Here is a 70,715-nt window from a genome sequence, read left to right as displayed (position 1 = left end):
AAACCTTAATTATTCAATTCAAATGCAAGCAGCTACAAGTCAAATCAAAATTGTATCTTAATAAATGTCAAAAAGGAAACAGTTTTTAAACATTAAACCGGAAACAAATTCCTTGTGTTTTTTTTCCGGACATACTTGGGAAATAAAGATGATTCTGATTCTGATGTAAATTGTACTTAAAAGTTAAATACAACTGAACTGATTATATCCATAAATGCCACAGTGATTGTAGCAGTTACCACATGTCGCCTCTAGATGGTGACAGAGACGATACGGTGGACAATTCCCACAATTCCCTCTCGAGCCTGATTTGTGTCACTGTTAACTTTGCTCTCCATCTTGACAGAATGACGTTGCAAAGCCTTTGCGATGTCTGACCATTTCTTCTCAGGCTTTTCAAATAATAGACCTTTTCCTCTTTCACCTTTAACATTGTGGGCCTCTGCAGTTGATCTACTGCCTTCAGTGTTTGGTTTTTCCACAGAAGGGAAGCTGCCTGCACGCAGATGATAGTTTGAGAATTGGACAACACCTCCTCCTCTCGCTCCCTCGCATATTTACCTGCGACTCGCACGTTTTCTCATTTGCATTCCGTCGACACCGACACAGCCTTCGCAAATCAGACACATGCGCGCCATGTTTGAGATGGCTGACGAATATATTGTTCCGGATTAAGTCTGTGTAATCCCGCTCGGTCACATTTGAGCCCCCAGCGGCAACAAAAAAAAAACCCCAAAAACTCGACAGGAAGCGGAATTAGATTCCAACCTGAGCGGTCATGTCTTCCTCGCACCGATTCCACCGGCAGCACTTTCATGAGCGCTGACACCCTGCAGCCAAATCAATACTTATCCAATTATGAGCGCCGTGCTGAGGTTTTGCCAGTCAAAGGTGGAGGAGGTTGCCTTGAGCTCAGCTAATACACGGTGTGATGATTCACTGATTAGTCGCAACTTTACAGAAAAGTTGCTTTCACTCTTACTTTTATGAATCCGGCTCACTTGGTGGCGTTTAGCGAGAGAGCTGACCTTTTTCGTCAGGGTCGTAGCGTGATTATGTGCTAAGCAGGAATCACCGCCCAGGAGTGTACGATGGACGGATCGCAAGTCATCCTCACCTTTCCGCTGTTCGCTCTTTGTTTCCGCTTTGAGCTCTTTGAGCTTCTTTTAACAGACTTTTTGCAGTTAATAACTTGGCAATTGTCTCGAGTATTTCACTCATTGCTGCCTCACAAAACGTGAGCAAAAGCAACAAAATTGGGTTCCATGCATGACACAAATACTCTCCCAAAAACTTGAGGGCAGTTGGACATTCCAATTTTTTCCCCAGCCCGGTTCCTTTCCCCTGCCAATCGCTGTGCTGAAGATTATTTTTACTTTGGCGACTTTTCCAAGATAAAATGGTAAACTAGTAGAATCTAAGAAAAATTGTTATCAGCGGCACATTGGGCGAGTGGTTAGCACGTCCGCCTCACCGTTCCGAGGTTTGTGGTCGGAATCTCGGCTCGGGTCTCCCTCTGTTTGCCGTTTTCATGTCCTCCCCTGGCTTGCGTGGGCTTTTCTCCGAGTACTTCCTCCCACATTCCGAAAAAGATGCATTTTAGGTTGATTGAAGATTCTAAATTGTCCTTAGGTGTGAATGTGAGTGTGATTGGTTGCTTTTACGAATGGAGATTGATGGATAATTATTATATCCCATTAGGGGAAACCGATGGAAACCGTTGATTCAGAGTCGTTCATTTGGATCCGATTCAACTTTTGCTTCTTAGGGACACCAAATTCTTCAGTTTTGATGACGTTAACATTTTTTATTTTATGTCACTGAAACTGCAGGAAGTAGTGGTGTGCATTGACAAAAATGGCATCATGCTGTGCAAGGCGCTTCTAATATTTTAGTTACCTCATATATAGCAGCATGTAGACACAGCTGAACACTAATATGGTACGTACTATACATATTTGTAATTATGTAGTTGTATTTCTGAGAAATCAAACGAGGTCAGTTTTGCTGTGATTCCGTGACGATCATATTTGATATGATCTCTACTTTACATTACTGTACTGCTCTCATTAGTACACATCAGTCAGCGTGTTATCCATGTGAGGCTGGAAGCGTTCCAAAGGTCTTGCCTTCCAATGCGCAGAGACAGCTCCCATATGTGAACTTGAAAAAACTCCTCCAGCTGTAATCGTGAGATGTGAAGGAATGCAGGAAAACAAAGTGTACTCTTAGCAAAGTGCATTTGTCATTTGGCTTGTCTTGTTTATCTTTCTCTCCAAAAAAAAAGTCAATTTTAGCGTGTTGTTGTTATTATTATTATTTTTTAATCCTCTTTGTTTGTTAAGTCTAGCTAGATGAGCATTTGGCTTTTTCCTTTCTCCAGGAAAATGAAATGCACTGTGCGCCAAGGATACAACTTGAATAATTTAAATGAAAACTCGCTCCGGCATGTGACCATAATTGACAAGCATTAAAAAAAACAAACAAAAACAAAAAACCAGCAAGTCAAGCGAGGTTGGACATGAGGTGATTACACGGGATGTGTTTTGACACAGAAGGACTTTTGCTCCTCGGGTTTCTCGCTGGCGTGGAACAGCTGGAAGTGCTTGTTGTTGTTGCACTCGCCGTCTGAAAATATCAGCCAACAGCGGCGTGATGTCTGCGCAAGTCGCTAGCGCTGCTACCTCCCAAGAAAGAAACAGTCTGATGTTGTGGCACACTGGAAACCTGTTAGGGGCAAAACTGCTTTGATTATTATGCTGGATGACATGCAGTGGTTATAAAAAGTCTACACACCCCTTTTCAAATCTCAGACTTTTGTGAAGATAATAAAAAATATATATATATATATATATTTATATATTTATATATATTTGTTCCACCGTTAATGTGAGCTATCATTTTAATTATGAACAGTTCCAAATAACGGTCTCTTCAGACTTCTGCTTGAAAGCAGAAAAAGAAAAAACAAGATAGAAAAAGCCTACTAAAACATCAACAAATTATTTGAGGTAAATCAGAGGCACTTTAAATGGCTGCCGTGTGTGCTGATTCCTATTTAACATGAGTTTGAATGCGATTGCTTAGTTCAGCACACAGTTATAAGAGGGTGTGCACACTTGTGCAAGCACATTTTAGTTGTTTATTCCTCAAAGATTATTATTTTTTTAAATTGCTTAGTCTTAAGTGTTTATCTTTGTGTCACATTTGATTAACATTCTTAATTTTCATAGAAATGGAAAAAAAAAACAAAGTTGTGAAAGCGAATCTCATCACTGAAGATTCTAACGTGTCACAAGTTTTAACGCTCTTAATTGTAAACGCGTGAAAAGAAGATAACCATGTTGAAATCCCAAAACTAGCTTGCTGTTCATATTCTTCTTTTGCCACATTCTTTTTCTCTTAACACACTCTCCTGCCCCTGTTGAAATAAGTGCTGTAAAAAAGCCAACGAAAATGAAAAGTGTGCAGTTAATCCTCGGATTCTCACTGAACTGAAAAGCTGCATGTGACTTTAGAGGTCTTTCCGGATAACTTAGTTTTTTTCACCAAAAGTTGGCTTAACTTTAAAAGATTGTACCGCATGGCCCAAAACGGATTTAATTCGATTGCTGTCGACCGGCATAAATGAAACGCGTCTTGTCATATTGCCATGTTAAGATTAGCCGCACGACTTTAGTTTGAGCACCTGGTTAGTGTCTTAACGAAATCCTAAATCCCCGCAGAGAATCTCCACATTGGCCACTTTTGATCACAGCGCTGCACTTGACCTTGACTTCGATTCCTGAAGATCCCCTCATTAAGGCCCCAAAAAGTGCAAACACCAAACTGTATGCTCATTTTAAAATAGGTCTTGAGAGTTGCGGCTGAGTAAAGTGGAAGATGACTGGATCTATATTATGTCTTCTAAAGGACGCCCTGCTGGGGGTTCTGTTGTGCCGGAATAAATCAGAGGAACCAACGTTTATTTTTAGGGGAAGAGCTGCTCTCTAAGCATTCCCGTTTAGTTCCGCACAAAGTCGCGTCAGCCAATCCCGCGAGCATATAAAGGAGCCGTTATGACGGTGAAAACATTTTGAAGAATTGTAGAATCCCCTCATGCTATTACTGCGTTACTTATACACAATCGCCTTGCAGTTGATTATTATACACTGAGGGAAAATATAAATGGAACACTTTTCAAGATCTAAAACGTTTTCTATGTACACAAAAGGCTTATTTCTCTCAAATATTGTTCACAAATGTGTCTTAATCTGTTTTAGTGAGGAGCTACTTTGCCAAAATCATCCGTTCACATCCCAAGGTGTGGCAAATCAAAAGATGCGGATTAGCGGATGCGGTTTATGATTATTGCGCAGATGTGCCTTAGGTTGTCCACAATAAAAGATCACTGTAAAATGTGCAGTTTTGCTGTGTACGATATTGACATGGCACTCACTACATCACAGGAAAGCAAGCGTCTGACTTTTGAGGACAATGTGGGGCAATTTGAATTCCAGCAATACCTATAAAACGCCACTTGGCCACAGTATCGCGCCACAAACCTTTGCCCGTTTCCTCCCATTTTGTGTATTTATGTTTGATGGTTTGTATGTCTTTTATTATTTTTGGGACACTGGCCTCTCGGGAAAGTCATTTCGGCTCTCTGTATGTTCCACATATAAAATGTTTTCATACCACACCATAAATGTAAGGCAGACAGGCTTGCCATGCGGCTAATGGTGGTGAATTCATTTTACATTCTCTCACATGGGGAAAACTCGTTTTGGACTTTTGAATGTCAGCCAGCGTCGTTATGTCCCACTTTGAGTTACACGTTTAATCTTTCGGTTTCGATTGAAGCTTTCGCGGAAGCCTAATCGGCACCTTTGCTTAGCTTTATAATAACGACTACAAAGATCCATCCACCCCGAGTGTCTGTAATACTTCTGCAGTATTTGTTCCATACACAGCAAACAGCACTTGTTGCAGTTGCGTCAAACGCCCTTTGCACCACACTGTCAGCTACTCTCTGGGGAGTAAATCAATATTACAAGACAGATCCGGAGTGTTGCACCTCTGCTCAGCGGCCTGCCCAGGCTGCTTGTCAAAAGCCAAACAAATGTTAAAAAAGAAAAGGCAGCTTCTGCTCCAAGACTCTGCGAAGGCTTAACCTTGCGCTTGGAAGTTGTGCGAATGCGAATATTGGTGCGCTTCTGTGAAGATTATCAGGGAGGTGCTTGACCCCCCCACGACCCCCCGAAAGACGACGAAGGACGACGGGCTGTTAAGGACTTGTTTAAGCCGTACGTGAAATGTACAGCCGGGAAACGCACTCTTTTATTTGTGCAGGATTGTCTCCTTTTGAGGTTGCCTGGCAACCAGTAAAAGAAGAACCCTGGAAACGGAGCGGGGCCCGGACCAAACGAGATGTAAAATGCTCATTAGCAAGCGAGGGAGGCTCTGGCAGCCGCGTTTTATCGGCTTTACAGTCGTCAGACCAAAGGCTACAACGGCGACACAAAAGCCAACCGCCGTTACTCTTGTTTTAACACGCCAGCTGTCGACAGGCTCGCGTACTGAACGGGATGCTTGGGGAGATGATTGAAGGTTTAATTGTGCACACGGTTCACAATTGGGTGGCATAATTAGCTACTAGCCTTTATTTAGCTTCAGTTTAACGTAAACTTTCACTGCAATGTCGTTCTGAGAGGAACATCGAGACGATATTCGATATGGTCTACGCAAATTAATGCTTGACTCAGTGCCAAATCTCTCCAACACGTGTTCTTCGTTTCATAGAATACTTACTAAAAATGTGATACTGTAGCATTGAAACTACAGTACTATGTTATAAAGACCATACAGTATGTAACTAAGTGTCAAAACTCAAGGCCCAGGGGCCGGCTCCGGGCCGCCACTGCATTTGATGTGGCCCGCAAAAGCAAATCATTCGCATTAACTTCCATGATTATGTTCCAATATTTCAAGCCGTTTTCTCCACTTCAAAAAGTGTGGGCGTGTCCGCTGAAGGCGCTGAAACCAAGTCCTGCTCAACTGTCAATCAAATACGTTTTCTACGACCTGAAAAAAAGGGATGCTCCATCGACTCGCATATTTCTTATGCTTACACATCCCTACATGTTTGAGTCTTGAAAATATGTCCGCTTTGGTTTTGGAATATAACGCACTAGGTTGTCACAGGGCTTTTCCACGCCGTGACAACGAGGTGCTCTAAAGCGGTTATGCCAGCCCGAAGCCCCGCTCCACGCGTTTGCTGTCACGTCGGGCATTTTTTTTCCCCCTTGCTCTTCCGCCTTCTCTCTGTGATGTGCACACACTCATGGCCGACAACAAGGCGCTCTAAAACGACCACGCCAGCGGACTAACCAAAGCGAAAATGCATTTTTGAGGTCTAGGCTAGCTAGCTAACTGCACATCGCAATTGCGCCGGATAACCGCTGACTAAGGCGGTCAAGTTCTTCTATAGTGGGGCAGAGGCAATTCATGCCGGACTCCAAAGTGCGTCACATGGCGCTGTTATAGCCACACCCAAAAAAAGCAGGAAAACTGAAATGGTGGAAAAACAGATTAACATCATAGCTCCACAAGTAGTTCTGTCTTTGGTTATTTTCAGTGATTATCTTCGAACATGTATAATATACTCAGAAACAAATCTCTCAGTTCACTTCACAGAGCCTTTAAAGTGAACTGCGAAGGCTGACATTGAAAAACACGTACTAGGATAAAAAAAAAAACTTTCCTAATACAACCCCAATTCCAATGAAGTTGGGACGTTGTGTTAAACAAATAAAAACAGAATACAATGATTTGCAAATCATGTTCAACCTATATTTAATTGAATACACTACAAAGACAAGATATTTAATGTTCAAACTGATAAACTTGATTGTTTTTAGCAAATAATCATTCACTTAGAATTTTATGGCTGCAACACGTTCCAAAAAAGTTGGGACAGGGTCATGTTTACCACTGTGTTACATCACCTTTTCTTTTAACAACATTCAATAAACATTTGGGAACTGAGGACACTAATTGTTGAAGCTTTGGAGGTGAAATTCTTTCCCATTCTTGCTTGATGTACAGCTTCAGCTGTTCAACAGTCAAACGGTCTCTGTTGTCATATTTTACGCTTCATAATGTGCCTCACATTTTCAATGAGAGACAGGCCTGGACTGCAGGCAGGCCAGTCTAGTACCCCCACTCTTTTACTACGAAGCCACGCTGTTGTAAAACGTGCAGAATGTGGTTTGGCATTGTCTTGCTGAAATAAGCAGGGGCGTCCATGAAAAAGACATTGCTTGGATGGCAGCATATGTTTCTCCAAAACCTGTATGTACCTTTTCAGCAATAAAGGTTACCCATGCCATTGGCACTAACACAGCCCCATACCATCACAGATGCTGGCTTTTGAACTTTGCGTCCATAACAGTCCGGATGGTTCTTTCTCTCTTTGGCCCGGAGGACACGACGTCAACAATTTCCAAAAACAATTTGAAATGTGGACTTGTCGGACCACAGAATACTTTTCCACTTTGCATCAGTCCATCTTAGATGAGCTCGGGCCCAGAGAAGCCGGCGCCGTTTCTGGGTGTTGTTGATAAATGGCTTTTGCGTTGCATAGTAGAGTTTCAAGACTATGAATTCAATTAAAATGAAATTAAATGTTAAAACAGGTTAAAAGTAGACTACAATGTAAGCGTGAATGTGTGAAAATGGCAAGTTTTTTTAATAACATCACACTTGGAAACCCCTTGCCCTAAAACTTTGCTCAGTGATCCTTCATCTGACTCTTTGTTTGACATCTCATGCGAAAGCCCTCAAGACATGTGATAACGAGCTTGTCCCACCCGTTAACGACCTCTGCGCCGTCAATCACCCACGCGCGCCGTGAAAACGCCAAAGAGTATCCGAGGCACCCGCTGGGGTCACCGCCTCTCCACGTCACCCAGTCGAGTGTTAATCACGCGGCCATCTGCCCGGCCGTGCGTCCGCCTTGATCTGCACCCGGTGACCGGCAGGAATTAGGAGCCATTGACGTAAGCGGGACAGGAGTTTCCTCACTTAACGGGTTTACTCAGCCGTGTCGGTGCCAACACTTTTACCCCCTGGAGCATGTGAAGCGTCACTTGCACTTTGAGGAGCCGTGACAACACAGTCCTTTAGGCCTCGTGCTGAAGACCAAAAATGTGTTGTCATCTGGTCATACAGTCATTTAAATCAGTAGCTCCCTTACAAAATATGTAGCAATACATTTTTATTTTTATTTTTTTTTTTCTTCTCTTTCCCCATTAAAATGAATGAACTTGCCATTAATGTGTTCTGACTTCCCATAAGAAAAAAAAACCCAGCTGCAATAGTCGTCATTCTTTGCAAAAGATAAAGATTATGTGCATGTGATTAATGTTCTCCAAAAAGACCACACAAAAACAAGCTGAATTAAATGGAAAAAAAATACAATTTTATAAAATGTTTATTTAAAAATAACATTTGTACAATATAAAAATATAACCTAAAAGTAACCTGATATAATCACCGATTAATATATCACAGCAAAATGAAAATAAATTCACAAGCTATAGTTTGATCAATGGGGTGTGTAACTGTAAGACAAATGCAATTTCGTGCCATCCCATTAAAGCACCAGAGCCTGCAGGGCTTTTTCTTCATTGCTGACATCACAGCTCTTAAATCCAATCCATGTGAGGAGAAACTCTGTCCCGTGGCCCGACGCCATCATCGGTGTCGTCACAGGCGGGTGAGCGAAGGCGTCCCCCTCCTGCTGTCGCGGGGTCAGAAGCATCTTTGGCCCCCGTGCCAAGTCGGGACCTGAGTGACGCACTCGCGCCCGCTGTTGCAATCTGCAGGAACCTCGAGCTGATCAGTGCCGCCTTAAGCTCGTCTAGGGATAAAGGGATAAATATTGAATTGACGTAGGAATTGCACTTTTTGAATGAACTCCTGAAATAAATAAACTTCTGTGAAAATCGAAAGTGATGCTTACTTGTGGTGGTAGTTGAGTTTGAAAGAACAATTCCGGCCGAAGATAAAAAAGACGAGGGAAGTGGGTGAAAAAATGAGCCGTGTGGAACTCCTACTTTAACAGTAATGATTTATAGGGGACAAACTGTGGATACAATTTTTAAAAATGAGATTAGGATGTGATATGTTATGGACACACTTGTACAAATATTTATGAAGGTTGTCTACAGCAAAGCATCTTATTATTTAACCTTGCCAGTCTTGAGAGATTTTCAGTGTTGGGTGAGCATCCCGAGAGGAGTTCGGGGGAGGCGCAGCAGTTTGAGAAAAATTAACTATATATATATATATATATATATATATATATATCTCAGTCTTGAAATTTCACAAATAATTTTTGCGGTCTTTGCCTTGGAAGGTTATATTAGGTAATAAGTTGGCCACTCACATCAGCGGGTGTAATTCACACATTTTCTGCCAATTTTCCTTCCTTATCATCCAGAGCATGAAAAACATGGCAGTTTGCATTATTTAGTAATTTTTATATAAAGCTAGATGTGTATTACAAGTGTGCCCATTACATATGATGAGTTTTTCTAATGACATTCCCCTAAATTATTACATCCTTAAAACGTTAAATAGGAATTGCACAAGGCTTAATCCTTTGCCCACTTCTTTTCCCCAAGAGTTTCATTCTATTTTTGTATTTTGCTGATCTAATGCGAAACATTAAAATCCAAAGACTTCCTCAGTGATGTGTTGTCATCTCCTAGGTCAGTTCCAGTGTGGGAACAAACGCTGCGAGAAGCAGGAAGGCCTAAAAAGCTGGGAGGTGAATTTTGCCTATGTGGAACAGGGCGAGAAGAGGAATGCGTTGGTCAAACTGCGTAAGCTCAATAGATCAATAGCCTTATTAATAAAAATAAAGTGTCTATATACTTGTCTGTGTGTGCAGATTTGTACATGAGAGGGTGTGGGTTGCAGTCTGCGGGGTTCTTTTGCAAGAGCTAGCTCATAATAATCCTCCTTCAGGTATCATACCGCAGAAAATCCTGTTAGAATAATGACAGTATTTGAAGGACCCACCAGTCCCAGACACCACAGTCACGCACAGAATGACAAGCTTTTAACAAGCCAATTCGTCAACACTGGCCAAAACCAAAATAGATTGTCCGATATATGAATTTAACAAAAGCAATGTTGCAACATGAATTGGAAGTGGGGTACGCAATTTGTGACTGAAAATGATCAGAATTCTTTTATCAAAGACCCTTGATAGATCTTTCCAATAAAAATGCTTTTTTTTTTTCTCCTGTAATATTAGACTTTTATCGCATCAAATAACAATTCTTGTAAGATTTTAACTTTTTTACTTGTACGATAAAACAATTCTCGTTAAATTGCAAAACGTTTTAACTTAATTCTCGTAATCTTATGACTTTGTCATAGTAGCCGAAGCAATCAATTTGTGTAAAAAAAAAAAAAAAAAAAAAAGGCCCTTTATTTTCATAATATTACAGCTTTTTCTTATATTATGACTTCATTCTTGTGCTTTGATTACTTATTGTCTTGTTGTAGCTTTCTTTTTATATATAAAGGTGGATTTATTTGTACAAATGTGGCTCTAACATCACTTTTTTCCAAATGGTATTCATAGTTTGTCCCCTATAAATCATTACTCTTAAAAAGTTAAGCAGGTGTTCTACAGGGTTCACTTCCTTGCCCACTTCTCTCCTGTTTGATTTTCCTTGTCTTCCAGGACTTTGCCCGGAATGTTCTTTCAAACTCAACTACCACCACAAGTAAGCATCACCTTTGAGACATTTATTATTCTACAAGTGATATATAGGTTGACTTCATCTTTTTCATTTTCTAGACGGAAAGAGGTGAAAGCAAAGAAGATGTTAAGGAAAGAACCAGAAGAGAACCAGGAGCCATCGCAGAAAAAGACAAAGAAGAGATCATTGCCACGCTCCAAGAAGCACAAACACCGGAGGCACAGGGGTAACAACTCTCTAAAATGCCACATTTTGCCATTTTCATTTTATCGCCTATTCCAAAGTGACTCCCTGTTGATTGAGACGTACTCACTCTTCCCTCCTTGCAGAACGATCCGGCTCCTCCAGCAGCTCGGAGGAGTCGCAGGGCAAAGGTAAACACTCTCCTAAGCACATACACACAGGCATTTGTCATTCTCTTTAGACGGTGTATGATACACCTCACTCCTGGACCTCCAGGCATACTCCTCCAAAATGTTTGGCGTTAAAACACTCTGAAAACAAGCCCTTCTGGAAAACACCATACATTAGCCTGCGGGCATGACTGCTTTTTCTCAGCTGTCTTGCTCCCTATTCATATGTTTGGATGTTCCTGTTTCCAAGATTGTATTTTGGGGCACCGTATATCCTCAAATAGTGGCCTCCACTCCAAATAGATTCCCTCTCTCAATTATTTGCAAGGTGGGCCATGTATGAAAGTAACAATTTTCAGTCAACCAACCAAGCGGAGAGCACCCTTACACAAGCGTTTTGACGAATAATCGCCTCCTCTCAAAAAGATGACTTACTTCCAATAAATGCCTACCTTGGCAGAATCTGAACCAGAGGACGAGCCCGAGTGTCGGAGCGAGTCGGACCACTGGCGAGGACCGGCACCGGCAGTGGAGGAAAAGTCAAGGTGAGGCATCAGTGTTCGTGTTAAAACGACGCCTGCATAGCGTTTAAATGGCCAAATGGATTAGTCATTGTTTTGATTTGTTTTCTTCTTGTATTCACTGTATGTTTGTGACTGTATTCTGTGAGTACGATCTGTGTGAAGTGCTATCTAAAAAAATGTGAATGACTTACTTACTAACGTGCATATATTTTGACGTATTCTATCCCCGTCAGGGAGGAAGAGTTTGACGACTACTTTGAAGACTTATTTCTCTAAACGGCGACATGGCGGGCAAGCAGCGTCGCCGCAATCAAGTATTTTGTGTATTTTTGACTGGTGCATAAATAAAACCCAATTTCAACGTCATGTCCATTTTCAGTCTTGTCACTGCCGTCATTATTGGTGTCGAACTCAATTTCACCGGGGGCCAAAACTCAAAGCGCACTTTAGGTCGCGGGCCGAACAGGATAAACATTTATTGAACACATTAAAAGTCAATGGTTTTTTTTTAACATAAATATGAATAAAAACAGACAGGAATATTATTTCACAATAGATCACCTTAAAATTCATAGAACAGACTTTGCTCTCTATAAAATTATCTTGTCAAAATTATAAGAGTTAAAACTATGAACATGCTGCAAAAAAAAAAAAAAAAACACCCTTGAAAAAAATGAAATAAAAATTTGTATTTTCCACAAAAGTAAAAATAAAACATTGTTCTTTGCTCTTGTGCCATTTTATAAACTTTCTAAACCTTTAAACATCTTTAAATATTTTTGCTCTTCATAAAAATGTTCCTGTCAAAATGATATCAATTTAAAATATGAGCGTGGTCCCCCCAAAAAAAGGTGAGATGCTGTCAACTCACCGGTACAGTTCTCCTGCTGCATCTTTACTCGCATCCTCCCCACGAGCCCACTTTTTTTTTTCGACCGGACAGCGCCCGGTGCTCCATCTGTTGTCAGTTCATGTCCAATATTTCCTCTGTAACGCTCAAATCGTGGAGTTCACTCCACTCCACTGATGAAGATGGCTAGTTGCGCAGTGTCCGTCGTGTCAGTGCTTGCATCCACTGCCAGAGAGCACGCAATGAAGTCTTTTGCTTCTTTCAGTCATTCAGCTTCATTTTGTGTTTTTCGCTCTGGTGAGGAAAAAAAAACCAAACAAAAAACGTCTTGCTGAGGTGTCAGTAGCTGGAGTGTTACTTCGCTCGTTACTCAAAATGGCGGATTTTTGGGGTAACAAGTAACACGTTACCGGCATCACTGAATAACAATAATAACAGATCTATGTAAAATGATCTCGCTGGCCGGATATAATTGTTTGCCGGGCCGGGCTGGATATGGCCTGCGGGCCTTGAGTTTGACATATATGGGATAAAGCAACTTGGCAACTTATTATTATTATTATTTTTTAACGGTATTCATAATTTGTTCCCTATAAATAATTACCTTAAGAAGTTGAACAGGTGTTCCACATGGCTCATTTCCTTGCCCACTTCTCTCTCCCAGGATGTTGTTTCAAGTAACCGTGAAATGTGTAAAACGTACTGTTGGACGGTTTCGTTTTAGTCAATTTTCTTCCACTTATTAGGGGATTGGGGAAAAAATGACCGAAATGAACCGGTCCCACAGCACGGTTGTGGCACTCAATGAAATGTGCAACTGTGCTGGTGGATGCTTTTGTTTAAGCCAAAAATGGAATTAAATCGATACATGTAGATGGATGAGTCTTAATGGATTTGTGCTAATCTAGTAATATTATTTAGTTGGGAACATTAAGCAAATCAACACACCATCTTAGCATTAGCATGTTACCATTGTAAATTTACAATTTGACATTCTTTTTCTCATTTTTCCTTTTCAAATATTACGAATGTCTTACAAAACTTTTTTTTTTCCGCATGAAATATACATATATTTTTCCTCTTTAAATTACAACTTCTCGAAATAATTTGAGTTTGATCAAGATATTGTCATTTGAGGCAGAAATAGCTTTCTTAGATTTACATTGCATTACAGCTCACCTTTATTCGAATAAATTAAGTGAAATAAAAAGACGGCTGAGACAATTTGGATGTGCTTTCTTTTTTTTCTTAAAACATTGCCGAAGTATCGGATCGGGACTCGATATCAGCAGATACACAAAACCAAGTGACTCAAACTCGGGTGTGAAACAAATGTGCTTGAGACATCCCTAATTTTCACTTTTTCTGACTTTATTTCCAGTTCTCTCTCGTCCATTTGAAACAAGCAAGCAACAAGAAAACTAGCAGTGATGTTTTGCAGAGTGCTGTACATTAGTTTTGTTACGTGCTTATTGAGCATTATTTTCGAACAACAAGTTGCTTCGCTTCACGTTGAGCGCTCGGGATGTCGAACACGGCCAGACAGTGTTGAATCGGGTGGGGGGAGGGGGATCAGAAACAATCCGCTGATCCTCTTTCCTGCCCGGCTCATCCAGCTTTGGAGCCTCTAAGATCCCTGCACGATATGAGACCTAAGAAGGAGCGCTTGTTTCTGCTAAGCCCCTGATGAGTGGGGTGTTTTTTGTTCCCCCCCTCCACATTCTTTGTCTCACCTTGACACTTCTGAATGCATGTGTGACGAAGTGACACCTACAACTCCATGCAGCTGTTTATTTGCCTGTTACAAGTACATACATACAGGAAGAGTTCATTTCATACGTGAAACAGTAAAAGTTCCTAATGTCTGATAGGAGGGGGATATGTGTGAGGGGGCGACGGCGAGTTTTGTCGTTTTGGGTGCACAACTCTTTGGCTCTTCAGGAAGCAGAGGAAAGTGTTTCCAGGTAAAGTTCCCCTAATTGGATTATGGACGTTTGATTGATGCCTCATTGATTGGAGGTGAAGACATTGTGGAAGAGGGGGAGGCTACGGGGAAAGCGCAGGGCGACCCAGTTCCGGCATTCCAGGCAGCGATTGCGGCACTGAAACCGGACCTCGACCCAATCAATAACACAATATATGCGTGTGTCACGTTATCAACACAACATACGATAAGGCTTCGCTAGCCACGCAATAAAACCCCTCAGGGATTCCCACTACCTTTTTTCCTTACAGATGCAAAAGGTGCCTCGTACATCTCTCAAATCCATTTCATGCTTCGTTTATTGTAACCCTTTTTTTTTTGTTTTTTTGTTTTTTATACCAGCACCGTGTATGCGAGTGAAATCATGCAAGTCATCTGCGGGGGTTGATATGGATTTTTCCCATTTAAATCATATCACATTGGAGATAAAGGGTGACGTGCTCTTGGTGTTTTTGCATGATCCTCAGAAAGCCCGTACATGTAAAAAAATATATCTTTTTTTTTTTTATCTACTTGAGGTGGGAATTGATCACAATATTCTGAAACCGATAAATAACCCCCTGGATGTATTTCGATGTCTAATCTTGCTTTGTTTTGTTTGTTTTTCAAAATAATGGTCAAACATTGAACATTATGACACACTTTGATATGTCCAGTTAGCTTTTTTTTGTCTGTTTGTTTTAGTACCAGATATGTTATCGCTGTATGTTGTACATTTAAAGGAGGCGTTTGCAATTAAAAAAAAAAAAAAAACACTTTTTTTTGTAACATTGTTAAAACAGTCATATTTACAGTCACAGCGCCCGAGAAAAACAACCAATTGGAGACAGATGGCACACACAACTTGTTCCCCCAGAAGAGAACCTTATTCATAATTGTTACTAGAACATTAAATGTTAGCGAGCTACATCTTTTTTTTTTTGTATTTAATTTTTTTTGCAAATTGCAAACACCCCTTTAACATCAGCACGTATGAATACGTTGTAAAATTGTTTGTTAAATACTTAAGACCTTTCATAATATCGATACTTAATGCTCGCGTATCGATACGGTATCATGAGAGAAAACGATACACCCTGATATCGACATTTTGTCCCACCTCTACGATTTTTCTATGGGAACTCATATCACAAGTTCGTCATAATTGAAGTAGGTGATGCCACTTTTGGCCCATGGTAGGAATGTCAAGCATTGTGATCAATACACCAAATTTGAACGTGATCCGAATACTGTGCGTAAAGAAGCTGATAAATCCGACGTACACGACCTTTTGGATCTACTCAGTGCCTTTTTGTGTACATTTTCTTCCTGTTAAGACTACTTTTAGTTGATATTTAAAAAAAAAAAAGTTGTCCCCCTCCTATCTTCCAAGTGCAACTATGCAATATGCTAATCAGCTAGCAAGCATAAACAGGGTAACGTCCATGGGTGCTGTCCGGAGAAGAGATTCCCCAAAAGGAGAAAAAAATATTCCGTTGTACAACTTGTCCTCAGAGTTCTCCCATTGTTCCTCATCGTTTTCGGATTTGGCCTCCTTGGAATGCTAATCCAGGCAGGACTAGATGAGACTAAAAATGTGGTCTAGACCAGACCTGGTAACCAGGAAGAACTATAGATCCAATCAAAAGGCTGAACCAGTCCAGCTGTAGTCCGTATCCGAGTGTCGCGACGAAGAACTTAGCAGATGGCGCACGTTTTTGACTTCCCATCACCTCCGCCAGCTGGAAAACAAAAAGGCCAGTGACCAGATGGAACAGTTAAATCTCAAAAGAAAATCACGAAGGAAGAATATCCAATGGGGAAAAAAAACAACTTGAAAATTCTTAATATGACATTTTTAAAGAGAAAAAAAATACATATTGTTGTCCAAGAATTATGACACTTGTGTTGCAATATTCCAACTATCTAAAAAAATGATTTTATTCTTCAAGAAAACCCAAAAAATATTTTTGACATTTGAAAATCATGATTCCCCCCCCCCCCCCCCCCCACGTATATTAGACTGTTAGCTCGATTTTCTTAGAATTTAGATTGATTTATTTTTTCTCGTATTAACTTCATTGCCCTGTGCGTGGCTTCAAAAGTGTGGGCAGAAACTGCTGGACGCTACCTTTCCTGGCTTCTTCCTCCTCCAGTTTCTTCTTCTCGTCCTCGATGGCCTTCATCTTGGCGTTGTACACTTCGGCCTGCTCGTTCCAGTGGGCGCGGTTGTTGTTGAGGCCGTCAAACATGGGCGTGATCTCCTTGTGGAAGCGGGAGAACTCCTGACAAAATGGACGGACAAGTCGCTTTGAGTCCAAGTCGGGGGGCCCACCACGCGTGTGCCATCTTGTCCAAATATTTTTTGGGTGATCGACAAACGGCCAAGGAACATTCCAACAGGATCAACTAACTTCATGGTGTTTTTCAACCAGGAACCAGCTTATGATGTGTTGCCTTTTATTCATGGGTAGTGTTCATTGCAAGGAATCAATGTTGAAGGGCTACTTGTTACAGAGCCCCCAACATGTTGTTTTTTTTGTTTTTTTTAAATATCTGGGCGCGACACAGATATAATGTGGTGACTAAATGCTCATTTCTGGCCACGAAAATAATAATTTGCAACACTGTGCACCCCCCACTCCAAAAAAAAAAATAATAATAATGAGGGAGAGTACTGAACTAAAAAAAATAAAACCATGAAAATTGTTGCTTTCAAGACAAAATAAAAATTAACAGAATTCTTTTTTTCCTATTATTATCCTAAAATTACAACTCATGCAAGAGAAATGTATGTTTATTCTCCTTTTACTCTCCTAAAATGTTTTCCTTGTAACTTTACTGCGATATTTCATGATTTACCGCTATTATCTAGTAAAATTGTGATTTTATTCTTCAGGAAAATGTTTTTATCCCTGAAAAATTACAATTTTTATTCCCTCTTTTGCCTTGTAATATTCTAAAGTTGTGATAAAAAAATTTTTTTACCTCATATTTTTTTCATAATATATTACAATTTTATTCTCCCAAAATGACTAAATACTAAACTAATTTATGACACAAAATATCAACTCGTGGTCAAGAATTGTTCTCCATTTGCTTCCCCAGACGTCCGTGTTGTTCATGGAAATGATATTAAACCCACAAATGAACACGTTGTGCGCAATTTATATCTACAGTGTATTATAGCCACTATCTAAAAAATGTTTTCTTTGTCATGCCTGACGCTCCATAGTTGATTGACATTTTACCTCTTGTAAAAAAATTAATAATAAAAAAAAAAAAAGCCACATGACAATATCAAAACAATTACTTCCTAACACATAACATTGACTGTTGGGCTCAATGGAATGTTTAAAAATCCGGACTTCATGTGCAAATAGCTTGTCTGCCTTCTATCACGGCGTTATCGCAACACAGCACGAAGGCTGCTAATTAAGTCATTACCTTGTACACAAACGAGCACACAAAGTCAATGAAACCGCACTGCATCTTGGGTAGCTGCTCGGCACAGTTCCTGTCCATCATGGGCTGGAAGAGAGAGACACACACACACACACACACGCGCAAAAAGCAATTTTTAGTTAAGAAAAATACGTTTTTTTAAAAAGAAGCAAATTTTACAGACTTACAATTGGTTGCTGGTCCAAAACAGACCTTTCCAAATCTCCCTGTTCCCAGAATTCTGCGGCGACCATCAGTGCGACCTGGAGACACATACAAGATCAACACCAAGAGCTCTAAAAAATTCAATAAAAAATCTTTTAAAACATATATTAACATCTATTTTTCGACGAGCAGGATAAATATGATATTGTTAACGATGAGGAAAAAGTTGTTTCGTTCATCTGTGTTGTCTTATTTTGTGATGTATTTCCAGTCTGTGGCGCAAAAAAAAAATCTTGATCCACGGAATCGCCTTTAAAATTGAACTTGCGCCTCGTCAATGCAAGAGGGAGGAGGAGTGCAGGCTTCTGCCAGAAAGCAATAAAACAAAAACAAAAACAAAAAAGACAGGAAGAGCCTACTAGAACAGATGCACTTCATTTGTTGTTGAGTTATAAGAGGGTGTGCAAACTTGTGCAACCACATTATCTCAGCTGTTGTATTTTTTTTCTTCCCCTATCAAAAATAATTTTTTTGTCATTTGAATAGTATTATTGCTTACATTAACTAAAAAAAAAAAAAAAAAAAAGTTTTGCAATAATTTATCTTGGTCTAATTTTTTTTCATCACAAAACTGCAATTTCAACAGGGGTGTGTAGACTTTTCATATCCACTGTAGGTTTTAATATTTCTATTATATCTATCTATATATCCATAGAGAAAGAAATTCATATTTTTTTTCTAGCGTAGTTGTAATTTTCCAATACTTTTGTCCATACATTGTAGTTCTTGCTGCGAAGGCCACTCACCTTGCTCTGCACTTCCCAGGGTTTGGTGATGGCTGACAGGTCGCAGCCGGTCATCATCATGGCCCTAGAGGAGCGAGAGACAGATAGCTAGTCCCGAACAGGGATGGAAAAAAACGAAACAAAGGTTGACGCATGATCGGCGGCCTGTGTGTTGCATACATGATGATCTCCTTCCTGATGGGGTTGTTGGCTATGAAGGACGTGGCCTCCTTTTCATCCGCCATTGGCTCCGTGGCGTTCACGATGTTCTGGAACATGGTTCTCTTTCTGCGTGACACACACACACACACACACACACGGACGATGTTCATTATGAAACAACATTGTGGCATTTTTGCATTTGTGGCAAAGGGAGAATTTCCATTAATTACAGCATTAAAAATGTGTTTGGGATACATAAAGTTGCCTCATAAATTCCCGGCTTCTGTGAGTTTCAACAAATGACAGTGCCCCACGGAGTCTGCCTAGCAACAAGTGACTGCGTTTGTGCAACAAAATGTATGAAATATGAATATCGATTTTTAAATGAACCTGATAAATATCATTTAGTTAATGATGATTATTTTAATAACTGATCTGTTGATTTTTATTTATTTATTATTTAATCCCATAAAGAAGCCATTTTTCATTTCCACCCTTTTATTAAAAAACAGGACATTATTTCAAGTACAGATCGCAAATTTTAATTAACACAATGACAACTAATTGTGAACAAAGAGCTTTTTGTCTTTCTGACGAACATGATGATTCATCGATGTATCAAACAGCCGCAGTTCAGCGCCAACTACTGGTGAGGAGGATTTACCTGATTTAAAAAAAAAAAAAAAAAAAACCCCGCCAAAAAAAAAAAAACATTTTCAAAATGTTGTCCCTCACGAATTCTACCCAGCAACAAGAGGCTTTGTGTCACAACTACTGCAACGCACTTGAAGTAAAGCGCCAGATCGGTAGCGATGATGCAGACGTCAAACAGGTGCTGCACGGTCTCAAACTGGCGCTTCTGAAGGTTGCAGAAGATGTTCAGGGTCTGCAAGAGACGGGCGAAAAACACGTCAGAATTTCAAAAGGGTCGGACGACGGCCTGCTGTCGGCGAACGCCTCGCACCTCCTGGCCCATGAGGGTCTTGCTGTACTCCAAGTGGTGCCTCTCCATGATGGATGAGCCGTGAAGTTTGGCCAGAGGAGATGCGCTCCTGGTGGGGAGGGGGGGGGGGGGGGGAAAAAAAAAAAAAAAAAAAAAGCAATCACATAACAGCGACACACAAACACACACACAGACACATGAACAGAATGAAATGTTTGCACTTGCTTGGTCTGGTAGAGGTTGTTTGTGCCTCTGTGGTCGATATCGTGGCAGAAAGCAGCAGCCACCATGGCGAAGGCATCCAGGTCGGAGTAGTACTTCCTCAGCTTCCCTGTCTGCGCACGCAGGCACAAGTGCATCGCTAGTTGCATGTACGCTCACTGGCCACTTCATTAGGTACACCTCCACACTCTTATGCAGTCATTCCCAACCAGTGTGCCGTCACAGGTCATCAGATGCGCCACTGGAAATTACCCAATTTCTCCTAATTGGTCGGAAAATCATTTATTTACTACAAATAATGTAGCTTTCGATAAATATTTATGCCAGCGACTGATAGTGATTAAATGGTTGGGAAAAGCTACATAATTAACCTGTTACATCCACTTTTTGTGAACTTGTGACTCATTATTCCCCCAGAATTCCAACCTAAATGACATGTCTGAATGCTAACCCGTATTTTATAATTGTTTAAGATTTTTGATTTTGAATTATGAATCCTTTTACGATTGGTTGAAAGCATGAGGTTTGGAGGAGCCATTCCGACTCATTCAAGTTATCAAATGTGGTTCTTTTCCCAATGAAATGAAAACATACAATTGTAATCATCGATGAATCTGTCATTTGTTTTTTCAATGAATTGAGGAATCCAATAAAAAACATTTCTTAATTCCCCATCCCTTTATTAAAAAATAGGACAGGATTTCAAATTAACAGTGCAGAAAATGCACACACATAAATTGATTGTCAATCAATCAATAAATCGATGATTAAAATAGTTCATTCCGATTCATTTGATCAGCGGTTAGTTGTCAATTCATCCATTTTTGCAGCTCTAACCTAACATCTACCGAGAAAAAAAAAAAAAAAATCATTAAAAAACTACCAAGGAAGAACAAGAAAAATGTAATGGTAATCTTCATTTCTCTGTAGGGAAAGTGTAAAATTTGCTGCTGGATTGGTTTTTTCCTCCACCAAAAATGAATACGGTACATTTACAAAGTGAGTCCCTTGTACTATTCATCCTTTGCATCGGCGGTGCTACCTGGAGCAGGCAGAACATGGTGTGTCCCACGTTGAAGCCGTGCCGCCAATTGTGGTAGGTGATGCCCCGGTAACCCTTCCGCACCGTGTACATCCAGCGGGTCAGCGTCTGAGAGAGCGAGAGCGCACAAAAGAATGGAGGAGAAAGAAGCATAACGGCGAAAAAGGACATCTTCGGCGGGGTCGCCGGAAGATGGAATATCGAGGCAACCTCACCTCTGCGGGAACTTTGAACTTCTCCACCACCCCGAGCTCGAAGAACATGCGGATGCCGGCCTTGATGAGGTCGAACTCCGACACCGGGAAGTCGCTGAAGCCGAACGAGTACAAGTTCTCGCCGCTGACGTTGTCGGCCGTCGGGCACGTCGCTCTCTGCGCACAAAACAGGACGTTCGACAGTCACGATCCGCCCATCCCGTCGGATTTTTGTATCGCGCTTGTTTATCCATTAATATTTCTATAGATAAAACGTGAAAAATCAGATCAGTCTCTTTTCAACCTTGATCGTCTGTTACATCATGGAAAGTTCATAAAACCAGTCCATCCATCTTACCAATAGTTTGTACATCTCCTTCTGGTCGCAGTCCTCCGGCTCACTGCTAAACTTTTCTTTGGTGTTCTGGGTTTCAGGCGAAAAGAAACAAAATGAGAAATAAAGTTTTGTGTTGACGCGTGATGCCGAGCGGGAAGGTCTGACCAGGATGGACTGCAGCTCGTCGGTGGTGCACGTGGTCTGGTACAGGAGCATCTCCTGGGCGATGTCTTTCCTGTACTCCATGTGGTTGAGTTTGTCGTAGGTGTCGCAGTTGAGCACGGACCAGCCCAGGAACTGGGTCAGCGCCTGCCGAGAGCGCAACGCAGGATGTTTACAAAAAAAAAAAAAAAGGCTTGGAACAAGTGGGAAAGACAAATGAAGATGAAGGAAGAGGGTGTGAGGGAGATCGGGTATGAGGAAACAAGGATCAACTGCTGTATCACCAACTTATCTAATTGCCTCAATAGTTAAACTCATTACCGAAATAAGTGGCAAATCTGTTTTGGATACTTTTTCTTCCACTAATAAAAGGGCAGCAAGTTAATGTGGAGCGCACACATTTTCAAATCACAAAGACCTTTTTCTTAATTGATGGGCTCATTGTGTGCAATGAGATCGGGGGGGGGGGGGGGAAAAAGAAAAGGAAAACGTGCAATCAGAGCCAGTAAATTGTTTTTAAGAAGTGGAAAGAAAAGAGCTTTTTGGAAGCATTCAATGGGCAATGGCGCAAATGGGATTCAAATGGCAAAAGCGAAATAAATGCAGTGCCCTATTTGTCTTTTTAGTAATCAGGCTACTTTGTTGTTTCATGGGGGACGACGCACGATGACAGGACTGTACGATGTTTTTTTTGTTTGTTTTTTTTAACGATGGTGCACTGTGAGCAAATATAGACAAAGTAATGTAATCCCGCCAAAAAAAGAAAAATAATTGTTGCTCTGCATGTAGGTTTGCATTCCCATTCATTAAACCGTTTTTTTTGGTTTGTTTGTTTTTTTTTATCCTGGTGAACGCTCCACTTGCGAGTAAACGTCAAAATATGAGAATACATTTTTCAAACAAAAAGGAAATGACGCAATCTGAGGACCGGCCGACTGACCTCGGTGATCTGCTCGTCGTATTCGTCGAACGGCTTTCCGTCGTTCCTGTTGAAGAAAGTGGCGATGCCCACGATTTCCTCCTTCTTGTTGACGATGGGCAGAGACAGAACGTTCTTGATGATGAAACCCGTCTCGTCCACTCCCTCTTTCTGCACGGGCGCGGGGTGGGGGTGGCGGCAGACGCACGCAAACGCACAAACCAAATTTGACGCAACATAAGAGAACGTATAATACTCGTGTATAATACCGAGTATGCACCTGAAAAGTGAAGAAGTCATCGGCGGCCACGTTCATCATGTTGCAAATCTGCGAAAGACAGTCAAACAAGTATTGTTTATTTACCGCCCCAAAAATATCTATCCATCCCAGCTATGTATAATGACAGACGACACAATGAGCAAGTACATTTCTGAGGAAATTGAGGCGAGATCATCATAATATATATATATATATACATGTATACTTTTGCGACATTTTTTTGAGCGCTATGAATTTTGGGAAACACTGCTTTATTGTAATTGGCACAGGTTTAGTCCCGTTTGCAATCAATTCATAGAGGTAACTCCTGGCTGCATTGCATCATGGGAAAACAGCACGAACAGAGAACTACTGCGTATTCCCTTTACTTTGAACTCAATGATTTGTCGCGGGTAATTGACGAGTGGGCGGGACCTACAAAGCCGTTCTCTGCCACGTAGGTGGGGAGTCCGCTAACCAGAGCCCAATGATCTGCTGGAGGACCGCTGAAAGAAACAAACAGCAACTTTTTGAGCAACAATTCATACATGATATGATTTGACAGTAGAGTGGTAATTTGTTTGTACACTTGTTTGACCGTTAAGAATGTTAAAATGTCACCTAAAAACATCTGTGCGGTTTTGGATTGCATTGTGCGGGTGTGTGAGCCGAAGTTGATTCCACTCACGGTATGACTTTAATTTCCTCCTTGCCCTCCAGGAGGTAGTCGATGATCTTGTAAAAGATGATTTCCTACATTTGGAAAAAGAAAAGCCAATATAAAAGCATGTCGACTAAAAGTAGCAAGCTGCGTCTTTTGAGAAGAGTTGGGTACCCTTCCATCTGGCGTTTTCGGTCCTTTATAAGGTTCCACGTCTCCCAGTTTTACGGGCCACTCGTCGTAGAATTCCTGATCAAAGCGAGTAGAGGTAGTTGAAGGTTCTAATCGTTGACTGTTAACTCTCGGCGTCATACGTGCGCTCCCATTGGTTCTTCAAGACCAACCTTCTCTTTGGTCATGTCCAGCAGGCCCACTGAGTATCGTTCGCAGTGGAGGTAGGTCCTCACGGTGTAGAGAGCTTTGTGGAACTGTCTCTCGATATCGGTCAACTCTTCAAAAACTTTACTGGCCGACCACAGCAGCACCTAGACACGGCCGCAAAAATGTGAGCGAACAAAAACGTTTGAACGATTTTGGGAGTGCGTCCGTGGACCTGATTGCAGCCACTAGCAAATGATTGCATGTGTTTGTTTTCGTGGGGCTCAGGCATATGTTATGTTTCAATATTTTCACATTGTGCTCGTATTTATTACGTAAAGTCGGCCGCCAGCGTGTCTTATAATGTTAAATGAAAGCTTTAACAAATGAATAGCTGCCTAAAGTTTGAAATTGATCTCTTATCGGACGTCGGATTTTGAAAAAAGGCTGATGCCGATACGCGTCAAAATGCCCAATATCGGCGCTGATAATCAGCGAAAACTGTCCAGTGGAAAAAATCGATACCCGGTGGATTAAATGAGAGCTGATGATGGAAGTTACAAGTTCTCCTTTTGACTTTTCTCAGTCTCAAAAGAGTTTGTACCCGCTTGTATTCTTTCATGACCTCACCCAGCGAGAATCGAGAAACGAATCGACAAGGAATCGGATCCATTAGCAGTATCGATAATCAAATCGGAATCGCTACATTCGCGTCAATTCCCATCTCTAGTTAGCACATTTGCCTCACAGTTCTTAAATTGTGGGTTCAAATCCGGGCTACCTGTGTGGAATTTGCATGTTCTCCCACGTGCTCGGGATTCCTCCCCAATTTCCCAAAATAGCTTGTTTGTCTATACTGTATGTGGCCTTGCGATTAGCCGGTGACCAGTCCAGGGCGTATCGAACCTCTCGCCCGAAGTCAGCAGGGATGGGCTGCTTCTCACTCGCAGCTTCGTTGGCTGCTTGAAAGGATTGTTCCAAATCTAGTTGATCTCAAGGGGAAATTTCGTTTTGAGAGAAAATATTCAAGGTACCTGACTCCTCCTGGACTCCACGTTGAACATGTAGGTTGTGTAATGCTGCAGGGCGATGACGTGAGCAAAGGCCATGTACTTGTGGAAGAACTGAGGAGCACGTTGGAAAGATTAGAGCCAATGGGTAAGCGCTACAAATATGTGATGTTTGCAGTCCCGGCATTGTTTTGCAAGTACCGCTTCATCCTCGGGTGTGAAGTGAGGCGCTCCGATCTTGTTGAGCGCCGTGACCACCCCGAGGCACTCTTTGTCGGCCATGAGGGGGAACGTGAGCATGCATTTGGTCTTGTAGCCCGTCTGCTTGTCCACAAAGTCGCTGAACTTTTTGTTCTGGGCGAAGAAAAACAGAACATTTTGACGTCAGTTACCCATTTAGTCCCATGTGGTTTAATTAAGGACGTCACACAATAAACTTCTGCCAAGACCACATTGATGACTACAGTTTCTATATTTCTCCTCCGAAATTAATTTCATCTTGCTTGCTTTCATAAATAACCGGTGATTAGTTGGCTTGTCAGTAATCAACCTTGATGGCAGACAACTCGGAATTAATCACAGCCTTTTGATTGTATAACATCTTTTGAGTAATGATGAAGTAGCGAGCTGCAATAAAAGGTCCTTTAATGCTTCGTATTTTATTCTTGACAAATTGAGGCGTCACCTTCCATATTTTTGGGCTAAACAAATTAAATGGGCCGAGGATGCTTTTAGACGCCAGCTATCTTTTTATAGCCCGTTTAAGAGCATTAGCGAGACAAACACACGTCGACAGCCAGCGGACAGAACATTAAGCACACCCGCACAATGTACATGTGATAAGAGATGTGACATTTTCACAGCGATTGTGCAATATTTAGTTCATTGGAAAAATATTTTTTGTCATTAGTGTGCGCTTGGGAGAGCGATAACATCGGCATTTGATCCAGTTTTATCAATACTATAGCGAGATGTCACATAACCATACGATACATCACAGTATTGATCATTTGGCCAACACATACATAGCGATAATATCCCGATACTTTGCTTGTGTGACGATCAATTTGTTGGGAATCAATGCATTACGTCACAATATCAATACTTTGTCCCACCACTATTAACCATAAATAGACACAACACCTGGTATATCGATAAATACTTATGACATTGTCAATAAAAACTCTACTGGAGCTTCCATCCGGCCTCTACTGATTGTATCACAATAAAGACATTGATGAAAGAAATCCGACTGCCGCACAGGGATTGACGTATTCAAAAGTTTCCATGACTTCAGAGAACGACATATGGATATCTGATCTCGGGCTGCAACTAACAAATATTTTAATAACCAATTCATGTCAACTATTTATTTATTTTACAATTAATTGTATTCATTTTTTTTTTTTTTTACATTTCCATGTCTTTATTCAAAAACATGACACTATTTCAAAATGACAGTGGAGAAAATGCACAAACATTAAATTGATTATGATTCAGTGGCAGGTTTGGTCTGTAACATCAGAAAATAGACGATTGGGAGGCTACAATTTTGAGGATTTGGACCATTTTAAGTTAACGTCTCGAAACGATGAATCAATGATCAACATAGTTGTCGATTCATTTGAGAATCGATTCGTTGTTGCAGCTCTGGTGTCACGTACAGCGTGATATTGCTATTTTGTCCGAGCCCTTATTGCACTCACAAGCATAGATTTTGTACTTCTCACCTGGGAGATGTCGGGAACATTTTGGGGCTTTTTGGAGGTGGCCGTAAAGCCCACGATGCCCATCTCCAGGGGGAACACGATCTCGGTCTGGGGGTGCACCAGGTTGCTCTCGTACTTGGACGTCGGGGTGACGTCGAAGAGGGACGTGGCGAGCTCGGGTATCCCGTTCCTGGACCTGCAGAAGTAAAAGCTGACCCTGTCGGCCTGCAGGATGAGGGCCACCCGCTGCAGCACCTTGTGCAGAGACTCCTCTACCACGCCTTGCTTTTGCAACGCCTGCACCAGCTCGAAGATGATGGCGGCCTCCTGCACTGCATTGACATCCTTGAAGGAGGCCGTGTCCTTCACCTGGACTGTCGCGGAGAAAGCGGCCGTGAGGGCCTCCGCCCGCACCTTCTTATCAAAGTATTCTTTGGCGAACTGCGGGTTGTTGTCCAGATATTTCGCCACGCTGTCTTGATCCGCCATTCTTGCAAATTGTAAAAACTTTTGACTCTCCTACTAAAGCATCACCTGTGAGGGGGGGGGAGAAAAAAAAAAAAAAAAAAAAAAAAGTCCTAAAGCGGTGAGTGCATCCTCCTCCGTGGTCCCCAACGGGAGTCACTGACGGTGTCCCGGGACGCATTGCGGCTTAGAGGCTGAAAGGCTCAAAGCGGCCGCTAATTAATGTGACGTCATGCCGTTAAAAGCACTGCTCTAAGCGTCCTTAACCCCGGCAAATCCCAGCGCTGATCATTTTATATCTGGCTGTGCTGCCTGTGTGCAAGGGGGAGAGTCGGTTCAGGTGTGATGCATCCACGGCGGGAGGAAATAAGTGAAGGCCCTGCTCATGACACATTGTGACAGGTCAACTCGCGGCTGCTGGGTGTTCAACCCAACTTTATGTGGAAGCAGATCATTTACAAGAACAGAAAAGAGAGTCGGGGGGGGGGGGGGGGGGGGGGAGGGAGACAATATAAAGTGTAAACAGAAGGTAATAAAATGAAAACTGAAATGCAGGCGAGAACGAGAACAACAACAACAACTATAAAATTATGAATGTGAGCAAGACACAAAAAGTGCAAGTTGTATTAAGGGGTTATTTTTCTACTGAATTTTCCTGAGGCTGACAACACATTCAATATCACTTTGATAATAAACACATCGGGGTTGCACAATTATGAAAAACAAACCTCACCTGAGGAATGCGGAACTTGGAGAACATTCAGCAGACTGTCAAAAATGTGAGTTGCTGTATGTGCGGGAAAACTTTAGTTTTTAATGACTAAATAATCATGTAAAGGCAGCGTTCAGCTTGTAAGTACGGCTACGACTTGTAGCCTGAGGTTGTGTCAGCAAAGTTCGCCAGAATTTAACACACTTTAAGGTCATGTTGAGGCCTGCACCTCATTAGAATTCATTCCAGCCGGCATAAAAATGATGGTGTGTCTTGTCTAGTTTGTCATTAAGGTTACTTTTCTTCTACTTTGATTGTTGTTTCAAATATCGCCTGTACAGTAAATAAAGGTTTAATGATGCACGGTGCCTTCTACTGCTCTCCCGATTCACACGTGCTCCCTGTGATGAAGTCATCATGGAAGTCACCATCCTCCAAGTTTAAATGGGACCATTAACAGGACTTGGGACATGTGAGACCTAAACAAAGATGGCTGCCTATTATTAACCGCACTGTGGGAGGTCTGCTTTTGTTGGTCGGCTGCCTGGCAAGACAAGCGGTGCCTCTTTTTCTTCATTCGTTTCGTAGGCGCAGATACGCAAGGTGAGGAATGTTGCAAGTAAATTGGATGTGTTGGCACTTCAGGAATTGGTGACGTGTGGTGTTAAATGCATGCCGATATACCGCAGTATCCCGTTGTCGGTATCATTATGGCTTCTTGCACAATATCCTAATGTTCTGCCGACAGGGTTGGGCGAGTTCCATCTAAAATGTCTTAGCAAATACAAATTTATCACGGCGGCTGCTTACATTCCAGACTACCCCTGCCATACGCGAAAACCAGGAAGTAGCGACCAAGTATTGGTACTTGGAATATGGTATTATTTATATATATTTGAAAGTTTCATGCATACGCTTCAACGCCAAACATCAATACAGTATATGCATGGGAGGCATTACTTTTCACACATTCAATTTTATATTTGTTATATCTCCCCCCCCAAAAAAACATCAGCTGCTATAATTTTGTCTTGTCTTCTAATGTCTTACAGCAAAAAAACAAAACAAACAAAAACTCCTTTAAGTATGTGAGGGGGATTTACAGCCAAGTTGATACATTGGATTGCATAAGATCACCCCCCCCCCCCCCCCCCGGCCATATATCGCTGGCTGGCCAACGCTTCTGATTGTGAAACGTAGCAGTTGCCTTTGGACGTGTTCCAGCAGCTATTCATTTTGCGGAAAATCTGCAACGAGCCCTTGGGGTATGCAGGCTGCAGATGTCTTTACCTTAGCTGTGCAGTGTTCTTCTTATTTCATAGTCAGAAGACAGTTGATATTGCAAAACATCCAATTCAATCTGAATCAATAAATGTGAAGAATTTGACACAAGATGAGAGAGACTATTTAAACCGGTAAAGATGTGACACTTTAGACACTAATTTTACCTTACAATAACAACTTAATTCGTGGCATACAACAACCCCGATTTACCATTGACAAGTCTTGCTATCATTTAGTCAATCTCACCTCAAAACTACCAGGGGGAAACGTAAATTGTTTCTTATTCTTCTTAAAGCTATTACAGTGGATTAAACGATCGTGCGCCACATATTTGTGGCTTAAGAAGAATGGAGGACACGTTTGCGTCGTCGCTTTCAAAGTTGTGTTTTGATTTTGTGACTCTTGGGCAAATGTCCAAGTCACCTCTTCATTGACTGCTGCAAAACTAATTGAACGGACCTTTGCCCTCTGCCTGTCATCACTATAAACAGAAGTGGTAATTTAATCAAGTCAACAAAAGACACCATAAGGAGTTGAGTAAATCAAAACAGGCTCGGTTCATGAAGCTCCATATTAGTGTGCAGGACTGCTTGTTTTAAAACGTGCTACGAGAGTAAATCAATATTGTATGGGACTGCCTGTGCATTGCACTTTTCATTTCTTTTTTCCAGATGTCTCTGTTTGGCGCTGCGGGCTGGTGTTTTCGTAAGATGAGAAAATGCTGAACATGAAAAACACATGTTTGGCTGAAAGGCGGGCACACAAGTTAACTGAAGCCTGCAGTTATGTAAATTTTGGTCCAATGGAAGGCGAGCTTTTTTTTTTTGGGTGCGCAGCGTAGGGGAGGTTCAGGTCTCCGGGAGTCCTTATGCAACCGCAGCCAACAGTATAAAAGCCCCTCGGCGGCCCTCATCTGCGGGAGCTGACTTTGTCTGTTTGCTACCAAGGTACCCATCGATCACATCTCTGCACTCTTGTCCTGACTGGACCCTGGACGCAAATGATTGGCACTTTTTAACTTTTTACTGACGCAATTAGGTCTCCTTGACTCGACTGTCACTAGTAAGAACTGTAGTTCTTCTTCTGTCCTCCCATCGTTTGTCCTGTTTAGAACCAGAATGCTGCTATATGTGGTATCCCTGTGTTTCCTGGCCCTGGCCTGGGCGCAGGATTGCCAAGTGGCCAACATTCAGGTCATGCAGAACTTCGACAGGACCAGGGTAAGTTGCAACGTTATGTAAGCATTGTTTGATCGGGTGGGTCATTGGCTGAGTCCAGAACGACAACAAGTGCTCTTCCGTTCACAGTACGCGGGGAATTGGTACGCAGTTGCAAAAAAGGACCCTGAAGGTTTGTTCCTCATCGACAACATCGTGGCCCAGTTTACCATCGCCGAAGACGGCACAATGACCGCCACCGCTAAAGGCAGAGTCATCATTCTCAGGTGAGTTGACCTCGCACGCCCCGCCTTTGTTACCAAGTCGATTGCAATGACCGACGGGTCTCTGTTCGGACCGCAGCAACTGGGAGATGTGCGCTGACATGCTCGCCACCTTTGAGGAGACCCCCGAACCCGCCAAGTTCAGGATGAAGTATTGGGGAGTCGCAGCCTCCCTGCAGAGTGGAAGTAAGTTTTGGACCTGGACTAAAACAATTCCTATGCGCACCGTCTGATGAGTTATGGAACTTGACTACTGCCCCGCCCAAGCCAAGGTTTGCCGGTGCATCTTGGGTCTTCACGGGTGGGAGTTAGCTGAGAGTTTAAAGTACAGAGTTTAGGTTCACCGTAGCTAGTAACAAGTTACAGAATTTTGTCGAAATAATTATGGATCTCAACTACTTCTACGAAGCCTAATATTCTCACAATAAGTGAAACAGTCTTGCCGACACAATTGAGGGGTCTTTACGACAATCTGCGCCTTGGAATTAAGTCTGATGTAGTACCAATGACATTTTGGAACGTGGTTGATATGTAAGATGTCAGTCAATAAGACTAACATCTGTCTTGGCTATCCTCCACTTTCAGATGACGACCACTGGGTCATCGACACAGACTACGACAACTACGCCATCCATTACTCCTGCCGACTGCTGGATGCGGACGGCACCTGTCTGGACAGCTACTCCTTCATCTTCTCCAGACACGTGACGGGTCTGAGGATAGAGGACCAGCCCGTCGTCACCCAGAAGAAGAACGAACTGTGCCTACTGGGCAAATACAGACGCGTCGCACACAACGGTGAGTCACCTACGCTGACGCCGTTCCAGTCGGACTGATGCGAGTCTCTTCTGGTCTACCTTTTCAACATTCAGCATGCTTGAGAATTCATGTTGCCTTTTCTGTCTTTGCTTTGACAGGCTTCTGCGAGAGCAGCAGTTGATCTCAGGGACTTTCTTATTGAAGCCCCCATTAGAGGGACTGTGCACCCCGCACCAGAGCGCCCTCGACTTCCTGTGTTTAAATGGAAGACAGCCTATTCCTTTATAGAAACAAAAAAGAAAATGTCAAAAAGTGTTACATTTATGAAATCACATGTTCCCAAATGTCTTTAAACACTCTCATCCTCTGTCGCAAAAACTATTGCATCAGTCAGGAAACGTCTACTTATTAGAAAGCCATCATGACAAAAAAATGTTTATATGGATGGATAATATGCCGTATGTTTTTCAAGTGAGGCTGAGCTCTCATCAACAGGAGCATACCTCTGGAGGAGTCTACCTGCCATGTTTATAAGTGGTGGGGGGGGAGACACAGGATTCCCAAATCACTGGTATTGCTTTTACACTTTTGTCTCCGAGTACAAAAGTAGACTTGTTAAGTCATAGGCTTGGTATTAAAAAATATTTTTATTCCGCATACTTGATATAGTTTTGTGAAATAAAAAATTCATGCTGTTGGCTCATTTACTTTTTATTGCCCTGAAATATTCACGTTGCAAGGTGCGGATAAGAAATTCATGCATTCGCCTTTGGACCCGATCGAAAGGTTTTCGTTTGAAACTTTTATCACAGTACGCGGGCCCGACTCAATGGAGCTACTCCGTAATTGTACAAAGCATCACAGCGGGTCACCATGGAAACAAGTAGGACAAAAACAAATAAATCATAAGGTCCAAACATAAGTGGAACGAGTGCACTTTTAAAAGAAAGTCCTGAGAGACCGAGCAAAGTATCGCCACACCTTTATTGCACACTACAGTATGAGGAAAATAACATGATTAGATGGCTTAAGCACAAAAGGATGGAAATGACAAACTCCTACCCCCCAAAAAAATACAGCTAAAAAGGTCACTTTACCAAGTGAGCAGTAACCAAGACACATTTCTTTCAACCGAGAAGACTAATCCACTGCCTTAAGTAGTTTAGTACAAGGAATTAACTCAACGCAATCTTGTTGCAGCCTAGCGGGGCTGCAGGCATTACATGTCAAGGTGGAGATGCAAGTGGGCAGATAAAAAAAAAAAAAAAAAAAGACATAAAATATGAGTGCTGAGAGAAGACAACAAAGTGTCACCGCCACATGGGAGGGTCTGCTTGAGAAAATGTCCATTTAAATGTTCACAAAGCACAGTAAATAAATAACATCCTCACTGATGTTGCATATGCTGTGCACAAAAAAAAAAGAAGCTATTTAAAAAAAGTGCCAAGCAGGCTGGAGTGTCAAATCAAGCATGTTCCAATAATAATCATGAACAAGGTTTTGTCCCTTACACAATCACACACTGCTTAAAAACAAATATAATCCCTCAATATCTTAAAAAGAGCACATTATGAGTATAGTAACTTGAAAAAGTAAGTAGCTCAATGAAAAACCAACCAAAAGAATAAATACAACTTGAGACACAAGAACTAAGCTTTGACACTGGAAGCAGGAAGTCCCCAAAAATCAATTTTTGGCATTTAAAAAAAACCTAAAGTGGGCTTCTTGATTTCGAAATTGTTTACTTTACTGCCAGGATGGAGAGGTGTCCAGTCAGAAGTTGAAGAAAGCATGATTATAATTCTGCGAGGGGATGGCAGGAGCGCGCACGCACGCACATCAGGCCAAGCAGAAGTCGATGTGGGCCAGCAGCTCCCGGTGGCGGCTGGTGGGGTAGTGAGCCCGGCAGCGGGGGCACTCCAAGAAGCTCTCGTCCAGAAGGCTTCCGGCTTTGGAGGGCGACGTGGGCGAGCGGGCGTCGTTGAGGGTGAGGCGCTCCACGTCCAGCTCCTTGTATGAGCTGGGCTCAGAGAAGCGGCTGGTGGGCTGCTTCTGACAGGACAATGGAAACAAGCGACACGCGAGTCCCAAAGAAATGATATGTCAAGTTTTTGCACAGTAGCGCACCCGGAGCGTCAAAAGACACACGAAGAGTCAAGTTTTGACATTTTTGGGCTGTAAAAGGTGCACGAGGTTGAATTTGCGGCCCAAACCGAGACTTACGGAAGACTCCAGCTTAGCGATCTGATCACGGGCCTTGCGAAGCTCCTTGAGGACTTTGTGAAGTTGGTGCTGCACGCTCTGACGGTCCATCTTCTCATTCTCAAAGTCTTTGACCGAGAGCTGGATCTTCGAGACGGAACAGATAAGAAGCCTTCGCACCGCTTGACAAAAAGCCGAACGAAAATGTACTGCTCGGCGGAAAGGCGGGAGAGAAAACAGTGTTGCCTCTCGAGTTGTTGGGGTTTTGATGATGCCTTGCTCAAAAGACATAGTTGGCAATTTTTGTTGAACACTTTAGAAAAGATTTTCGAAACAGCTCCTGGTCCCTAATTTATGAGAAACAATCCTGTCAAAAAGTGGTACGGGATCAGTTATTTTGGTGGCCTTCAGAAAACACTGAAAATTGGACTGTACCGCCTCAAGAAAACTCAAAAGTATCGTCTAAGCAATGTGTACAAGCAATATTATATATGTTAAAATTGATTTACAGGTACAGTATCATATGACCAACATATCGCTCAAAATCGCAGTCATTGCAATATGTTCACTGTTTGGGGTAACATTAACTATACTTCGGTGTGGTTTGTTGTATAAAGTGGCCGGGCTGTGTTTATTTACTCAAATGCAGCTATCGAATATTTTTAGAATTGAATATTCTTCAGATTATCCCATCGATTAATTGGATAAAAACTGAATTTGCATTATTAAATACAATAACGTGCTTGTGAGATGCAGGCATCATTTTTGTCCACTTGGGGTCCCCATCCTCACCTTCTACGATAGTATTGTGCCTTTGAGTGTTTATGGCTTTAAAAGGCAGGGGAACAAATAAAACTCATATCTCAAGATATTACTTTACCCACTTTTTTTTCTGATGGAAAAAGAGAGCCTATATGGTATATTTTAATAAGTGTCGCGTTTGTTGCAGTGTCACCTGCTGCTCGAGTGCCGCTATCCTCCTCTGCTCTTCATTCTGGCTCAGAAGAGACTTCTGCAGCAGGGTGACCTGTCAGGTTTGAATGCAAATTTTAGCCCAGATTTGCATAGCATGCTCATTCAGGACACTCGCATTTCTACGAGTATGAAACGTCTTGAAAAGGTGTAAAAAGGCTCACTTGGAGCAGAAGCTCGGCAGATCTCTTCCTCTCCTCTTCCAGTCTGAGGTCCATGCTCTCCAGTTCAATTCTCATCCTGTCTGCTCGATCCGAGGACACCTGCCTCTCCTCGGACACTGCATTCCTACATCGAAAATTTAAATTATAGGATATCGACCTTTTCGCCGTGAAATCACACGTACTTTTGGGTGTTTCCAAACGATGAAAAGGTTTATGCGGTACATACACTGTACAATTTAGTATATACACCCACTGTATAAGTTGTTTGACTTTTTTCTCAACTTGCGCTCCAGGCGCGGTACCTGCTGCTGAGCCGCTCCGTCTGCATCTGCACCCTGGCCTCCTCCAGCTCTTTAGTCCTCTCCTTGTACTTGCTCTGGAGGGACGACAGCTCGTCGTAGTTGTCGTCGAAGCGCCGCTGCAGCGCCGCCGTCTCCTCCTGCAGCCGGGCCACGCGCTCCGTCTGGCGCTGCAGCTCGGCCTGACTTTTGACGCACTGTGCGGTGACGCCGAAACTCATTAGGTCAGTATGTGCATGCATAAGAAAATGTATGTTCCAAAAAAATGCTATGCTAACTTCATAGGCACCACTTCATTTCATAGTAACCTGCAGCAGGGAGCTTTTCATTTAATTCGGGTTTGTTGTAATATCTTGTCTACAGTCTGAGAATCACCAATCTACATTGTAGTAGTCACATGTCTGTGTTCCGGTTTCGCAATAAAGCATGTAGAGGTGCTACGATTAATCGACAACTTATCAATTATCAGATTAATCAACTATTTTGATAATTGATGAATCGTCTAAATTAGAGACATTAATCCTTGGAATTTCAGCCTTTCACCAGTAAATATTCCGATTATCTTTTTGATTAGTCAAAATAAGACATTTGCAAACGTTTACTGAGGGGAAATTTAAAAAAAAACCAAAAAAAAAAAAAAAACATTTTTAGCAAATTTTAAACATCTTAGGGACCAAACCATTAACTGAATCATAATTTGTTTGTGCATTTTCGGCACTGTCCATTTGAACTAATGTCCTGTCATCGATTAATCAACAGTTGATATCATAATATTTCAAGGGAAAAAAATAACACTATGTACCTCCTCCTTCTGCTTGACGAGTTCCTGCCGGGCTCTGGCGAGCTGATCTTTCTGCTCGTCCAGCTGCTTCTGCGAGGCCAACACGGACTGCTCGTAGCGGCTCCTGAGCTGCGCCTCCTTCTCCGAGGATTCAGATGCAGCATCTTGTGCGGCGGCGGCGGTAGAAGTAGAGTCTTGCCGCCTGGCCTGGCTCAGCTGCTGCTCCAGCTCGTGGGTGCGGGCGAGGACCGACTGGACGAAGGCCTCTCGCTGCTGGTCGTACACCAGCCACTGCTGGTTCTTCTCCAGGGCCTAGTGGAGACCCTTTCAACTGTACTTCTATTCATTTGGAGTGGATGTTAAATTGCATGGGGATACTGTACTCACATCTCTCAGTTGATCCTGTACCAAGGCCAAGTCTGCAGTGGATGAATGTCCATTCTAAGCACACAATGACAACGTAACATTGGATTAACGCATGAAGCAATGGATGACAGATTCCAAATCCTTACAGAAAGTCTTCTCAGAGGAGTGGAGGCTATTGGAGCTGTACAGTACAGCTAATCTTTGGTGTAATGTTTTGCAGGTCCCCCAAAAATGTTTTTAGTTGTCAGATGTTTCCTCATCACTGACACCCTCGCAAAAGGGTAAGCAATAACATAATTGGAATAAAATAAAAATTAAGAACAGGGATGTCGCCCCCCTATTTTCTTTCAGTTTATGGATTCTTGTTTGACTTTTGAACTATACTTTCCTTGAACTTTAAAGCTAAACTCTGCTCCTCCAACAGGTTCACACTCAAGTCGATTTTCTCAGTGTTAGCTGACAGTGTGAAAGTCAGCCATCGGTGTATATTCTCTGCACTGTCATGACCCCGGGGCACTCCCGATGAGGCCTCTTTCTCAACGGCCACGTCAGGGGGGTCTTCGCACTCATAACTCTTGTCATCTCTGACTACAACACCCCCACAGTTCCCTGCCGACGTCTAACCCATGGCAGAATAAAAAATTTTGACGGCACTGTCACAACAGGCGGCATCTAAATGATCATCTGTTAGCACTCGCAGACGAGCTTGTCAACTTTCTCCTGGGTGGATTAAAAACGCTGGCACGCCAAGTCAACTAATAGCTTTCGTGCGTCCAGGAAGGATAGGGGCGTGGGGGGCGGTGGGGCAGATCATTTTCTTCAGGGGGTAATCAATCGACCTGGAAGTACTCATTCAGTACGTTGTAAACATGCGACAGCAATGACCTAATTAAGGCCGTGTCTGACTCGTGATCAAAAACTATTCTGAATTGGACTGATGAACGGACTACAATATATAATCCATAAAAATTCCAATACTCTGTGTATACTTATTACATAGTAAGGAAAGAGTCAATGCAGCGTTTCTCAAAGTGTTGATTCTCAAACTTGAGTATGAGAATCAACCTCTATTTTGTTTTTGGGGTGCTTTGCATGAAGTTGGAAATCATTTGTAGTCTCAGGTTTGTTTGTTTTTTATAATCATTTTTTTTCTTCCCATAGAGGGGTTGCGGTGCCGCTTGAAACCCCAGCATGAGTCAGAATGCGCACACTTCCTGCCTATTTATAACCTGGCAAAAAGCAGACATGACAAACACAAGAAAGCAGCGACACCAGCGTGTTTTAGTGACACTGGGCTTCCCGCTGGGCTGTGTCCTGTGAGTGATGACAATGTTGATGTTTTGACAAGACACTGACAGGACTGCCGGGGAGATTACGTCAACGCCAGCAAAGGTGAAACAGTCCCACCCAGTGGCCAGAGCTATAAGTGCATTTGGTCTGTATTGAATTTAGTTTGACGCGGCTTAACACTTATATAGTGTTCATTTCCATGCACAGACGGAATGTTCCGGGTCCATCAAACCAAATTATGGACTACAGAGCAATTCAAAATTTATTGATAGGTGGTTTAACATCAATCAATCTTTAATGTTTCACAGAAAAGAGAAAGTGCATTTCATTTTGTGTGTGTGTGTGTGTGTGTGTGTATATATATATATATATATATATATATATATATATATATATATATATATATATATATTTTTTTTTTTTTTTACTTTTAGACCAGATACAATATGTAGGGGTTAAACATCATTAGGGTGGACATGATTACATCTTGGACACTGGAGCTAGCAGCCCGACATGAATATTCATCCGCATGGCAGAATACATCAATTTACAGATCTGTTACATACAGTTTGTCCGTTTTTTCTATATCGCTTTTAGAATCAGAGAGTATAATTAAGACTTCAAGTCTCCGTTGACTGAACCACCACCTGATTAGTAAAAATTGAATTTGCTTAACTAATCTTCATGTAATTAATTGAAAAATACAGTGAGGGAAAACCACATCATAATAAAAAGGATCCCTAATGTTGTGGAAAGCTCAACATACCACCGCTTGCGTCTCCAGAGACTGGCAGCGGGCGGAAACAGTGGCCAGCTTATTCTTCAGGTTCTCAGTCTCCTGTGAAAGATTCTGGAAGTCAAGGTCCCTCTTGTCTGCATCCTTGCGCCGCTGGTCCAGCTGGGATTGCAGTGCCGCCACCACCTAAAACGGGGACCATAATTCAAAAGAAGCAATGACAAATCTGTTAAACCGGACGACAGCTGAGGCCCCGCACAGCGAGCGACGCGGCCAAAAGCGACTGGACAATCGCGAGAAAACGTACAATCGGCGAGTCTCCGCTGCACATCAGGCGATTGACCCTCGCGCATATAAACTAACATAAACAAATGCATAATACGCTGAGAAAACACATTCGATTGATAAATAGAGCAAAAGCCAAAGAGGCTATGTCTGTTCAAACACAATCTATTACTACTGATGGTGTTGAAAACATTTCTTAGTCAAAATTGTTCTTATGTGGAACTTGGCGGTGTTTTTGCACAGTACCGTACGGTTTGTTTGCAGCTTTACGCTGCACTAGATACGTGCCTCTCCTCCTTTAGCTGACAGCTGCTGCCTAACCGTTTCCAACTCTTGCTCCTTGACCAGCAACTGTTGATTGTTCCTCTCGCGAAGCGTCTCCAGCGAAACAATCCTCTGCGATACAGCAACATGAAGCACAAAAGGGGAGTTTAAAGCAGTCAAACATGTCACACCACTGTGTGAATCTTGCTCATGGCCCAGGCATCGCCGCGTGCCCCGTCCTCACTTCGAGCAACTTGCTTTTGTCAGAGTCAGGCGGCCTGCTGTGTCGCTTGGCCAACTCGTCCATCTTCCTCCTGAGGTGAGCGTTCTCCCTCCTGACTCGCTCCATTTCCGCTTCGGTTTTGGAGGAGGAGCTGCCGGATTTGAAGCCCAGTTTGGCGACTATGGTGTCTTTTGCCCCTTTGGATGTCATGGTGGCCCTTACAGCAACTGGACAGCTAACAAAGAATAGGTGGTTAATTCATTTTTCATACGCTCCAATTTAGCGCAGGGTAGACTGCTAACGCAGTACAGGCTTTTTTTTTTTTTTTTGACAGTCGATATTTGTTAGAATTTTAAAAGGTCTATTGTGAAAGACAAAAGAAAACCTTTAACATCTGAAAAGCGGTTTAGTGGAAACATAACGCTTCAAGGCATTTAAACAAATTTAAGTGTTGGAGTGGGTATTATTCAACAAATATGACACCAATAGTTTCCCTTTTGCTGCAAATGAATATAAGCTCTAAATATCGGTTACCGCCCCTGGAGACCCCCCCCCCCCCCCCCCCCAGAAAAAATCCCTGTTTACCAGGAATTAAGTGAGCATATGTCATACATAAGGCTAAATTGCACCTTTGAAGCTCTTCAATTAGTGAAAATAACAGAGCATGTGCTCAATCTCAATATTATCCGCCAAGTACCGCAGTCCCATGCAGTACAAAAGGAAAGTCAACACGCGAGCTAGCCATCACTTAGCATTATTACTGGGACGCCATAACCAGGAACGCACCTGTCACTAGACGCAAGCTGACGGGTTTTATATAAAAATAGTAATAATAATAAGTTCCTCTTGCCCCTTAAGATAAAATATGAAGTTAAACGCTGCTTATTATTAAAACCAGTCACACAGATACACTCACGCAAGGATATAACTGCGTCTTTGTTGCCAAAACAGTCAGTCTGTGTCTTTGTCAACAGCTTCCTCAAGTTTGAATTACAGCGCCACGACGTCACTTCCGCAACTATCGCTCGGGTGCGTTTGCTTACTATCTCGCGTATGACGTCGTCTGGTGGTGCGACGCTATTCAGAAAACAGCGGTTCTAAACTGTATATACCCGTAATTTTCTATTATTGTGCTAACGTTTATACTTATAAAAATGTGACTGTTATGTCTAATTAATCTATAGTATTGTCTAACGCCGTTGCGAGTCACGACACCGGGCTGCCCGTGACGACGAATGAAACGCACACATGTCGTGGACAGCTTCCTCTCAACTGGATGGTCTGGTTCTGCCGGATCTTAGGTTGCATTTAAATTTCATTTAAAAAAAAAAAAAAAAAAAAAAAGACGTGAAAAAAAAATACAGATACAAAAGCAGAATTTTCAGGGGGAGCCAAGGAAAATTAACATGTAATCTAAATAGGAAGAAAAACAGATAACAAAAGTAGCAGCAAAAGTAGCAGTAGCGTACAATTATTTGTAGTGACAGTGATATTTATAGACATGTCGATGAATTATAAAAGAAAAAGGGAGGCAGTTTCTCATCTGTGAGTTATCCAATTTCAACTTATTTGATCCGAAAATTAATTTTTGCTATCAAGATATCGCTGCTCACCTATCTATGCCTGCGACATATAGTGACAGGCAGAAAAATTTTACGCACTTCCACTAGATGGCAGTACAATTAGCTGTGCATCCACTAGTTACCATTCATACAACAGAATGGCACACACACACACACAAACACACACACACACACACACACACACACACACACACAGTGGGTAAGTAAATTTGTGAGTAAATTATGATGAGGTCATCATTTCACTACACATACTTGGTGGTTGGTGTTGTGCCGTGAGATTTTAAAGAAATATTCCTTGGCTCAATAAAGGCTGGCAAACACTGACAAGAGGGATTGGTTGTGTTTGCAAAGGTTAACGCTCTAGTTTAAAGATGGACCAATTCAATGTATTTTTGTGAATTACGCGTTAAAAGTGGCAACATTGTTTTTCAGCAATTAATCACAACAACGACCACGCTGTAAACACAATCTGAAACGTTATCAGCGTTGGAGCAGCTACAATCGATTGTCCGCGCAGGACACTGCGAGGGAGGAGAACAACGCGGGACTATTTTTCACCCTGTAATTTGGATCGTCCATTTTTTGATGAATTTGGGGGAGGGAACGCTTTTTGCCCGAGCTCGCCGTGCAACGCCTGCCAATAATTCTTGAATCTAAAATTGCAGAATGGGACTTTTGCATGCTTGTGTGTGGGGAAACTAAAACACATTTATGTAGAAAAGCAAAAGTAATGCATGCGAGTGAGGTGATGTTCACACTTGGGGATGCAGCTCAATTCCAATGCAAAGAAGTTGTTTTTTTTCTTTCCCCCCATTAAAACACAGCAGCCTGTGTAAAGCACACAAGAAGGCAGCAGGTTTGTGGTCTCATTAAGAGAAGAATACGTTATATATTCAGTATACGGCGTGAAAAAGAAGCCATATCTGTCCAACAAATCATCATTATCCAGCTGTGGGGAATGCATTTTTTTCGAGTGGAGTTCATAGTACAACAAAAGCCTGTGTGAGCAGCTCACTTTTTGGGTCTTTTTGGTTCAGAGCATTTTGTCTTCCAGCCTATTTCCTCGATTGCACTTCACTGTTCTGGGATTCAGACTCCATTGCATCGCCTTGGCTTTCAGCACATACGGTCCACTCCAAAAGATCACAGTACTCCCCCACATTGGCGCTGTGGGCTCCAGAAAAGACGTGCAAACAAAAACACACGAAGCTCTCGTCAAACTTTGACTGGGTGTCCTCTCGACTTCAACACAAACTTGCTAGCTAACCACTCCTCACTGCCCAACACCTTTAGCCATAAATACAAATGCTTAATTCTTAATTCAATCCCAAAGGCGTAATACGATGTCATGTGTAAGTGTGTTCAAAGAAGTCAAACCCCGTAAAATGCCTTTGTAAAAAAATCTAAAGTCTCCGCTTTACTGCCCACTTCACATAATTTCTTTTGTACAGCGAAACTCGATATATTTGAATTTGCAAATTTGTCTATTTGCGGATTTTTGGGGAACCTATGGGCTTAAAAAACTCACTACGCTCACTGTTGTTGTTTTTTTGTTTTGTTCTCGTGACATCTCGGTGCCAAGGAACTGTTGAAGTAAGTTGAGGAGCTTCACATAGACAAAAGTAGTGCTTTACTGCCATCTTGTGGCATTTATTGGCAATTACAGTACTGCGTCAAGCTTTTGGGGGGCGTCACATTCTTCTCATGAAACCCTTTATTGGGACTCGTCCTCCATTTGAAGTAAATGTCGCAAAAAAAGACCAAAAAAATCAAAACACATGCAGCAGTGATCCATGGATACTCGTAGAGCTCAGTAAGACCGTACAATTTATTCTCGGACCACCCCAAAAAAGTCTTTCTGTTGTTTAACAGAGCAGGCAGGACCACCAGAGTCACTTCTGCCAGACTTCAACTGCAAAATGGCTCCCTGGAGGTTGTCTCTTGTAGAGCTGATTAAAGATACAGCAGAGACACAACAGCATGACAAGTCACACGTCACTGCTCTGAATTTAGAAGGGAACCTGCAAAAGTGACGAGAAACCAGCAAGATGGTATATGACATTCTGGGGATTTAAAAAAAAAAAAAAGAATTTTTTACCATCTGTTTCTTGGTGATTCACGAAGTTGGCAGAATCTCAGCCTCCTAACGAGAGCTGGCGGGGTAGAGTATGTGTGTGTGTGTGTGTGGGGGGGGGGGGGGGGGGGAGTGGCGGGGGGGTTGTCTTGGCTGGTGGATCAGTCTCACAGTGAGTTGTGTCAGCAGCATCATCGCCGAAAACAGCTTCGCCGCTTGGCAGGAGACCACATGCTGACCGGCACCGTTGTCTGAATGGCCCTCATTCCCATTGCAGCTGGCATTTTTGCTGACCTTTGAGCGCCCACCATCAATGTTTAGTTTGGCGGCTCTGCACTGGGGTCATGCCCTTAAAAAAGGTACAACTATTCATACCGATTCATTATGAAATCACAAGAGGCAAAATGCAGATTTTAGCCAGCTACTGGAGACGATGGAGCAATTGATTATTTTTCAGTTTGTGCCCCCGTTTGTCGCTAGGCAGAGTTCACGGGGCTCAGTCGTAACTGCCCCGTAGGTCAATAAAAAGGGCTACAGTGGTACCTTGACTGAGTTTTAATTTTTTTATTTTATTTTATTTTGTTTAACTTGTACTGCAAATCCATTTTCATCATTGAAATGAATTTTAAAAAAAATGCTACAATTTTTTGTCTACTGACTGTTTGTTCCGTTCAATAAACGGCTGAAAGTGCATCAGACCCTAGCTCTCCTTGCCCACTTATTTTCCACTTCACTCGAGCGCTGCCGTATCCGAAGCAAGCTCGTGCAAAGGTTTTAGGCTCGTAACACAAAGCAAAAAAAATTTAACTAAGTGGCGGCTCATAAACTGGAAAAAATGTAAGTTGGGGTGCTCTTCAGTTTGAAAGTGGTCAATCACGCTCAAATGAAATGAGGATCGATTGAATCACTGCTCTGTATTGAATATAAAAGATGTATTAGAATGAAACGCCACCATCTGGCGGATTAGCTGCGTAAATTCCTCCCTCGTGCTGCGTCTCCACTTTTAGCCACTCACAGTCTGGTAAAGCAGCAATTTAAATCGCATCGCTGTTCAGCACGGAAACGGAATGGAGGAACCACGTTGACCCGCCAATATTCGGTGTCTTCTTCTAATGCGACTATTTTGCACTTCATCCACTTGCAGGAGACACGTTTTACACACAAGTGTAACGTATTAGGTAACCTTGAAAGCGCTGCATGACCCGTACTTTTTCTTTATGTACTGCATCAGCAGGTACTAGGCTGCCGTTGTAAAACAAAAAGCCTTAACGCAATCATAACCTTGTCAACCCGTGACACACTTCAGATTGATTTTTGCGACAGAACCAAATGTTGCGGATGATTGTGCGCCGTTTTAAAGACAAAAAGAGCGAGTGACACTTTACGGCAATAAATCGCTGACGCCGTCTTCTCTGCACGACTGAGCAACCAAATCGGATCTTGACTTTTTATGACTCGGTGCCGGCGACGGCCACGGCTGGCGCTTTTCGGGGCTGTCGGTCGGGCCCGTTCTCCTTATGAAAGCAATATCACAGCAGCAGCTGAGGGAGGGCGGTGAGGGTTCATTCCATCTGGCACAGACCTCCACTTAGACTCCCTGTTCAAAGGTCACGAGCACTGCGATATCAAAATACATCTTTTTACCATCATTCCAAATGGGATCAGCCCATAATGTCAGCGCATAAACGATATAGTCCAATTCCGCCAAAAATGGCTGTTGGCGTCCAAACCATCACTGTTGTAGTTTTTGTGTTCTTTGTGATGGCATCGAGAAAAACGCTTTGTTGGGAAAAAAAAAAAAAAAAGCCTGGCTCGAGCAGGTTTTTCATTTTGGCCCTTGCTATCAAAGTTGAAGGACAGCGGGGAATTATTCCAACGCACGCGAAGAAGTCCGTGATTATTTGCAAACGTCGTAAATTCTCTTCGTGCAGAGCCCGCTGCTGTGGTCGGCCACATTCACTTTATTTGCTATCGGAAAATAAGTATTAAAGTCAACAAGCGTCACGAAAGGGACTGTGTTCGATTTGGAGGTTCCACTTTATAGCTTTTCTGAGTAGATACTAAACACTTTGGGGAAGATTTTTAGCTCCGGCCCCTCGCTGTCGTCTGTTGCCAAACGCTCTCGTCTCATTGAAAACTTTCTTAGCCTGATGATTAAATGATCACTCTTCACCTTCCAGCGAAACGCTACGCATCTACGCACGTGCTGACTCGACCAGAAGAGACGAGTTTGCAATCAATTAGGGTTCTGATAGAAATTCCTTTGTGAAACCTCCTGGGCCTTCAAAAGGGAAGGGGAAAAACGTTCCATTGTGACTTAAAAGGCAAAAAAAGATGAATTTCACCAACAAAAGCGAAGAACTTAATTGTCAATGATTGTATTTGTTTTTGTGCTTTCTCTACAACAGTGTCTCACACGACATTAATAGCAACTGCGCCGTATTCCTTCTTGAAGCTGTCCTAATGGTTTCTCATGCTTCCCTATCGGTCTTCCAACACTCTTTGGTGACACACGTTGCCATTTCGCAGCGCACATTGTTAAATATTTACGACTGCACAGCCTCGCCGTCAACTTTTAATGCGGGGAGGGCTGCAAGGAGAAAGCAGTGTGATTATAAAAGTACCAAACTATTAAGGCTTGCGAAGTTTGCTCAACGGCAGCCATGTTTAACTTGCTGTTAAATTCCCAGATGCTACAAAACTTTCACATATGCAAATTTCATATTAAAAGTTTCAACTCAACAGGAATTATAGCGCCACCATCTGGTCAATTATGTACAAATTAACTGGAGACAACAGGTAACATATGTATACAGACACACACACTAAAAAATATACAATAGCTTGTATTGTCCTTGATTTTCAAGTTGAACTCAAAAGACTCGTATCTCAAAGCACTGTTCCCCATTGACGTGAATGGAAATGCTATTAATCCGTTCTAGCGCCCCAAAAAACTCAAAATAATTTTTTGTAACTTTTTTTTATATATATGAAACTTAGCACTCTACAGTATTGTACTTAATAAAAACATACAGTAATAACATTATTACATAAAATGTAAAGAATTAAACAGTTTGTGGATCATGATAATTCAATGGGGATTGTGCTGCTCATTCTGGTGTGCATGCCTTGGCCACCAGGGGGCAGTTTAATACATACAGACACACTGCACATAGATTTGATGATGAAACACAGAAGACCATCTAAACGAACCTCGGATAATATTAGTCGTTAATTGCGGAGGATAAAGAATATGTTCCTGTGAGTACTGTTGTATGCATGTGTTATTACCACTTGTGCTCAAATAGAATTTGTTTTAAGTTTTAGAACTGCTGAGACATCGAGGCTACTGTTAGCCTGTCTATGCCACTTTGTGTTGTGTGTTAGCAGTAAGCGAGCGGACTTTCGTAAGACAGCGTAAACGTGTTTTCGCTTAATTCACATTGTTTTATGTTATGTTTTGTTGTAAACTTTACCTTAATTTTCTGTCCATTGCAGTGTCTCTGAATCCACTCACGTGCTCATTGAGCTGAACGACGATGAGCACATAACATTTGTATGGTTTCATTTCCACAAAGCATAAACACTTTCCACCCGTTTATTCCTCAAACCGCAACACTTGCTTGAAAATCTCCCCTCATTACACGCCTGAATTGATCGTTACGCGCAGAAATGTGACTTGTGGGGGCGTTTTACGCGCCTTCGGAGAAGTGAGATTTAATCGCTCGCTCAAATCATTCTGCTGCGCCGCTGCTTGCGACTTTGCCTTCAACGGCACAATTATCTTCCAAGTCTCTAATCTGTTCGTTTGGTGAATGCTTTTAAAAGTCCTCTCACGGCTTAAATGGCTAAAATTTGCCCTGCACAGAAAAGCCATTTAAGAAAGTCACTTGATTTCTGCGTCCAAACACGCTGAGAAAAGGGAATGGCACTCATGCTACAAATTGTTTAGTTGCCACCAAGTCACCTTTTGCTTAAACTTAGGCTCCCTGTTATTGGCAGCAATTTAACTTTCTGTCAAGACCCAGCCTACTTATTTACTGTTACTAAGTCCGTCCAGTTTCCATCTGTAGTTGTGCATAACAATAAAAACGAGCAAAACCTTTTCTGTGAAGCTAGCTTCCTCTCCATTGACTATTACAATAATTGAAGAAAGCAAAAAACAATGAAAACAAACAACAAGTAGCACGTAAGCTAGCCTCATTAGCTTAGATGGCTAGCAGTTAGCACCACGGATCGTGACTAGCAACAAAATTAGCATGCTAACAGCCGCAAGATTTTACAGGTTTTGTTTTTTGTTTGTCTGTTTTTAATTAAGCAAAATAGCACTATATTGTATGAAACACAATAAAAGAGAATGTAAATGACTTTTTATAAAGTGTAATTACTGTACATAAAAAAAATCATCATCAAAAATCATCACTGAGGCAGTTCCAGGCAATGTTATGGGACTTAAAACTTGCAACCGACTTCTTGTCACCGTTGACCTACTTCTCATGAGGGAATATATAACATTTTTATTTATTTGTTTTTTAATTTAGCGTCTGATTCCATACTATGCAGGAAAGGTGCGAGGAAAAAAGAAGCAAGACAGTCGTTTTTGTAGCACATGCATGACAAGTGTGCTTAAATTCCTATTGATATTTGCATATCAGAAAAACGACTTCCACTATTATTACACTTGAGGGATCTGAAGAGTACTGAAAATAGTCGTAAATGCATAGGAAGCTCACATGTTGCACCTGTTACAGAGGGGTTGTCACAGCTCAGTGCAAAGATGAAGTGTGGAGTTAAAAAAAAATGCAAAAGTTCTCTTGGGTGATAAACCTGACAGGCAATTCCGCCTCCAGGATTTGATCTCGTAGCAATGAAGACGAGCCGCCTGATGAAATTGACCATTTATAGCAAATGCTTTTGATTTAGCTCGGCTCTCTGGGAGGCTTTTAAACGGGAGAATCAGTCCCCTGGGAAGATGTGGTGTTCGAGCAAACACTAAAAGTTGCGCGTGAAACCTTTGTGAAGCCACTGATGCGAAAAGATGAACTCATAAAAACGGAGCTGTGTGAGATAGTGGATGCAGAGAATATTTATTGTAAACATTGTAAAAGAAGACACACAGGTGAAAAATATTTTCCAGCTTTGTCACTTACCAAGTCTGATTTGAATGACATCTTTTTTCCAATGATTTACAAATTCCAACTACAGAAAAATACCATTGCCTTTTAGAGCCTGTTGAGGAAAGAATGTGAACGAACCCTTTAGTAGACGAGCCATAACAAGCACTTTGAAAATGATGAGCGATACAATTTAATACAAACTCAAGGAGGCTGTTCAATACAACCTGAATGCTGCTTTCTCAAAAGTGTCTGCTTATTTCTCCTTAGTCAAGGACATTTATACACAAATCAACAGGCAGTTGTCATCTGCCTTATGCAACTGGCGCACTCCCAACGACAGACATCTCGCTTTGTTTCACAGTGTAGTGATAATACAATTTCAGAGAGCGGGAAAGGTACAAGTTCTAGTTTCTTATCCTTTTCTAAAACAAAAATGTTATGTATCACTGAATCTAGTAGCATCATACTATTTGATTAAAAGAAAAAAGTATGTTAGCAGTTGGTGAAAACCCTACACTTCTACAATGGAAACATTTAAAATGTCGGAGTATCATCAACATAAAATGTCGGAGTATCATCAACATTATTTGGAAGTAGTAAGTTAATGGGCAAATTATGTTATGTCAATTACTGATATTTTTTTTTCCCATAAGGCATGTTGTCCTGGCTGGTCCACAGATACTACAGAGACCCACGATGCAAAGTAAATTTGACAACAAAACTCCTGGCATTTTGCCAGAGCTTGTATGATACAGATTTCCTGTGAAAAGGAAAACAGCAGGCGGAAAAACAAAAACAAAAAATAGACATGACAGAGACGTGGAACAGCACCCTGAGAGGCTGTGAGGATATGGACAGTTTCAGTTTAGCACTTGAAAAGGAGAATTCCCGCCGCCCCCTTCAAATTAGCAGGTGTACACCGTGTTTGGCATCTGAACAACACAAAAACATCAACTCTCTATTTAATGCCAAATGTTATATTTATCCGCTTCCACCTTTCCAAACTTGTTTTCTGTCCTAGTTACAAAACACACAATAGTATTTTCTTTGAATCCCTCCGCAAATTACAGTACAGTGAACCCCTGTGGATACCTTCCAGACCCACCAGAGATCAGTACAAATCATCACTATATATAGACCATATAATTAATAAAAAATAGTTTTAAAACTTCCAAAGGCTTGAATCACATTTAGACTGGTAATAAAACATACTTTTCAAGTATTCCTTAGCGTCTGTTGTCACTCTCATCAACATCACTTTGAGAAAAGGAAAAGAAGACACATTTGCACCATCTCCAAATAAGCTTGCTTCAAGCTGTTTATTTGTCACTCACTGTTGAAGTTGACTGTAAAACCGATATGAAACAAAAGAGAATCAAACATTGTCTATTTAAACACCAATGTGTTCAGCCAAACCATGTAATTTAAATCTAATGAAAGTCCACTAGCCTAATGCTAAAAGATAATGGGAAACACCATAGATGGGCTAGCGGAAATTAGCATGAAATTAACCCCCCTCACAAGCGGACTTGATGGGACGCAGACAATGTCATTAAAAATACATCGCCCCTACCTAAGGGTGGGGGAGCAGGAATATTAATGTCCTGAGCCCCACCACTTAAAAGTCACAAGGACATTTCACTTCATGCAGAAACAAGGAGGATGCATGGAACGACGGAGAACGATCTCATGAGACAAAACAGTGAAAAGTTCAGTGAAAGCGTAAGCGTCTCATCATAATTTCGAGAAAGAATCTTACATTTTTGGGGTGATCATCAAAACATTTGAAGCACAGCATATAGAAATATTTTCATTTGTATTTTTTCTTTAAAATCTATTTTCAATCTAATTAAGCTAATCAATCTAATCTAATCTAGTTGGGTCGGACACACGGCACGCTTGGAGCCGATTGGCTGGAGGAGGGAACACGAACGAGGCCAGGCCAAACCAATGAATGGCTGATCACAAAACGTACTCATAAATTAACCAGGGAACATTACAGTATGATGATTCACAGTCTTCAAATAATAGGCAAAATAAAGATGACTTCATGAGCTTCGATCTTGGCTGCCGTCGGCCACATTCTGAGAAAATGAAGCAAAGCCTCGTGCGGTCTGCAACCGGCACATTTCCGAGAGCGGCGCCGGCGCCTGGCTTTTGCTGATATCCCAAAGGCGGGCCCGCAAATGGCGGATAAGGCAAGGTCACGCCGGAATTTTCCGCCTGCGGGTCACGGTGAGGCTTGGGCACATTAAAGTGCCAAGCAGTGTAGAATGAAACTTATTGGTGGCTCTTTTCTGATAAGATGCTTGGGATATATAATGTCTGCCACTTGGGTTTTGTCACATTTTTTGCTTTAAATCAATGGGCATTGTGCTTCTCCTTCTGGTGTGCACAGCCATAAAGCTCGTCAATTGTGTTTTTTAACCTTATCCGAGGCGTCGGTTCAGGACAGCAAACGCTCCTCGTTATGAAAGCGACCCCACCTGGATGATTTCTGATTGACCCGCGGTTACGCACGGCGCCATCCTCACTTCCATCGTCCCCGCATTGGCTGATTCGCAGCGACGCCGGCGTCGCGGGTCGCATGGAGCAGACGAAGCTCACACCGCAGGGTCACACTCCGGTTATTCAACTGGCATTTTAACTCTTCGTCTTCTTTTACGACTCCCAACTACATGAATGTCACTTTTTTTCTCTCCCGCATCTGAATAGAGAGGCCTTTTGAGGACTTTTGAAAACAGCCCAAGTGGCTCCAGAGGGACCCTTTGTGAGGCAATTTCCCTTTTCTCAGCTCAATAACACTTTTTAAGTTTGCAGCAGGATGTGCACTGATGTGAGCTCGCCAAACGAAACATTTGCTGCATAGAAGCAAAGGGCTTTTGGGGCTTTTTGTCAGTAGACACCAACAGCGCTTAAGGCCTGGATTCCTTCCCTCTACTGTACCTTTGTTAGTGTTAGAAAAATACTTCTTTGCGCTTATAAAATAAGCACTTCTTAGCAGCCGCCAACCTGGTTGTATTTTGTATTCTCCTTGCATGCAAGTTTTAATTAAAATGCATCTCTCATTTCTCTCAAAGTGCTCGTCCTGTCTCTTGTCTATTAAGGGTTCACCTATTTCCCGTGAGAATTCGCTTCACAATTGTACTTGGAAGTTTGTGACACTGGTCCAATTTGATTTGGTTGATTGTTAAAACAGAAGTTCCCATTGGGATCAGGTAGATTTGGAATACAGTAAAACAGGGAGTAGCAACCAAACCATCACGACACTGAAACATTCCATAAAACTGGACAAAGGTACTCGGACAACGTTAAAATATGAGTCGTCTTACCTTACGGTAACTTGTGGTGCATAACAATTTTCTTCTCTTCGCACCATCAGAAAAAGTGTCTGAAAACACGCACATGCAGAGTTAATCCGCTAATGTTTTGATACTTTGATGTGTCTTTGAATTGCCTTCAATGGTATTCCTTTGTGTAGCCCCCAAAATGGAAAAAAAAGAAAATGAATACTCAAATAAAACAAAGTTATATCTCCATAATGAGCTCAAGTCTTAAAAGATAGGTCAAAGTCTCATGAGATTTGTGTCTCAAGTCTCACGCGACATCTTATACGATGGCTACAAACCGGACATCTGCCGCAGTACCAAGACTGACCTGTGAGAGGCAGTGCGTTGCCGCAAGGCATCCAGACAAGTAGACATAGATGTAGCGAGGCTAACTGTTAGCTTATCTCTTAACTACACTGAGTTGGCAACACGCGTAAGAATTTTCCAACGTAAATTTTGAACAGCTTTAACATTTACGATCATCCAAGTAGATCAGGGAGGGAAAATGCTGAGATTTGTCCTGATTATCGGTAAAAGTCCAATTTTGATTGGAATGAGAGAAAAAAATGCTTCCATTCTGCGTGATTGATTGATTGATTAAAAGTACGAGAACATTACCTCAGGCCGTCCTCGAAGAATGGACAGCCCAGGGTCCACACTACACAAATTGGTTTTTTATTTGTTCTTTTTTTTTTTTTCAACACAAAACATTGTCGCAATCAAAACTAGTGCATCTTCCCCCATGATTGATGTTGTTGCCGCCATGCTAACGGTTCTATCCGGTAGCATGGACACATTTTTCAGTCCCACCTCCCCCAACAGCTTGATTTGACAAGATTAACCCATTGATTGTAAAAGATAGGATATGGTGATATCGTAAATATGTCATGCAGCGTTGCCAGAGTTCTGACCGAGATGCGACCAGATTTTATGGCAGTAGTCTGACATAATGCCATCGTGGGAGACCAAATTTGTCCCGTAGTCTGATCCATGCATAATCGGTGTAGAAGACAGATAAACAGGAAGTCGCAAGAGTCAACGTGAGAGAAAAATTCAAATACTTTGACTTGAAGAATGAACAAACACATCCTGAGCCACTGTGCTGGACTGACTGATTCAGTTTGACATTGACCGGTCGGACTAAGATTTAAAAAGACAACAGCTCAGGTGTTATGAGGGTTGGGGTCAGTTTCGGGGGTCTTGTTTTCTTGAGAAGGGCGGCCTCGTGCCCAGCTGCTTCATAAACTTGAGGGAGTCCTGCTATGTTTTCCAAGTATTTCAAGCTGGTCTTGAAAGGCGCTCCACTTTTCCAAAGAAGCACTTTGTCGTACAATGTACGACTCACACCATGCATGGAACATGACTACTCTCAGTTAGTTGCTCTGTTGGGGTGGACTTGACCACCTTTTACACTGAAAGCCCTCCATTTGTTGTCCCTAATATGGGAATAACATCCATATTGATCTGTCAAGAGAGGAGAGGATTGATTGAAAGCATTCGGTCCATTGTCCACAAGCGAAGCAAAGGAACCGAAAAGAAGGAGAAGGAAAAGTGAACAATAAACGGTAACTTTAGAGAGCTTTAATTGCATCTGGAGCTTTTAGTCTTGTGTGGTTTTTGTGAGATGCCTATACATTTGGAAAATTTGGATCAATAGGGCCACAATGTGGTAAACTTTGTTGATGATAAATCACTGCTAAAGGACAAATTTACACAGAAGTGAAATAATATGAACATAATATGAAAATAAAATAAAATAAAATAAAAATGAAACCTATCCCTCATACTTTGATATTATTATTATTAGTAGTAGTAATAGTCTAATTTGCATTATTGCTACATCGAAATATTTAAGTTATAACATAAAAAATAATCAAAAATGACTAAATATGAAACCTCAATTTTTATTTAATTACTCTATTTTAATCATTATTATTATACTAATTGTATGGTAAATACTGTACCTTGTTAACATTTGATTTGAACAAAAGAGGGCATCTTTATATGTTTAAAACAGAAAGCTCTAATGCAAGTATTAAATATATTTTAAACAAAAAAACGTCTTATCTCATTTGTAAAACTTAAGAACGCTTCTAGCGTGCATGTAAGCAGGAAAGACTGGGTTATTCATCCATGAAATGATGCTTCAAATTTATATACTTGACATATGCTGCTCTTAAAGATCATTCATCCCTCACAATGAAGAGTGTGGTTATCTCTTCTCTTTGGAATAAAACAAAACAAGTAGCCATCTGTCCACGTCCGCTCCCTTCTTTGCGCTGCAAATCAAACCAAAGATACAAACTCCGAAGCTTGAAAATTGAAGCTGATTGTGCACCAGCATGTGACGCTTTCCACCAGTGGAACGTCTCGGAGGCTTTTAAGACGAACACTGAGCTGTGCAAAGGAGCACAAAGAACCTGCAGTCAGTTAGGAGTTGAATTTAGCTTTGGATTTGGGGATATATGGAAATAGAGGGAGCGTTCATAATAATATTTTCAAAAACAAACAAGCGGGGAGTCGGAGCAGCTGGTGAGTGTTCAGGTAATGAAGGGCAGGTGAGGTCAATCTATTCCATGAATGCTCAGGAACAATGAGGTGCTGTGGGGGGCTCACCTGCCAGTTCAATTCCCAATACAAACATTTGTACCTTTAATACTTTTACATTTGGTTTGATCTTTACTTTGAGCCTCTATCATCTAGCAAGTGTATAGTAAATGACAGAATAGTAAGCCAGATCCTACATCTGTACTGTATTCCAAGTCTCTTTAGTGATCAATAAAAGATGACTTATTTCAGCCATCAGATTTGTATGTTCACTTTTAGTGAGTCGCAGTTAATACTTCATTGAGTTTCACCAGTATCAGTTTAGTAGATCTGCATGTCACTCTATCATATTTTCGGTAACCGAATGATTGCATTTTAAACACTGGAGGTTTCTCATGAGTTGAGAAATTCCCAGCAAAATAAACCCTTGACCTTGATTAAACACAAATCGAAAGCTGCGAAGCTATTTGAAATAGTCTCATGCTTTGAAATGCTAATTGGGATGTTCTCAAACAGAAAAAAAACATGTAGAAATTAAAATTTATGCATATACCTAGAGCTCTAAAATCCCAAATTAATAAATAAAAAAATAGGTTGCCCAAGGAGCTGAACATTATTAAAAGATACAGTATTTATGATACATAGGCATACATAAACAGTCGGGGTTTTTTGGATTTTGCGCAGGAAAGCTGTTTTTAAACATTTATTCATATGGCATATACAGGTATTATTTATATATTATTGCTTGTATATAATATAGAAATGTTTCGAGCCATCGACATACTTTTGGATAGGGTAACGGGGTATACAATTCTCTCTTCCAATGTCGTTTTCACAAGATGATTGATTTTCTTCTCAAACTGGAGGACATTTTTATTTTTAAGAAAATTGCTTGGTTGAATGGTTGATTCTGTCAGTTAAAATGTTAAAAAGGAAAACAGTATGGGACCGAAATGGATCCCTGTGGTACTCCTCAGGAGGCTCATGTTGATACATGCATTCTACCGTCTTCTCTTGTGCAAGTACAGTTAATTACCACTCATTCACCTAATTAAGAGCATTTTTGCTCAGTGAGACAGGACAGCCACAAACTAAAAGCCGTAAGCGTAAGACATCCATAATTTATCTTTAAGCCTTCTGTTGCCTCAAGTGACATCCCTTAAAAATTGTTGACTTTGCATACCTTCTGTGGCTGTGTTCCCAAACCAGTAAGCACACTTAAATCAACTGAATTAGACAATAAACGTACAGTTTTTTTTCTCCATCTTAACAGACTTGCCCTATTTGGAACTCTGACGACTATTAAAATGTGACAGCTCGCTCATAATAGAGAATGTCAGATTATAGCAGCGACCAAAAGAGTGTGTAAGGTTGTGATAAAATCTGTCTCGCTCGGGTGCTCCCAGAGGACGGTGGGGGTCTTGGCCCAGCAATGCCCGGCAATCATAAGCACGGGGTCAACGCGCCTTGTGGGAAAGCCTAGTCAGTGTCAGTCACTCTCAGTCAGCAGTTCATCCGTCTCGGTTTGAGAAATATGACCGAATCTAAAAGCAACAATTTCTTCGTTGAATGAGCTCTTTTCTAGGCCTTGCTGTTGAGTTTTGTTTTGGCATGTGGTTAGCTCTTTATTGCGAAACAATATTTCATCTTACCCTCCCTACTATGAGGCAACTGGTTTGCAAAATTCCAGGGAATGTTCAAAGTTGAAATCTTGAACTAGGAAAATAAATGGGCAGTTAACTCCTTTTGAATGCATATGAATTCATTTGAAAAGATTGACTCATTTAATCAAGTGAAAAAAAACCCAAAAGGATTTGAGGGATACACTTAAATATCAGATATAATGATATTTTTAAAGGACTTCTTACATGCTAATTACAATTTGCACATTGTGGTAAACTGCGCTAGCCAAGACAGGCTCCAGTTTACCTACCACCTCATGAGGATAATCGGTATAGAAAATGGATGGATGGAAATTGTGATCAATGATCAAATTCGATGATTTCCCAACACTACGCTTCAGTCTCAAAAAGTGAGCGCGTGGTCAGCATAGCTACAACTGCTCAGGTTCCTCCAATGTCAACCATGACATTTGTTTTTTGGGAGTCTTACACGGCCACTGGAAATGTGAAGTGTCTCCTTAAATCCCGTGTGGAGGTGAGTTGGTGAGAGGCATTTACCGACATCATCACAAGTCTTGCAGCACTGCACACACCCCGTCTTGCTGTCCTCCTAATCTTCGGGCCATCTGGCGAGGGGGAGAAACGTCTCTTTCTCCTGCCACATTATCATTCGTCTCACGCCGAGCGACCGACGCTGATGTGAAGCGAGTCGATGGCGACCGGGTTTGTCGGCAACCGGGCTCGAATCCAACAAATCGTTTGATTTGGAGGCTATCGTTGCGAGTACTGTAGCCCTATCATCAAACATCCTCTCATGTTGTTCTTAGATGGACTTACCAACTCGTGCCCCCTACAAGTTAAAAATAAACCATAGAGAGATGTATTTTTGGGTTTGTGTTATGTTCTCTCCATGTTTGGGCCGGAAAAACAATATATCTGTTTAAAGCCTCCGGAGGCTGGAATATATCAGATAGCAACCAGCTAGCTCGCAAGCTAACAGACTTCTGGAGGTCTTCTCAACCGGCAGCTGGGCGGCGGGCTTGTCCACGGCATCACTTCCTAGCATGGGAATTCATATAACGACACTGAGCTGTTCTGTATATTGTGGCATTTTCAGGGTGTAGGCATAGCTAGCTACCGTCAAATGTACAGTAGACTGCTACCTCAAAGAACATCACATTTAGGCAATTGCCAACAATTGCACTCTTTGGGCTGCTAACCAAATTTAACACCAAAGGTTAAGTTTGCAATGTAGTCAATAAGTTAATGGTATGTTGCAATCTGATAAATAGCACTGCATCTTGCATTCATCAATTAGTTTTTGAATACATATTCCACCTCAAATTAGTAGCTATTGTGTACACGTGACTAAGTTACTCAGTTACATATATCGATTTATTAAGCTTTATTTTAGGAAATATATTTTTAAGGGGATAGAGACTCCTGTTCGATATTGCATGTGTCAAATTGAGCAGAATAATACTGGCCAGAGGAATAGTGCAACGTTCCACTTTATGGCAACCTAGTTGTGACTGACTCAACAGCGCCTCTGCTGGTGGCAGCCAAGTAGGGCAAATCAATCAATCAACATTTAAATCAACACAATTGACAGAATTTTTAACGTTTTTTTAAGGATATCGCCTATTCTAAGGTCCTGTTTATAATTGCTTCATCTTTCCCACTCAGCCGACTTGGCTCAGTCTTCTCATTGAAGTAATGTGTAATCGTTATAGACTGAAGACGCTTGCATGCTGATGAAGCATTTGTTCTCATACCCTTTTGTAAGCCCTGCACAGTTAGTTTTCAGCAGCTACCGCCGAAATAAAAAAAAAAAGAATGTATCTAAATAAATCGCACATAAAGGCTTGTACTCTTAATTGTTGCGCCGTTTTGAGTCAAAGATGACCCGAACTTTTTGAAGGGGACAGATAATGGAAAATTAAATGTTTGTATAAAAATAATTAGGTCTCTGGAGTGCCTACCCACTCATCATATGTAAAATTAAAGAACCAAGTAAATCATTAGTTGTCGATTTTGCCATTGGAACAGCAGTATGCGGCGCGGGGTAAGCCAGATCCGCACTGCACTGCATGAGCCAGAGCCGCCCCTAAAATGAGCCAATTTCGCCATGGGGGAAGGCTTGAAGGATAATTACTCACATGAGGTGAATCCATCCTGTGTAAGGAAATCATTTAAAGCTCACGATATCTATTACAATGACGATTACATATTTCAAGTGACACAATTCCGGAATAGACACTCCTAAGTCTTACATGGGTATTAAAGAAAGACAAAGAGGAAATTAAATTGAGATGACCAAAGCACTTAATTACCACTGTTATCTTAGTCTTTATTTTGTCACAATTGCATGTCAAATATATATACGTCTATGTGACATATATTAGATGACATATACTGTATAATTTCATTTTTTTACAATAGAGAAACAACATAGAGACACACTATTTTGGTTTCTAGGTAGAAGCTCCCTTTAAATAGTGGTGTTCCCCCCCACCCCCCCCAAGTTTAGCTCTCACTCACAGTTTGTTGTCCTGTTATGAATTTATTCACAATGTGTGCTTGTTTGGATCATGAGTTGGCGTATTTTAAATTTTTTGTCGTTGTGTCCTTTGCAGTTCAAGCTGTTCGTCAAACGGCCGCCAATATTGGTCCATGTGCCCACACAGATGGTCCCACCTGCCAAACAGCAAAGGTATTGGGACCGACTTCTTTGAAACTTTGCAAAGTGAATCCAATCAACTCGAATTTCCGTTTCCTCTGCAGATGGCCGAAGGGCCGTTCGGGTCCTTGATTGAGGTATAACCTTGGCCCGCCGTCTTTAAACCTCGGATTCCAGTGCCTGTTTGCTCTTTGGCGGAGTACCGGCCACTTTGTCCAATCCCGGCCTTGATAGCACCCCCGCGGATGATGTGAGAACCCGAAGACTCCGTCACAGGACTAGAAAGTTTTTTCTGCTTTAATGCCTGATCGAGTTCTATGGTCATTTCAACGGAGGAGGAGGAGGAAGAGGGTGTCTGAGGGCAAACACTAATGGGCACAGCACTCTCATAGGGAGGAGAGGAAGGGCTGCCGGTGGGGACGAGACGCCCCTCTGTGTTCTGGTCAGTCGTATCCAAACGCCGTCCCTCAAGGTCGCACGCCTGCAGCGAGGGGATGATGGGAACAGAACGGGTGCGCAGCGAGGGCGGGGGGAAGCTGCGTCCCTTATCCAGGCGAGTGCAAGGCACCTCGGTCCATCCCTTTCTCGCGGCAAAGTGAGAGGTCCTGCTGAGGAGGCCGCCGACCTTTCCCCCGCTCGGATCACACCTTGAGGCGGGAGGGAATGAAATAGGAATTAGAGAACAAGTCATTATGATGGTGACCTTTACACCGCATCAGATATTTCTCATAAAAAGTGCCAGGGTGCGGTAATAAAGCTGCTTTTCTCCTACAAAACAACACGATCTCAGCAATCTTATCTCTGTTTAATTATTCATAATCTATGTTTCTAGATGAATGTTGAATCAGAATCATCTTTATTTGCCAAGTACGTCCAAAAAACACACAAGGAATTTGTCTCCGGTAATTGGAGCCGCTCGAGTACGACAACAGACAGTCAATTGACAGAGAACACTTTTGAGACAAAGACATTGAGAAAAACAGTCACTGAGCAACAAAGGGTTGCTAGTTATCTGGTAATGCCGGTACATTATTTATTTTTTTGACAATTGTGCAAAAGAGTCCTCTCGCACTTAGAGCAGTTCGAATGACTAATATTACAATAGTCCGGTGCAATGACCTCGCCTTAAGATGGGTAAACATACCAACAATTAGTTTTGCGAGTTTTCCTCCCTTTCCGATCAAAGTCAACAAAGTCACAGTTATCGGCTGTCTAAGAGGCCCGCCGCACACCGAGCAATGCGGCCAAAGGCAACTGAAGTGGACTATGGCAATCTGAAACGATTAAGTACAGCATACAGTTTGACGTGTTGCAATGGAAAAAATGGCAACCTTGTATTGGGTTTTGAAGCTCCACATACAATGTACTGTACAGTAGTATTTTATATTGAACCACAAAAACATGGTGCGATTGTCAAGGAAGAGGTGGAAGGCCAAAAGGAGAATAAAAGGGTGAGAATAAAGGAGGATGTGTGGATATTTTGAGAGGCTGTTGGCAATGATCAGCGCCGCATTTGTGGACTGTACCTGTGAATTTGAGATTTTGCGCTTTGCCTTGCAGCCACAGGTACATATGAAATCACAAATATTGGTTTCGGCTGCGTCGCTCAGTGTCCGGCGTGCTTAAAAGATTATTCTGATCAAGTATCCTGGAATGTGGGGTCAGTAAGCATGATTTCTCCTTCCCAATCTGCTCGGAAAACAGTCGCGGCTGACAATCAGAAATATTTACGATCCCAAAAAGTTTGGGCCAGTCACTCTGTGTAATTGTGACATGAAACGGAACAATGGCCAATTAGGAAGATAGCTGAAATTGTTGCCGGGAACTTTCCTCTTCTTTGTATTTTACGGCAGTCTGAATGCCTTGTGCCACCACACAGCCTCTCACAGGTCAGAAACTATTAATTAACTAGAAAGTACTCGTGAAGATATGGTAATGTGCTTGGTGTGCTGTGTTGGTCAATTCAAAAAAGCACTTCCTTACACACCAAGCTTGCCTGGGCAACTTAAGTAAAAGCGAAAATAATTCTGTGTTCTCAGTGTTGTTTTTTTAGGAATAGCTTGTGGAGCGCCTTGACATTCTCGACCATTCTTCTTAGGTGTGCTGTGTTGGTCAATTCGTCGCATGTCGCATTCAAAATTTTAAATCGGTTAATATGTTAAAAATCGGTAATAATGACTCGTGAATGGGACTGATTTACCTGCAAATCATTGTGAAATGTCTGTTGTACTCCCACTGAAAAGCAGCAAAGAACTAATCGAGAGTTGAGAAGTTGGTGTGCACCAGAGTTAATGCTGTTCCCCGGTCCTGGGTTCACATTTAGATTTACCCCCGTTTGAGGAGACAGCCGCTGTTATTGCCAGCCTTCAGAGACTGTTTGTACCATAACCAAGTTTATGTAATTGAATTACTTCCCCACTCCCCTTGGTATTAGAAGGGGAAATGCAAGCTGGAGGTAAATCCGGCAGATGAAAACATATCTAAAAATAAACCCAATTGCAAAGTTGCCTTCAGTTCTGTTCTTATCGGCGACGGGTAAATATGTTTTGATGCTGGATAATAAAAGTGACAACGCTCAGCGGGTGATTTGTTGTCTCGAAATGGGAAAACGTGGAGGGGCACTTCCCGAGTTGCTGCGCCACGCTCAACCCTGTTTTTACACTCGCTGTCTTTATCTTCCCCTTTTGCTGCACTATCGTCACAATCTCCCCTCACTTTACCTCCCCTCATCCCACCATCCACCTCCCACTACTCCTATCCAGAGATGAGACTATGTATCCATGGCAACTGGGAAGAAGGGAGGAGGGTGTTGGGGAAGTGGGGGCTGCTCTGAAGCTTGGTGTTGTATGTCTGCTCAGTCCAGAAATAGGTCACTTTAACCTGCTAGAGGACAACCAATCAACGGGTGGAACTGTATTGACGGCTAATGAGATTGAAATGTATTCAATTGACTAGTTGAGCTTAAATTGCCTGGAGCTCATTTGTTTTTCCTCGAGTGGACATATCTAGTAACCAGGGTATTCTGCAAGTTAAGTAAGATCTGGTCCATGAAATTTGAAGTCGTAAAGCAAGACTCAATCCCCTAGAGCATTCATGGAAATGTCATCAGAAGCACTGCAGAACATGACTGCGAGTGTCTGTTGAGTGACTGATGAGAGCACATTTCACACTAATTCTCTTTCAAATGAAGACAAAAGCCATAACCTCAATTGGGGATATGCCGATTCTGGGATGGAGAACTGCTCGGCTATGTGAAGCTTTGTTTAAAAAAAAAAAAAAAAAAAAAAATGTTGGAAATAGGTCACATAAAGAGTTTGTCAGCAGGCAGTGTTATCTTTCGAGTTGCCGTGGCGTTCAATCAGACCAGCGTGCTAACAGGAGCACCGCGAGGGACACCGCTGCTTGCTTTAATGACAGGCGTTTTTGATAAAGTTGCACAGTCTGACAGCAAATTAGGTTGTTTCTGAGAGACACGACTAAAAGCACTTCCTTACACACCAAGCTTGCCTGGGCAACTTAAGTAAAAGCGAAAATAATCCTGTGTTCTCATCGTTTGTTTTAGGAATAGCTTGTGGAGCTCCTTGACATTCTGGATCATTCTTCTTAGGAAGTGCTACATAACCTACTTTAATCTTATTACATGTGCCAAGTGAGACGGTTACTGTAGCAGAGTTATACAAAAATGACATCACCAATTTTTGGTGAATTGTCCATTGGTGTGATTGGTTGATTGTTTATATGTGCCCTGTGATTGGCTAGTCTGGCAATCTTTCCGCTTTGCCTTGGCCGAGGTCTGCACGCTAATGGGCGCCCAGAGACTGAGGAATCGTAATGTAAATCTTGGCAAGTTTGGGTTTCGGTTGAACATCTTAATAAATAGCCAACCCCTTGCATGTCTCGGAATATGGTCATCCGGATTTATGTAGTAGTAGGTCAGAAATGAAACATCTTTATTTCCTTCTGCAACTACATCTGGGGAAAAGGGTCAAGTTGGTTTTGCATAATTCCAGCGAACAAACTGGCATGGTCCTCAGAATAATGGCTGAAATTTTGTATTTGGTTCTTAATCCGGATCCAAACCAAATACTCAATTCACCCACTTTTGATGACTAAATTCTGAGGTGAGACTTCACGAGACTCCAGTGGAGACCATCCCCGTCCAAGATAGAAAGTCTAAGCGATTTCAGCCTCCCCTTCCCTACTTTTAACCAGCTGCTGAATATTATCTTGCAATAAAGTAGGACAAGGCGCTGTCCTGACTTGAGATCTGCGTGAGCACGAAAGCTTCTGAAATCAATCTCGTCAACGTCGGACATCCAATATGTGACTCCGCTGCACCTTTTGTCCAAAATGAGGCCACTTTAACCTCACTCGATCAGGTAGATCTGGCAGGCGATTATGTAAGGCCAACGAGATTGGAAATGTTTAACGAAACAAATTCTTCTCTCCCGAGGAAATAAGAATGTGATTTTATTGCTTGGACCTCACAGATTTGGCTTTTGTGAGAATTTGTTTTTGTACTTGTGAGATGTAGTTTAACACAGTCCCACTTCAAATCAAATGTCCCTCAGCTCTTTCAGAATTTGACCAAAATATGGTTTTATCGAGTCTAACAGATCGAAGTACCAACCAGGCCTGACCCTGCTAAATTTGCGAGATGTGAAGAGATTGGACATTTTTAGAGTCGCATGGCCAACAAAACCTTTTTCTTTCTATAAAACGAATTCATTCTACAATTTTTTTAAATTATTGTACAATTAAAACTATCTTTAAAATTAAAACTCTTTAGATTTTAGAGTAGATTTAATTTAGATTTAGTTTGTCAAAGATTATGAAGTTTTTCTCCTAAAGAGACGGCTCTTCTTCTCTGTAAAATTAGGATTATGTTAGCTCGTAAATTCTAACATTGTTCTCACGATACGATATTTTCTTGAAATTAAAAGTATTCTCATGAAGTATTTTTTTCTCAAATTAGAATTTTTTTCTCATAATACTATGACTACATCCACAAAAAACTATGAATACTTTGAACTTTTTTTTTTTATTTACATATTTTTCTCAATTGCAACCTTTCTCATAAAATTATGACATTGATTTCTCGTAACATTTCAACTTTAGTTGTCATAAAATAAAAACTGAACATTTCATTGTTTTTACACATGAACTCAAGTTAAAAGCCTGGCTAATCCATTCTAGGGTAATTTGTAATTCACCCATTTTCTATGGGAAAAAAAGAAATTGTTTGGAATTGTGAAACTGATTGTATTCGACCCTGATTGTTTGCATATCGCTTATTGTTTTGAAAGACTTTAGACAAATGAAAACATTTTGGTCATGTTGGAACTCTCTCTTATCTGTTAATTAGCATCTGCACTGTTGTACGTCCGCCCCGGATCGAGAAGCACTGCAGATAAAACACGAAGTAGGAGGCGGAGTGCGGGCAGCGCGCGGCGCTGCCACTCTCCGGGTTGGCCAGTTATCAGGACGTGCCCCCGCATTCGGGATCAACGCTGTTCTCCCGATGAATTGTGACAGCGAGACCTGAAGGAGAACTCACAGGTTCAGATTTCATAAACAGTTTATACCGAGGCCGACAAATTATCCCTCTCCCACTGCTGCTTAACCTCCCGACTCCAGCTCCTGATGTCACCCACTAGGCCACGCCCCTTCAAGGCACACATCCAAGCTACCACAGTACATGCAGTAATTGCATTTTTACACAACCAGTTTAATTCTTTACATTATTTTTTATGTTTTATTTGGTTTTTATCCAATAGAGTGCTATATTCCTTTATTTAAAGCACGTAACAATTTTATTTTGTTTTTGGGTGGTCTGGAACATGTTAATTCATTTCAATGGGGAAAACTGACTTCATATATGGAATAAATTAAACATCGAACGGTACCACTATAATAACGGACGGAAATTCTTCAGGTGATTTAACAGGAAGTTGCAAGAGTCATGGCAAGAGAAAAGTTAAAGTAGTTTGACGTGACAACAAAAACATTTTGAGGGGGGGGGGGGGGGGGGGGGGGGGGGGGGGTGATGTCAGCGGCCTCTCCTGAGCCCATCCGCTGGACCGACTGATTGAGTTTGACATTGACGTGTCGGACTGAGATTTAAAAAGACAACCGCTCAGGTGTTATGAGGGTCCGGGTCATGTTGGAAGGTCTTGTTTTATTTTGGAGGGCAGCATCGTGGCCAGCTGCCTCACGAACCGAATGGAGTCCTGTCGTGTTTTCAAGTGTTTCAGATCTTAGCACTTTGTCATCCAATGTTTAACATACATCATGCGTGTAACGTGACCAGCGTCATATAGCCATTCGTCAGTGGCTTTGATGAGATGCACTTCACCACTTTTTACATAGAAAGCCATCTGTTCATCTGTACTAATATGAGAATAACAATATACATATCATCTGTGTCGGGTGGAATCCTCGCATCGGCAAAATCACGTTTCAGGAAATTTATCACGTAGTCGATTCAAATAGTAGGACACGGCGCTGGTGCCAGCCGACCACATCAAAGCCTGCGCTCACTACGCCCCCCCCCCCCCCCCCCTTCACCCGACATAAAGTCTTAAATACTTCACAAAAGCAAAACGACTATGGTTACATCATCTTTTATTCGCCATCAATTGTCAATTAATCGATTAATTGTGACACCAACAGACTTACACAAATGTATCACACCTATTTTCACTCATTACTGTCTAAAAAAAACATCCATCTTTCAATCTTGAGGCGAAATAATGCCGCACGGCTCCCGCAGAGTGAGGGAAGAGGTTTTACAAACACTTCTCAGACAGTTCAGCGTTAATAGTTAATCATTTTCAATGCTATAAATTGGTTAACAATGCATAGAAAAAGCAGACGACGTGGGAACAGACTTATGAGGTTTCATTCCGACAGCGACTATAAACAGTACAGTGGACCCCCGCAACTTGACCGAGCCAGACCGTGAATAGCAAAAATCTGCAGGTAATTGACAACCATTATACATGTTTTGTCTTAGTTTTTTAAAATGTTTTTTAAACCTAAAAAAAGTCTTGAATAAGCGGAAATAATTTAAGCTAAGCATTTTCGGGGTTGGTTCTACTCCCAAAAAGAAAAAACAAAAACAAAAAAGGGGAAAAAAAAAAAATAATCCCAAAATTTGAAAAACTCAATTGGAAAAAAAGCATGGAAAAAAAAAACTTTCACCTATCTGCAGATTTAATTTTTTTGTTTTTTGTTTGGTGGTGTACTGTGAGATTTTTATAATAAAAGTTGTGAAACACTACTCAAGAAAGAGGCTGAACGGCAAATCCAAGTTTACCTCCTCAAGAACTCCAGGTCGGCTGGCTCCTCCTCCAGCAGGTGCTTGTAGACGTGAGCGGACACTCGCGAAGCCTCCGCCAGATTGGACGGCAGCTTCAACTTTCCTCTGGAAACGGCCGGCGTCCTGAAATGACTGGTCTCTTTCCGTCTCAGGGCCGGACTGAGAGAGAGGGAATTGCTCCTGGAAGCACAGAAGGCAAAGAGAAAGCGGCAACGGCAGCAGCGTGGATGAATATCAGCGGTTTAACATAGTAAGGCACGCGGGCGCACAGATTCACTAATCCCTTGTAAAATCTTTATCTCTTCCTTGTTTGGACTGACCTTTCGGCTCCGCGCCCAAGTAGAGGCGGCCGAAATTTACAATGTTCATAAAAAAACAAGGCAGGGCTATGTGTATCATGTGAAACAGATGTCATTTACCAGTTATACCTTTTATTTGCATAATAATGCAGTCATGATTCAGACAAGGAAAGAAAAGGAAAGAGAAAGAAGGGTGAGGGAGGCTCATCAAGTGTTGTCCATGGCTTTGCAGGCGGTCATAAATCAAAATGGCGAGCATGCTGCCGGTGGCACGGCAGGAAACGTCGAAGAAGGTCATTAGGAGGTTGAAAAAAAAAATTTCTCTTTCTAATGCAGAATCACGATGATTGAGGAATTTATGAAGCGTTTTTGTTAACACAGGGGGAGAATAAAGACTTTTCATCATCATTTTGGATTCTTTTGTATAGGTTTTAAGGAAAAGTATTGCGCTTCTTGGGCTGAAGGAGCTTTGCTGAAACTATGGCAGAATATCCACCTCTGGAAAGTAAAAAAAAAAAAAAAAAATTGCTAACAACTGGGCATAAGACTAGCAAACAGAAACAAGGCAAAGGGATCTCAGGCAGCTGACGGGATTCAGAAGCGACGCGGAATTTGCAAAATTTCTGCTGGACAGGTAAGCTTATCACATCTTTTTAATTTAAGAAAAAAATTGATAGTACCTTTCAAAAAAATACAACACGTGCTACCAACGTAGCAGCCGCGGCTAACGTTGCCTTGTTCACAGTCGTCTGAAAATAACTTCTTCCTTGCAAAAATGTTTTTCGTTCGAATTGCATTAAACAGACACGCCACGCTTGTGATTTACCTAAAACAAGCCGTTGTTAATGCCTCATGGGACTTTTGAGGAGCACAATTTCCAGGTACAACATTTTCATTCTTGCTTCATCATGCGGCACTTTAGTCTTTTTTTCCTGCAAGCTCTTTTATTTGTGTTGAACCGCAGTAGCAGGATGTAACAATATCCTCAGAGTTGAGGTGAAAAACAAAACAACCAACCCGGCGTTCTCTCAGCATGATATTTGGCAGCGAGGACATCGAAGTCGAAGAGTAGTTTACGTGCAAAACTTTCCGGCTCGTCTGTGAGCGGAATCTCTCGCAGTTTTGAAGCAAAAAATAAAAAATACAATAAAATGAATCAATAAATACAATAAAACCGAGCTCATCTACAGTTGTTCAACCATCTTTGATTGTGCATTGTGTTGAATAACTATTGTTGCAGACACCTCTAGATGTCTAGAGATGATAAAATAAAGAACTAGGGTCCTTCCAAAAGAAGCGCATTGCCAAAAACAAGCGTCCCGATGTGACCTGCTTGCCAGTGGAATTAATCCTGCGTATTATCTGATCACTTGTTTCATGCGTTTTACTGAACAAACCAGAGCCAAGTGCGATGTTCCCAATAAATATTTGTACGCACTAAATTTCACTTCATCGATTAGTCCTCACGAGTTCTTCATAATTCAATTTATGACATTCAAATGTTCAGGCGGCCCAACGCGCCGCACCATCGACCGGTGGCGTCGCCATGATTACGCATCGACTTGGAAAGCATTTACACGCGTCAAACTTTCTAGCCGAAGCGACTCAGGAGGAGCGGCATGACGTGAGCAAGCGAGAGGTTTTTATTCACCACGCATCGCACTTTTGAAACGATTGATCGAGGCAGTCATTGATCTGGACGTTTTCTCCGCCGGGATATATGTTATAAGCCCGAGGAACAAACAAGATGAGCCGAATTGTTCTTCTTGTACAGACACGCCCATAAAGAAGAGTTGTTTTCTACCTTTATTTTACTTTTTACCTCTGTAACTATGCACCACATTGCACTGCTTTTCCATTTTATACAGAGGAGAAATTCAGCTGCAAAATTAATGGGCGAATCCGCAAACAGTGTCTGGGGGGCATTTCTTTATTGTGGATGAGGGAGGCGTCTATTGGTTAGAGGCCTTTATTTGGCATAATATACAACATTGTTTCCAGTCTATTACCATTTAGGACTATTATGGATAAATATAGCGCAAAAAAAAAAGAGCAGAGGAAGATAGAGTGGAACAAATACGTCTGCTAGCTCCCTGGAACATAAATATGAACGCACACAACATTGGATCCATAGTTAAAATTGTGATAAAGTTGTTACATCCTAAAGTGAAACTTGTATTGTTGGTGCCAAGGGCTTCTCAAACTGCGGTCTGGGGATCCCCCAGGTGTCTGCATGCTGTGACTCGGGGGTCCACAAAAATAATTTGCAATAAATTAGGTTGTATCATTTAAAACATTAAAAAATAATAAAATAAAATAAAAAAACGTGCATACTTACAAGTGGTCACAGGCAGCCAGTGGGAAAAACTAAAAACTTATACCAATTACTCCTCCCCATGTTAGCTTGGAGCCAATTAAAAGCTCTGATATGATACATATGGTACATAACATCACATACATCTTATATCCCTGCAATAATAGTCTTTTTTTAAAGAACAAAAGGCTTATTATTTCAGGAATAAAGTCCTATTCTTTTGTAATTTTCGTAACTAATTTGTTGACTATAACTAAGACTTTTTTAAGACAAAAAAAACTTTTTAATTCCTATGGCATTTAGTCATTCAGTTAGCTTTGTCTCAGCATCTATGTTACATATTGAAACTTTTTAAACTGTAACAATTTTTACACACAGGCGTTGGGTGTACTAGAGGCTCAGAGACCGTGGGTAGGTGTGAAGGATGTGTGCATCTTTTATCATTTATTTTGTGAAGCACTTTTTAACTCATTCACTGCCAGCCCTCCCAGTTAACATGGATATTTGACTTCTAAAGCCGTCAATGGCAGTGAATGTGTGCATGAATGTTGCTATATAAATCAAAATTTGATTTATTGATAAGTGTAGGAGTGGCTGGTTGACCAGTTAAGGGTGTACCCTGCCTTTTGCCCAAAGTCAGCTGGGATAGGTTCCAGCTCACCTTCAATCCTAGTGAGGATAAATGCTACAAAAAAAAAGGATAGCTGGATGGATTATGAGGGGGTCCTTGGAAAGAAGTTTCCTCCGTAAGGAGTGCCTGCACCCCAAAAGATTTATAGTATTCCCCAAAAGACAATAATAGGCACTAGTATGGTAGTTTCACTGCTATATATATCGGAGTAAACTGTTCCGTGGTTGTTGTCTTCACTCAGGAAATACACTTAGTGTGGGACGGGTACGCTTTGGGTCTCGCTGACAGCTTTTTATGAGGCTTTTTATCTCCGATGGCTCACTGTGTGCTGTGGTTACTCGGGTCAATAGCCAAAAACATCTCCAAATCATCCATCAGAGTCTAATTCAGCTCCGCCTCGTCCGACTCCGACAAGCAGAAACAAATGATTGACTGTTCGCTGCCCGGGATGAAACACCTGCGTGACATCACATTGTCACCGCCCCCCCTCCCCCCCCCACCGGGTCGAATTTGATGCCTGTCAGGCAACGGCCTCCAATCACCAACACATCCTGCATGTCCTTGCTTTATCACGCCCAAAGCTGCACTCATCAGACCGACTTTAAATAAACGTGTGCCGCTTTATGCACCGTCTTGTCTTATTTGCATCCCATTACGTGGCAGATTTACGGCCGACTTTCCAGAGCTGCCCATAATTAGGACAACAGCGATAGATCAAGTAGAAAGCAGACATTTACCGTCACTCATTTCTGGTGATTTGCCAGCAGTGAGTGCAAGCAGCCCCCACGGGAGAAATTTTGTTCTGGCTGCCTGACATGAATGTCATTAAGCGTCAGAGTGCGTCAGCAGACGTTTCATGAAAGAAAAAAAAAACAGATATTTTTTTTCTGTTGACTTATCAGACGAGGTTATTGTTGCTCGCTCCGCATCACACTCACCCTTGTCCCGCTAGCTATGTTTACAAAGCACAACCTCCTCCGAGATCCTCTGTAGCCGAAATGTTGCATTATGTCATATGAAGCAAGCTTCACTGTACATTTTTTTTGTTCTTTCCCGCTGCGGGGATGTTTACTCTTTTCCAATTGTTGTTTCCTAATGATTTGTAAAGTGTTGTTTAACAAAACTTAAATATAATATTGTGGAAATGCAGTAAATTAAAGACGAGGAGACGAGAACCAGTCATGCCACTTTACTCTCCACATACAAACTGTTTTCCCATCAAACAGCTAACCACTCCCTTTGACGCCAACAACTCCCTTGAAGATACATGCCCCTGGTGAATGTCTCCCTCTTGTGGGTCACCACAATTTGAATATATAATTTTTTCCCCATTGAAATGACTGGAAATACCATTAATCGGTTATAGCCTCCCCCCAAAAATATATATTTTATAGCATTTTTAACTTCAATTCAATGGATATTGTGCTGCTCCTTCTGGAGTGCGCATCTTAAGCCCCCTGGGGGCAGTGTAATACAAACATATTGATATACAGTACATGGCGGCAGCTCCTCAGTAAACTGCAATAATATTAGTCGTTCTTCGCAGGGGATAAAGAATATATGTGAGTATTATTATATAGCTGTCATGTGTTATTCCACTGTTTGTGCTCAAATATCTGTGGCTTAGAGTGTTATAACATTGCAACACCGATGCTATTGGTTACCCCACCGATGATAGTTTGCATTTTGTAATAGCATTAAGCTAGCAGAACTTTCAAAATTAGGGGCTCATATAGCTGGTAACTTGTATCTTATATTATTATATTTATGTAAATATGTAATTAGTCATAGGTCTGGGGTATTGGACAAGCTACAAAACAAGCTTGAAAATCCATAAATTTGACAAAGACAAAGCTAGATCCATTTCAAATGTAAATATTAGCTACCACTTGACCATATATATATATATATATATATATATATATATATATATATATATATATATCCGTCACAATTGTATACATCATCTGTTTATTGTCTAAAGGTCACACATAGCCATATGGCAGGTTGATTGCATTCGCCCGTGCATGCGAGTGTGAGTGATGTGAGAGGATTTTCACCTGAAGCGTTTCCCTTTCGACTGTGCTCTGCTGAGAATGGGCGGCGATATTCTCGACGCTCCCGGCGCCGCGTTGGCAGGGCACCCGAGGGTGCCGCAGCTCTGTAAAGGAGA

At 41.7% G+C, this 70,715-nt stretch overlaps 5 protein-coding genes across 10 annotated transcripts in view; 2 read left to right on the top strand and 3 right to left on the bottom strand.

The window, feature by feature from the left end:
* The window catches only part of fra10ac1 (FRA10A associated CGG repeat 1), a 15,425-nt gene extending 3,422 nt beyond the window's left edge, over nt 1-12,003 (top strand). Inside the window, exons 9-14 of one of the 2 annotated variants that reach the window (XM_061756628.1) lie at nt 9,756-9,869; nt 10,742-10,784; nt 10,859-10,986; nt 11,090-11,134; nt 11,574-11,658; nt 11,871-12,003. In XM_061756628.1, coding sequence (XP_061612612.1) covers nt 9,756-9,869; nt 10,742-10,784; nt 10,859-10,986; nt 11,090-11,134; nt 11,574-11,658; nt 11,871-11,913 — 458 coding nt within the window. In that variant the 3' untranslated portion in view covers nt 11,914-12,003. The remainder of the gene's footprint in view (nt 1-9,755; nt 9,870-10,741; nt 10,785-10,858; nt 10,987-11,089; nt 11,135-11,573; nt 11,659-11,870) is intronic. The other variant, XM_061756627.1, reaches the window with a different exon arrangement.
* Nucleotides 12,004-13,837: 1,834 nt separating this feature from the next.
* pde6c (phosphodiesterase 6C, cGMP-specific, cone, alpha prime) lies at nt 13,838-27,353 on the bottom strand. The gene is made up of 22 exons (XM_061756241.1): nt 26,804-27,353; nt 25,275-25,427; nt 25,098-25,187; nt 24,090-24,230; nt 23,920-23,994; nt 23,773-23,837; nt 23,524-23,590; nt 23,106-23,153; nt 22,847-22,996; nt 21,910-22,053; nt 21,766-21,831; nt 21,429-21,584; nt 21,214-21,321; nt 20,175-20,284; nt 19,971-20,058; nt 19,792-19,892; nt 19,025-19,132; nt 18,866-18,929; nt 18,083-18,157; nt 17,898-17,981; nt 16,582-16,735; nt 13,838-16,192 (listed from the first exon to the last, which is right to left on the bottom strand). The coding sequence occupies exons 1-22, from the start codon at nt 27,269-27,271 to the stop codon at nt 16,149-16,151; spliced, it is 2,559 nt and encodes an 852-aa protein (XP_061612225.1). The 5' UTR covers nt 27,272-27,353; the 3' UTR covers nt 13,838-16,148.
* Nucleotides 27,354-30,147: 2,794 nt separating this feature from the next.
* On the top strand, nt 30,148-32,141 carry rbp4 (retinol binding protein 4, plasma). Its single transcript, XM_061756246.1, has 5 exons — nt 30,148-30,463; nt 30,551-30,687; nt 30,764-30,870; nt 31,270-31,482; nt 31,602-32,141. The coding sequence occupies exons 1-5, from the start codon at nt 30,362-30,364 to the stop codon at nt 31,622-31,624; spliced, it is 582 nt and encodes a 193-aa protein (XP_061612230.1). The 5' UTR covers nt 30,148-30,361; the 3' UTR covers nt 31,625-32,141.
* Nucleotides 32,142-32,408: 267 nt separating this feature from the next.
* cep55l (centrosomal protein 55 like) lies at nt 32,409-40,054 on the bottom strand. 3 transcript variants are annotated; one of them, XM_061756243.1, is made up of 11 exons: nt 39,942-40,054; nt 39,047-39,260; nt 38,827-38,934; nt 38,284-38,439; nt 36,249-36,302; nt 35,883-36,173; nt 35,084-35,277; nt 34,782-34,905; nt 34,601-34,672; nt 33,667-33,792; nt 32,409-33,495 (listed from the first exon to the last, which is right to left on the bottom strand). In XM_061756243.1, the coding sequence occupies exons 2-11, from the start codon at nt 39,233-39,235 to the stop codon at nt 33,283-33,285; spliced, it is 1,527 nt and encodes a 508-aa protein (XP_061612227.1). In that variant the 5' UTR covers nt 39,236-39,260; nt 39,942-40,054; the 3' UTR covers nt 32,409-33,282. The 3 variants fall into 3 exon arrangements, with proteins under 3 accessions (XP_061612227.1, XP_061612228.1, XP_061612229.1); XM_061756244.1 differs by lacking the exon at nt 39,942-40,054 and adding an exon at nt 39,812-39,941; XM_061756245.1 differs by lacking the exon at nt 39,942-40,054 and adding an exon at nt 39,655-39,793.
* A 17,582-nt stretch (nt 40,055-57,636) lies between these two features.
* The window catches only part of nrg3b (neuregulin 3b), a 237,616-nt gene continuing 224,537 nt past the window's right edge, over nt 57,637-70,715 (bottom strand). For all 3 annotated transcript variants that reach the window (XM_061756160.1, XM_061756162.1, XM_061756161.1), the window contains 3 exons: nt 70,603-70,703; nt 65,296-65,478; nt 57,637-58,624 (listed from right to left, as the gene is read on the bottom strand). In XM_061756160.1, the coding sequence (XP_061612144.1) occupies nt 58,054-58,624; nt 65,296-65,478; nt 70,603-70,703 (855 nt within the window). In that variant the 3' untranslated portion in view covers nt 57,637-58,053. The remainder of the gene's footprint in view (nt 58,625-65,295; nt 65,479-70,602; nt 70,704-70,715) is intronic.

Source organism: Phyllopteryx taeniolatus, chromosome 19 (genome assembly GCF_024500385.1).
Source record: "Phyllopteryx taeniolatus isolate TA_2022b chromosome 19, UOR_Ptae_1.2, whole genome shotgun sequence".
In the NCBI taxonomy this organism is placed as follows: Eukaryota; Metazoa; Chordata; class Actinopteri; order Syngnathiformes; family Syngnathidae; genus Phyllopteryx; species Phyllopteryx taeniolatus.
This window is presented reverse-complemented; position numbering and strand designations above follow the sequence as displayed.

Coding starts and splice junctions, on each gene's coding strand:
- pde6c (XM_061756241.1), bottom strand. CDS start 27,271: ATGGCGGATCAAGACAGCGTGGCGAAATATCTGGACAACAACCCGCAG. Junction 17,982..18,082: donor TTTTGGACCAGCAACCAATT/GTAAGTCTGTAA, acceptor TCTCTCTTCCAG/CCCATGATGGACAGGAACTG. Junction 16,736..17,897: donor TGTGCTCGTTTGTGTACAAG/GTAATGACTTAA, acceptor CCATTTTGTCAG/GAGTTCTCCCGCTTCCACAA.
- rbp4 (XM_061756246.1), top strand. CDS start 30,362: ATGCTGCTATATGTGGTATCCCTGTGTTTCCTGGCCCTGGCCTGGGCG. Junction 30,464..30,550: donor AGAACTTCGACAGGACCAGG/GTAAGTTGCAAC, acceptor TTCCGTTCACAG/TACGCGGGGAATTGGTACGC. Junction 30,871..31,269: donor AGCCTCCCTGCAGAGTGGAA/GTAAGTTTTGGA, acceptor CTCCACTTTCAG/ATGACGACCACTGGGTCATC.
- cep55l (XM_061756243.1), bottom strand. CDS start 39,235: ATGACATCCAAAGGGGCAAAAGACACCATAGTCGCCAAACTGGGCTTC. Junction 34,906..35,083: donor ACGGAGCGGCTCAGCAGCAG/GTACCGCGCCTG, acceptor TTTTCGATGTAG/GAATGCAGTGTCCGAGGAGA. Junction 33,496..33,666: donor TCGCTAAGCTGGAGTCTTCC/GTAAGTCTCGGT, acceptor TTGTCCTGTCAG/AAGCAGCCCACCAGCCGCTT.